Raw genomic sequence first — 72089 nt, 5'->3', positions numbered from 1 at the left:
ACAGTTAGGGAATCCCATTGCAGCAAAGCCATCCACTATGACCTGCACATTTCCCAGGGTCACTACCCTTGATATCAGCAGATCTTTGATTGCGTGGGCTACTTGCATCCCAGCAACCTCCACAGTAGATTTGCCCACTCCAAATTGATTCCTGACTGACTGGTAGCTGTCTGGCGTTGCAAGCTTCCACAGGGCTATTGTCACTCGCTTCTCAACTGTGAGGGCTGCTCTCATCTTGGTATTCTGGTGCCTCAGGGCAGGGGAAAGTAAGTCACAAAGTTCCATGAAAGTGCCCTTATACATGCAAAAGTTTCGCAGCCACTGGGAATCGTCCCAGACCTACAACACTATGCGGTCCCACCAGTCTGTGCTTGTTACCCAGGCCCAGAATCAGTGTTCCACCACATGAGCCTGTCCCATTAGCACCATGATGCCCACATTGCCAGGGCCCGTGCTTTGAGAGAAGTCTGTGTCCCTGTCCTCATCACTCTTGTCACCGTGCTGACGTCACCTTCTTGCCCAGTATCACTTTGCCAGGTTCTGGTGCTGCATATACTGCTGGATAATGCGTGTGGTGTTTAATGTGCTCCTAATTGCCAAAGTGATCTGAGCGGGCTCCTTGCTTGCCGTGGTATGGCGTCTGCACAGAAAAAAGCTGCGGAACGATTGTCTGCCGTTGCCCTGATGGAGGGAGGGGTGACTGACGACATGGCTTACAGGGAATTAAAATCAACAAAGGGAGTGGCTTTGCAAGAAACTAAATGGCCCCCTCAAGGATAGAACTCAAAACCTCAAGGACAGAATTCAAAACTGGGTTTAGCAGGCCGTTGATTTCACAGAGGGACGGAGGGAGGAGAAAATGAATGCAAAACAAATCTGGTCTATTTCTTGTTTTGAGCCACTTCATCTATCTTTATACATCTTTCTGGCAGCAGACTGTGCAGTACGACCGCTAGCCATCGTCATCTCCTGGGTGCTCAGCAGAAGACTGTGCAGTATGACTACTGGCCATCGTCTTCTGCTAGCTGCAGATTAAAAGACAGTGCTCTGCTCGTAGGACTCAATCGCCATGAGACGAAACAAGGGATATGACCTGGCTGAGTCACTCCCATGTTTGCCCAGGTGCCCGGTTAAAAGAGCACCCAGGACTACGTCGACGAAGGCTACCAGTCATACTGCACTGTCTGCTGCCAAAAGGCAATAAACTGCTACTGTATAGCAATGCAGTACCATGTCTGCCAGCACCCAGGAGACATACGGTGATGGTTAGCTGAGCGGGCTCCATGCTTGCCGTGGTATGGCATCTGCACAGGTAACTCAAGAAAAAAGGTGCAAAATGATTGTCTGCTCTTGCTTTCATGGAGGGAGGGAGGGAATGGGGGCCTGACGATATGTACCCAGAACCACCCGCGACAATGTTTTAGCCCCATCACGCACTGGGATTTCTACCCAGAATTCAAATGGTCAGCGGAGACTGCGGGAACTGTGGGATAGCCACCCACAGTGCAACGCTCCGGAAGTTGATGGTTGCCTCGGTACTGTGGACACACTCTGCTGACTACATGCACTTAGAGCGTTTGTGTGGGGACACACACAATCGACTGTATAAAAACGCTTTCTACAAAACCGACTTCTATAAATTCGACCTAATTTCATAGTGTAGACAAGAGAGTGATAAACTTTACATATTGGGGTCCCTGACCCTGGCAGCATGAACTGGACTTGAAACACATCTACTGCTTTGGGTCCTTATTTTCATATAGTCCTACTGTCAAACAGAAAATATTTAATCCTTGGAATTCAGTGCGTACAATTTTATTATTTTCTTTAAATCTTCCCCTTGTTTCAATTGCTGTTTATTAAATGTTCTTTTGACATAATATTTTCCTTTCTAAATGTGCCTGGGCTCATGAGGTGAACACAGTGGAGGCAAAACTGAATCTCTGACTAGAAACTATTTACGGACTGCAAGTAATGAAAAAGCAATGACAGATGAAATGGTGACTGTCTTTAGCATTTGGAATCCAGACTTCGTTGCACTTGTTGATCAACTCTGAAAAATGAAATATGAACTGTAACAGAATATCACTTTCAGTAAGTCTTCTATCATCACATAAGGGATTAGGACTGCTACATAATTCTGCTTCTTCTGTAAAAGGGGACACTGTGACATAAAGAGGGGCTGATTGTTCCATTAGTTCTTGATATCATTTTGTACTTATGACATCATCAGCTACGTGAATTGATATTTGCAGTCTGTAATCATCGGAAATGCTTTGGAACTGCTTACACAATTTGACATCTAGCCACCTTCCCATCTTCAGAATTTGTTGACTGCTGGACTACTGTACTCCTCCTCCCTCCCCCACCCCAAAAGAGTGGTCTTTTTATTCTTTGGAGATTTGAAACAGATATTGTCTTTCATGTGACTTAATTTGAATTTATTTTTGGAGTTTTCATATACTTTGGGGACTCAAAGGAGTTGCTGATAAATTAAGCAAATATGCAATAAATAGCTATCTACTGGATTTCAGTATGCATTAATTGTGACTGGACTCCAAGAGTGAGCTCTTATGAGGTGAACTTTCATTATAAGGTGCCATCTTGTACCAGTACCCTGATTATTTCTTCATAGAAATCTTAGTTCCTGGTGTGAAAGAGGACTACAGGCCTTGTAGCTTACCAGTATATCTATACTAACAAGCTACTAGTGGGTGCCAGATGATTTACTAGCAGCTATGTTGAGTGCCTGAAGCTATCATCTCCTGTGATGACCTATCTGCCCATCAGTTTGTTCAACACCATGGCATGCATCCGTGATCCACTTCATCCTGCTGTCAAAGGCTCTGGTTAATAGGTACCTTCATGTTTAGAGATTTCCAAGTCAGGTAGGTCCATTTCTAACAGATAAATTTCGTTTTAGAGAATTATCAGGTGAAGAAGGTAGTCCTATGGTGTCCTATAGTCCTATAGGGCTTGTCTATCTGGGCAAGTTATTCTGTAGTTTATGTTTGATGCGATAGAGAAGGAGAAGCCAGTGGAAAATTTCAAAGTGATGGGCTAGGAGAATGATCTTTGCAGCAGCATTCGGAATGGTTATGCATGGAGCAAGATTGCATTTGTTAATAGAGTGCCTTTTTCTGGTTTATCTTAAGTCACTTTGGAAGTGACTTAAAATAAACCAGAAAAAAGCAATCTTATTCTGGAATAAGAGTGTCCACATGGGGAGCTAGTGTGGAATAGCTATTGTAGAATAGTTATTTGGAATAGCTATGATAGTCAATTATGTACAAACCCTTATTCAGCAAAAAGCTCCAGCTGAGCTACATTTCCCACTTTCTTATTGCTCAACTGTTTTTTTAGGATATCACACTCAAAGAAGGGTGCTGTGTTGGTGCTTAATATAAAAATAAAATAACAATGTTAAAAAAGTGCAGAAAATAAACAAAGGAGCCTAATACCAAGGCTGTCTGTCCTTGAAGGAATGAAGGATTCAGCTGTGGAAACCAGAGAGCAGTACTTTCCTGTGTGGGGTGGGGACTGAAAACTATATTGTTGTAGAGAAATTTAGGAATAATCAGGCCATTTTCTCCCTTTTCCCCAGCTGTAAAGCTTGCCAGGCTGGGCATTTTCACTGGCTCCAGAGAACAATTTTATAGCAAGCAGTTTATTACAACACAAAAAGAAAAATGTGCTAATTCTGTACCCTTAGCTGCACAAATAAAGAAAACATGTCATTGATTAACTAATGTGATCCCCAAAGCCTGTTTCTTTTTAACAGACATGGTTTAATCTTTGAGCGGCAGATGCACAAATTGTCTTAAGGCTGAAACTACAAACAGTGTGATTTTGTGAGGAGAACTGTACAAGGAGGGAGACTATGGCAACAGTTGCAATTTGCTATTTCTCTCTCTCTCTCTCTCTCTCTCTCTTTTGCAGCACTGCACCAAATCTGGCCTGGTGCCTTGCCTTGAAAGACACTTCGTTTCGAGCGCCATCCCCTGAGAGTATGGTTCAGCATTTTCTTTGCTGCGGTGATCAATGTCTAGCAGTTCATGTGAAAATGGAGCTTCATTCCAGTTCTATTTCTAATCTTTCAAATGAGTAAATTAGTTATGAATTATTTATCTAGAACATTCAAGTGGGCACTAACAAAGGAAAATCAAATGTGCTTAGTACTGCCTTCCATGAAACTTTGGAGCTTTAGAAATTTATCCACCACGTCTCCAGTCATGGCTTCATTTTTTTCTGAAAACTTGACAAGTAGGATTCACCTCTGCAAGGTTCTGAGCACATCTTGTGATCTGCTTAGCATCATTGCCTCCCCTTTGATTCAGTGTTATGCAGAATTGGGTCCTTAGTAAGGGAACTAAAAGGTGATGATTTCTATTGTGCTCTGAACTGATGTGTTCAAACCACTGAGCAAAGCAAATATATTCATTAAATAAAGCTAAACCTCTCAGGCTCAAATATAATATGCTGAACAAGAACTGAGAGATTTTTTCTCTTTGCTTTATGGACCTGCAATATATCCCTGAACCAGAAAAGCACTTAAGCAGGTGAGTAACTTCAAGCACATGAACAGTCCTATTAGCTTAAAGTTAAACACATGCTTAAGTGCTTTGCTGTATTCAAGTCAGTGGGTTTCAGTATGATGAATCAGCTGAATTGGCTGACACACTCTGACCCAGTTATTTAATTCACCTTTTTCTCAGCAATACAAAATACCATGGATCACTGCCAATCTATTTTGACCACCTTCCAGATATTACAATATTAGACAACTCACTGCATGGTAATGTATGTTGGGAACTGATTTCCTGAAGCTAAAGTTCTCTTCTTTCGTTTGTGGACAAATGTCTTTCAATTGTTTTGAAAAGAAAACTGACTCCCACAAATAGCCCTGGCCTCCTATAAATCTCCTGGCTTGTGCCTATTGCAAAATTCTGACTTTTGTATTGTAATAAACTAGCTATATGTTCAACTTGAATTTTATATGTGTACAAACTACTTCTCTGAGATGGCATCAGAACCACTTAGCTGTATGCCTTAGGCCCTATGCTGCTGAAAGCTAGTGAAAGTTCTTCTTTAGCCCAAGAGGGAGAGGCCCTCTGCTTTTGAAGAAGAAAAATGTGGCTTTTATGCTATTTCTAGACCTCTGCTAGAGTAAAATATGGCCACTTGGGGAAGCAGAAGGCATATCATGACTGGGAAGGACTTCAGGAACCACACTGAGAGCAATAAGAATATTTTAGTGCACAGAGTTTTTGAAAGATGTTTTTTGCTTATTTTTAGAGCTGCATTTTGTGTCCCGAACAATATCATCAGATGTGACTTTCTGCTGGAAATGATTAATACATGTCAGCTCTCAATGTGAACTAACAACACCATTAACACTTATGGAGATATTGAAACAGCAGCAGGTATTTCTGAACATTCTTTTGAAATTTAAGTATGTATTTTCACTGGGGGCAGAGCTGCACGACTACCCAGCGCATCCACAGGTGGCAGATCGTGGTAAGCTGTTCAAACTGGGCTGCTTCTGATCCAGAACCAAAATGTTGCTGCCCCTAGTCGTTAATCATCAGTATGCTGATGATGCTGTAGTGTTTGCTTACTTGGAAACAGGTCTTCAGGAGATCATCGGTGTCTTTGCTGAAGCATACCAGAAAATGGGACTGACACTCAACATCCAGAAGACAGAGGTCCTCTTTCAGCAAGCTCCTGGGCACAACTCACAGCACCAGCCAAACAGATCCACAATCACCTCCTGGAGAATGTTGTGCATTTCCCATACCTTGGAAGCCACCTCTCAGATGCAGCTGACACTGATGAAGAAATCTAGTTCCGGCTCAAATGTGCTAGCCGAGCTTTTGGTTTTCTGAGAGAGAGGGTGTTTGAAGATTGCGACATCAGAATTAAACCCAAACTTATGGTTTACAAAGCTGTTGTGATCCCCACCCTATTGTATGGGGCTGAAACATGGACAACATATAGGAAGCATCTTAAGGCTCTGGAGAAATATCAATGCTGTATGCGTAAGATTCTTTGAATTAAATGGGTGGATAGATACACTAACATCAGCATCCTCTCGCTATATCATGAGCATCAAGGAATGATTATCTATCAACTTTGCTGGGCAGGTCATGTTGTTCGGATGCCTGATTCCAGACTGCCAAAACAATTTTTCTGTTCTCAAATCAGCCAAGGCAAACATGTTAGAGGAGGGCAGAAGAAACATTACAGAGACATCCTCAAGGCTAATATGAGGAAATGTAATATTGACATCAGCTGGTGGGAATCTGTAGCTCAGGATTGACAACACTGGAGGAATTGCTTGAGACAGGGAACTCAGCACTTTGAGAACCAGATGTGACTACATGTAATGGAGAAACAGGACCGACAGAAAGAGAGTGTCATGGCTCGAACCAACTTCCCAGGTTCACTCACCCTGCTCGGTAATACAAGTCTGCAATGTGGCAGAGTCTGTGGCTCTAGAATAGGCCTTATCAGCCATCAGCAGATCCAGAGATAACTTGGATTATGGACAAATGGACAATCCATGAAAAACAATCATCCTCGACTTTGAAGGATCGCTGATGATAATGTATTTTCAATATACATTTATTCTTATTTAACACATGATTGTTTACTGTTGAAGACAGTATAACTAATCACAGCAGTATTCCTCTAGGAGGCTTTTCCCACATGAGTAATAAATGGGAGATATGAGAGATTCTTGGCTACATGGTTTTGCATTTTTGATACCATGTTTTCTATTTGTCATTCATATACATAAATTCACAAATGAGCCACCAAATTTATACATATGTATTATGGATGGACCAATTCTAACAGTGGCCCTGGCAGCTTTAAATATTTACAGTTTAATATTATCCTGAGAGGGCTGGGGAAGTGGATTGTTTAATCAATCCTATACTTTGTTCCTATTGCCAAAGGCATAAGAGAATCATCATCAAATGGATTTCAAAAACTGTTCATATCAATGTTTTTATAATTATCTATTAACACTTGAATATGCAAAGATGGACTCAAAGGGCTGTACCCAAGAGGAAAATTAATTTTGAAAGAAATCATGACCCCAAGGTGTGCCTTAAGGAATTAGTTGTATGGGGTCAGAGCTAAGATTTTCCCAATTAAAAATAATCCTGTATAGTATCTGGATGGCTGCTAGGATCCATTGGAACCCAGAGTGACAGGCTAATTGAATTTCTCCATTGTCCTCCTATAGGTACAGCTTTCCCTTCCCAGGACAATCACAGACCGTTTAGATTGCTGGCATGCAGGATGTGCAGAGACTTTTGTGGATGGTGGTCAAGCAGTCAGTCACCGCAGAGGCCTTGTCTTTGCTCGGAAAAAAGGTGTGTTCTTAATTAGTTAGCTAACTTAAGGTAAAATCGTAGCAGTACCTAAGACAAGGCAGTTTGTAGATTTGTAGATTTCTCACAAGGTAGCTGGTTGAGTTATAGACTATTAACTTGACCTGCTAACTCATAAAAACTACAGCTGCCTTGTCTTCACTTGGATTTTACTATGAGTTAGCTAACTCAAGTGAAGAGCACACCTTTTCTCCCAGTGAAGACAGAGCCAGAGATTGTGTGTGTGTGCGCACGCACGCACATTTTTCTTGGTCAGCGGCCAGAGACGTGACTGGGAGCAGTGAGACAGCTGCATTTTAAAACTTTGTTTGCATAAGATGCAAAGGATTCCTGGCTATGGGAGCTTCAGAGGAAGAAATGGCAGTTTTGGAGTCATGAATGGGAAAAGGTAGGGAAGCCCTGCTCTAGTCTCATAGCATAGTCTCATAGTCTCAATCTACTATACTGTTCTGTCTTTGTTCTCTACACAACGTTAATAATATGAGGAAACCTAATGAACACAGTTGGGTTCCAAATAACTGTGTTTACTAACTATATATAAATATACAAGGCCTAGCAGGATTGTGGTGGCTTCTGCAACAGAACACAGGGAGGCCCACTAGATGCCTTCCAAACTATTTAAAGGGATTGTAATGGGGTGTGTACCCCATACTGGCATGAAAAAGGCTGACTAGAGCTAGAGAGCTCACTTAAAGTACCTGGACACTTTGGGTGGGTTGGCCAGCCCCATATGATGATGAATCCCAACTGAGGGAGGAGCTGGGGGTTACTATAAAGAGAGGAAGTTTTTAATAAAAAGGGAGCTGTGGAGCAAGAGACAGGAAGTCTGCAGTCACTCTCTGGGATCATCAATTCATAGACTCGAAAGCCTGAAGGGACCGAAGTGATCATATAGTCTCACCTCATGTAGAACATAGGTCATAGAACTTTCCCAAAATAATTCCTAGAGCAGATCTTTTAGAAAAACATCCTTAAATCTTGACTTAAAAATGGTCAGTGATGTAGAATCATATAGCCCTTGATAAATTGTTCCAATGATTAATTTCCCTCCCTTTCAAAAATTTATGCTTTATTTCCATTCTGAATTTGTCTTACTTCAGCTTCCCGCCATTGTATTGTGCTATACCTTTCTCTGCTAGATATAAGAGCCCATTATTAAATATTTGTTCCTGACATATATACTTGTAGATTTTAATCAAGTCACCCCTTAATCTTTTCTTTGTTAAGATAAATAGATTGAGGTCCTTGAGTCTATCACAATAAGTCATGTTTACTAATCCTTTAATAATTCTCATGGCTCTTCTCTGAACCCTCTCCAATTTATCAACATCCTTCTTGAATTGTGGGCATCAGAACTGGAAACTGTATTCCAGCAGTGGTTGCACCAGTGCCAAATACAAGGTAAAACAACCTCTCTACTCCTACTGAGGATTTCCCTCTTTATGCTTCTCCAGATCGCATTAACTCTTTTGGCCACTTTATTAGTCACATCAGTGACCTGACCACTTAATTATTTACCACGTCCCAATTTTTGTGTCATCTCCAAATTTTATCAATGATGATTTTATGTTTTCTTCTGAATCATTGATAAAAACTGTTAAGTAGTTTAGGACCAAGAACTGATCCCTGTAGAATCCCAATGGAAACATACCAGCTCAATGATCATTCACCATTTACAGTGTCATTTTGAGACCTATCTGTTAGCCAGTTTTTAATCCATTTATTGTGTGCCATGTTAATTATATATCATTCAAGTTTTTTAATCAAAATGTCACATGGTACCAAGTTAAACGCCTTATAGAAGCCCAAGTATGTTACATCAGCGCTATTTCCTTTATCAACCAAAGATATCATGTTTGTTTGCATAAATTAAATTACCATCCTTTAATTCTTTATTAATCGAGTCTCGTATCAGCCAGTCCATTATCCTGCCTAGGCTCAATGTCAGGCTGAAAGGCCTATAATTACCTGGGTTATTCCATCTACCCTTTTTTTAAAATGGCACAACAATCATTTTCTTACAGTCTTCGGGAACTTCTCCTGTGCTCCAAGACTTATTGAAAATAAATATTAATGGTCCAGCAAGCTCCTCAGCCAGGCCTTTTAAAACTCTTGGATGCAAGTTATTTGGACCTGGTGATTTAAAAATCACCTGGTGATCTAACTTTAGTAGGTTTTGTTTAATGTCCTCTGGAGACACTAGTGGAATAGAAAGAGTGATATCATCACCATATGAGGAGACTGTATCGTCTGTTTTTTCCGAAACACAGAACAGAAATATTTATTGAACACTTCTGCCTTTTCTGCATTATTATTGGTTATTTTATGGATCCATTTCCATCTAGTAATGGACCAATAACATTGTCAGGATTCTTTTTGTTCTTCATATATTTGAAAAACTCTTTCTTATTATCCTTAACTCTGGTGGCCATAGATTTCTTCTTGTGTTCCTTTGTTTCCCTTGTCAATTTTCTACAATTTCTAATTTATGATTTATATTAATTGCCATCGACTTCCCCATCTTCCATTTGTTGTATTTATTTATTTAATTTATTTATTATAGATACCTTCACTTCCCCTCCTATCCAGGTCATTTTTAAACCAGCACAGCCTTCTTCCTCAATTGTGTCTTTTTGGGCATCTAGTAAGGTGTTCTTGAAGGATTCCCCATTATCATTCACATTTTTCTAATTAAATGCTTCCTCTCAGCTGATTTGGCTCATAATTATTTTCAGCTTTGTGAAATTGGCCCTGTTAAAGCATCAAGTACATATAGTACTGGTCTGGACTTTATTTTGCTTGCATATTATAAATATGATCATTTACCTCATGATCATTGTACCTAAGTTACCATTAATTTTTAGTTCTGTGATCAGTTCTTCTTATCTGTTAGGATAAGACCTAATACAGATTTCCCCTTCATTGGTTGCAACACTTTTTGAGTTAGGAAATTGTCATTTTGTAATGTTAAGACATTCCAGAGAAGTTTCAGAACTGGCAGCATGAGACCTCCAGCATATGTCACTCAAATTGAAGTCTCCCAGGATCACACAGTTTTTTCCCCTACACATAGATAGATAAAAAGCTGGTCATCCTGTTCCCTAACGTGATTTGGTAGTCTGTAGCAGACACCAACTAATACCCCTCTTATGCTTTTGTTAGGACCTTGATCCATCAGTATTCAAGATCAGTTCCTTCTGAGTTATCAGTGACTCAGAAACAGATAATGCCAACATTATGTGAATCATCCCACAAGTTTTCAGTAATACTAACTAGATTGAATTTATGCTCTTAAATGAGCAATTCCAATTCCTCTTGTTTGTTACCCAGGCTCCTAGGATTGGTGTATAGGCAATTCAAGAATTTCTTCTCTTCATGTCCTTTAGTTCCTTGGTTAATTTTAATTAATCAGAGTGAAAAGAGCCCGAGGAGGGCGGAAGGCTTTTTAAGTTTATATTTACATGCTGGGACTGCTTCAGAGATTTCAGGGGAGAGCTCTGCAAATCTTAGTTCTGCACGAAAGATAAGCTTGGAGAATCCTAAGAAAGGCTGAGTAAGAAGAAGCCCAGGAAGCAGCAGCAAGGAGGTGGACTGACCACACCTTGACTGCTGGTTATAGGGCCTCTGGGGTGGTACCCAGAGTAGTAAGAGGGCCTGGGTCCCCCTACCAGTCACTGGGAAGGTGGCCTGAGTCTAGAGAGGGAAACAAGGATGACAGAGTGCCTTGAGAGAAGGGTGGGAGGACAACGGGGCCTGGAATTTGGGCTGAAGACCTTGTTATAAGGGCACTGGATTGTTCATTTGTGGGACTTAGATACCCTGAAAGGGGAGAGACTTTGACGTGACTTGGCTGCTGGGTCAAGCCACAAGAAGGGAGACCACTGCAGGGCCAGAGCAGCTGTTGGCAAGGAGGCAGGAGACAATGAATGAGCAGCTATGCCAAGCCCAGCCACAAGGGGCAAACCTGAGGTTAGCATACTCTTCTACAGGAATACTACCCGGTTCCTAGACCTATACATTACATGGACTTTTTCCATTAGTCCAAAAATTCAAGAAAATCTTGATTTGGTCAGAATTACAATGAGTTTTGTAATCCCATTCTTGTCCCTAATGAAGATTAATGTGAAATTTAATTCACATAATTAAATTGCCATTCTAATATGATTGGCAGGTCTAAATCTCTGCTCACAAGGTGCAGAATAGTACAGGCGTTAGATGTCAGGATTAAGGCTCCCTGGGAAATGTGCATAGAGATGCATGCAGTGATCTTATACGCAGATGAAAATCCATTGACATCAGTGGAGATTCTTAGATTTACATTTGTGTCACTGAGGGCTGAATTTGGCTCACAGTGCCTAATGAGTTAATACTACTTCTCTGAGTTTATTTCTCAAATAACATTTTTAAAAGAAAAAATCCTGAATGTAGTTTTACCACGAGAGAAATTCTTCCCTTCTGGGCCGTAGATGAATTGTGAGCTACTATATCCCTTTTTTGAAACATCCACGGGGAATGGAAAAACCACATGAGCCTTCTTGTGACAGTGAACAGAGACACATCTTGACAAGCGATGGACTACCTTTATTGTTCAAGTGATGTATGCTGGCAACTAGCATCATCTGCTCTTGAAGTAACGTGGCACTGAGTCACTTTACCTTGTGTGATCCTGTTGATGAGTCAATTTTGCTCCCTGAAGCCACGCTCCAGATGCTGTCTAGTTTTATCAGACTTATACATTCCAATTTATGTTTAGTCATTTGCATTCTGCTTGGTTCATGAAAGTGTACTTTTGGTGTATTTTGTCATCTTTACAGGCTACCAGTTATAGCCCCACAAAAGAGGTGGAAAGCATACCCATATCCTCCTCACATGAAGCGTCCCTAATTTAGAACCAAAACTAGCAATTCTTTAAAAATGCTAGCCCGTAAAGCAGATTAGTCCTGAGACGAGCTTTGATTCACACACTGGCTATTTACATAGGATTTTCTAGTGACAGGTGTGGCCAAACCTTTCTGACATGTAGAACCTAGAATAATAAAGAATGAGACTTCAAGTTGCAAGTAACTTTCAGGGCTGCTGCTTTCTCACCACCATAGCAAGCTGCCTTGGACTGTATGTGGGGGGAGGGGCAGATGTTGAGGGTGGGAGATTATTGTGTGTGTGTGTGTATGGTCACTAATGGTTATGTGGGGTAGAGGGAGAAATGTGCTTCACTTTTGTTTAGTTTTGTAATGATTCTAGATTGTATTTTTTAATTAAAATGGCAAGGTCACTTACAGCCCAGCAAAGACATTCTTTTATGTTGCTGCATTTATATCCAAAGAAATATACACAATTTTGGGGTGAAACACTCCATTATTACAGCACTCAGGCAAACTTCTTCCGTGCCTGTAACTCACAGCAACAACAGGAACAAATGGAAGCACATCATTTCATGCTGAGCTGCTAAACTTTGGCCTAGCTGCTGTGCACAGGTCATCGGAGCTGCATTTTGGCTAACGCTGTTACAAAAGTCTTAACAATCAACACAGCTAAAGTGTGAGTTGTTTTCATTTTCTTTGTGGGAATCATAAACAGGGTTGTTTACTGCAGAAACTTCCAATCAGTTATAGATATCTGCAAGTTCACTGAAGGTAATGGGACAACACGGGTGTCTGAGAACATAATGGGAGTATGCAGTGTTGTTGTAGCCGTGTCGGTCCCAGGATATGAGCAATATAAGGTAGGTGAAGTAATATCTTCTATTGGCGAGAGAGACAAGCTTTAGAGCTTACAGAGTTCTTCTATGTAAGCTTGAAAGCTTGTCTCTTTCACCAGCAGCAGCAGGTCCAATAAAAGATATTACCTCAATCCCCTTATTTCTCTAACATAATGGGAAGTCAGCTGAATTGCATAGATATAAATGAAAGCTTAATTTGGCCTTTAGAAACTCCAGGTTTAGAGGTCTTACAAAGAGTGCAGATGCAAGTGGTGTGTGATCAGCTGATGATGTGTGTGAATAAAGAACCTGGCTTGACTTTCAGAACCCAGGATGAGTTTGCAGGGCTCGCCCTAAGAAAAAAAATCTTTGTGTCAGTAAACTGAACTCATCTGGTATAGAAATAATTGAGCAATGTCAACAATGGAACTAAAAAGAAAAGGAGTACTAGTGGCACCTTAGAGACTAACCAATTTATTTGAGCATAAGCTTTCGTGAGCTACAGCATCCGATGAAGTGAGCTGTAGCTCACGAAAGCTTATGTTCAAATAAATTGGTTAGTCTCTAAGGTGCCACAAGTACCCCAACAAATTTATTTGAACATAAGCTTTCGTGAGCTACAGCTCACTTCATTGGATGCTGTAGCTCACGAAAGCTTATGCTCAAATAAATTGGTTAGTCTCTAAGGTGCCACTAGTACTCCTTTTCTTTTTGCGCATACAGACTAACATGGCTGCTACTCTGAAACAATAGAACTATATACTATATTCCCGACTCCAATTTTAGAGTAAAATTTTATTTGAAAGGTTTCAAATTTTATTCTGGATGATGTATATTTGAAAAGTTTTGGATGGTGAACACTGAGAATATACTTACTTTTTTTTTTTAAATAACCGGAGGGTGGAACCACTTCCAGACCTCTTGTCTAGAGCCTTCTAACTTCTCTCTTTATGGTATTTTGTTTGCTGAAACTTAATTTGATGATGAAAAGTTTATTGTAGCTGGATACTTTTGCAAAGCAATTTCAGACATTTTGACAGTCCCTTTCAGTCAATTACTTAATCACATGCATTTACTATTTTCAGCACTTTGGTCCTGATCTTGCTTCTTTTGAAGTCAATGGAATCACTAGGCCCCTCAAACAGTTTCCTTTGCTTTTGAGAGGGGCGTATCTGGACTATCTGAATATTACATTTTTGTTTAAAGTTGTGTGAGTTGCTTCTTTTCCTCTGTAAATTTCTACAAATCTCTTACTATCACAACATTTTAAAAGCACTTCTGGAGATAGAATCCCAAAATATATCATCCTAATGAATAATTCATTAGCTTAAGGTAGAGGCTGTGCAGGAGAAAGGAAAACTTAAAATGACTTTTCTTTAACAGGTTAAAGGAAGTTGTCAGGTTGTTTAGTCCTATAATATGGCCTACTTTGAATTGTTGTGATTCGCCATGGTATGTAGCCTGAGTTCAAAAATAAGGAAAATTTAAACAAAAGAACCCCCTAAACCAAACCAAATGAACCCTCTACAATGTGATGTTCTAGCTGAGATGCTAAAGTCAGGAAACTCAGTTACTGTTGCTATACCTACTCTAACTCTGTTTACTGGCACATAGTATTCTATATAGTATGTTAACCATAATGCCTATTTACTCAGACACCTACAACAACACACATGTACCCTACCCAATATAGCATTCTATTACTGGTGATTTTTTGTTTTAGCTTAGAATTTCTCTCTATTCTATTTTTCCAAACTATTTTTTTTCAGATTTAAACCTAGATAATTCCTTAGTGTCATCAACAGAGAAACATTATTGTAATAAGCTAGAGTTTCCTAGGTGTCTTATCAAGATTCAAAATTCACACTTACAAAGCAAAACACCTTTTATAAATGACAAAACAAGTTAGGGTAACATTTTCTCTGGATCAAAATTGTAGCAGCTAGGTGCATTTGACTTACAGCAATAATTTCCTTTTATTCCTGCACAACCAGTTGTAAAAACTGATAACCAGCTTTAAATTTGTCATCCTAAAGGATTAGCTTTAAAGCCTTATACAGAACTATAGAATAATTCTTTACACAGATATATAGAGATGCAGTGCATCTTTTTCTTTCCTGATTGGTGGATTCAGAGTTCTTGTAACAAGTGAAAGTGCAAGCGCCTGGGTGTTCAAATGTGAACTCCGTGAATGTATCTGTAAACCAACCTTACTTCTCACTCACCTTCAACACTTTGTAAATATATTTCAAAATTTAAGACAACATAAATCCTTTCAGGGTCCAGCATATATATAATTAAGATTTGAAGTATCTCTGAGACTAAATGGACAAGATCCAACACTTGTGTCCATCAGGAGCAGATTAGGGTCCCACTCCATCTGTTAAGTTGTTTGTGATCATTTGGAAAATAATCTCTTCCACATTAGCCTTATCCATTTCTAAATTGCCCTAGAATAGTTGCATCTACTGTAGCTGATCTCCAGTTGTAATAAGTGGTCTTGAACAGGAAGCACTGTCTCTCCACAATGGCTTATGTTTCCTGGAGCAGTATTAAACAATATTTTAAGCAGTGCCCTGACTTTAAAACTAATGAGTTACTGAGGCCAACATATGGAGATGTTAAATGATGTTAAAACCAATTTTACAAAGTGTTCAAGACTAGTGTGCTAAGGGCACAGGCCATATCTACATCTGGTGCAGGGAAAAACATGTTTCCCCTCTTCTGCTGACCTCTGAGAGGCAGCTACATGCTGCTCCAGCAAAGACTCCCTTTGCTCCAGCAAAGACACCCTTGCCAGGTGTCCTGCTGCTCCTTTCCCCTGGCATGCTGGGTTGTTTTTGTCCATCCTGGCAACATGGTCGGAGAGCATGTAACATAATCTGAAAAGGAAAAATATTTGGGATTGAATCCTTTTTTGTTTCTTTTTCTTGTATCAATAAAGCCTGAAAGGTATTTCTGTTTTTTTTTTCTTTTATAAATGTTTGGAAAAGGTGAAGACGGGTGTTCTCATGTTTTTACATTGGAAGTGCAGGTATTGTACACCTTAGAAGACTAGCTTGATCTACATTAAATTAGGAAGTCTTCACAATATTTCCCATCAGTTTAGACTAACAGCAGTATTAACACCACCAAATATTCAAAAATAATGGATCAGGCTCATACAATTTACAAGAGTCACTTATATAATTATGAGATTTAAAAAAATAATAAATGTTGTGTTCCTTTCATTTGACTGGTCTTGGAACCTTTAGGGTTTACATTTTCAAGCTTTTCTCCTCAACCATGAGGGTTAGAAACATTTTAGAAGCCTCACAATAAAATGAGGACTAGGGATGCCGTGAGACAGCAGTGCTGCGATAGAGGTGTTCAGCTGCTACCAGGCTGTAGACAATGTCTGAACATTAGAGTGCTTGAAACGCCACCCACCTCCAGGAGTTCTGTCTACACTAGAGTACCACCATTATTGCCACCAATGAAGCTAAATCAGGGATAGTAGTGGTGAGAGAATTTTAGCAATGAAAACCCAGTGTAGACACCAGTATTATGATCCAGATAGTCAAAAATCATGAGTCAGCTATTAAAAATAATAAGATAAAATAAATACATTGGGTTTCTTTTGATTTGCCTTCTGGTTTCTGACCCCTTAAACTGCACTTGGGTCAGATTTTCGAGCTCCAGTCTCGCCAACCAGAAGGTCTAGAAAGTTATGTTTGTTTTTAAATGAAAGTTGAGGTGCTCAGGTTAGCACGTGTAGGCTAGAGCTGTGGTTTTAAAGACAAAAACAACTGTCAGGAACAGAAGGGAATTGGTTTTATTCAGACTGTTGGAAAATGTTTTTTTAGATTCACAGCCTTGGAACACGGGCAAAAAGGTCAGGTTGGTTAACACCTCCTCTCCCAGCTCCCTCATTTCCTTTTTGCCATCACAATAAATGGACACCCAATACAAAGCCATCTTCTAAACCAGAAAAATGATCGCCCCGCCCCCACACCAGTGGGAGACTACAAGTCCCAGCATGCAATGCTCCGCCAGCGTCTCACAATGCAACTTCTATACCGCAGCATGCAATGCGCCTCATGTTCTAGAAAAACTACACGCCCCAGCGTGCTTTGTTATAGATCACTTCGCGCGCTTCGGCGCATTGCATGCAGGGATTCGTAGTCTTCCAAGCCTACGCTTCTTCCCTCCGCCTCTTCCCCTCTGTAACCGCTGCCTCAACGTCCCGCGCACGCTCTGCGCCACGTACGCTGTGACATCGCCCGAACAACAGCGCGAGCCTGCCGGAGCCAATCAGCGGCTACAAAATCGCGTCGCTCGGGCGGCTCGCGAGAGCCTACTTGAACTTTGACCTCGCCCCAAGCGCGAGCTGTGGCCGTCTCGGGTTCTGTTCCTTTCCCCTCCTCCCGCCTGAGCGAGGCCGCTCCCTTCCCCCCCCGTGTCACCAAGTGGCGATGAGCCTGCCCCCCCGGCGGCGGCCTCACTGATCCCCCTCCCTTCTCGCTCCGCGCCGCCCCCGGGGACACAGCCGCCGCACCCAGCCAGCGCCGTCCCCCGCAGCGGGCGAGGTGGAGCCGGCGAGGCCCAGAAGACGCCCCCCACCGGGACCATCAACATGGCGAGCGCCTCTTACCACATCTCCAACCTGCTGGAGAAAATGACATCCAGCGACAAAGACTTCAGGTGAGCGCCGGGCCCGTCCCCTCCTTGCTCCCCGCCCGCCCGCCCGGAGCTCCCCGCGCAGGCCCCTTCTCTCGCCCCTGTCTGCTGAGCCCGCTCTCCGCCTGCGACCCGCGAGGCTGCTGCTGTTGTTGCCCCTCCTCGTGTCTCAACCCGGGCCTGGCTGTTGTGCCCCCGCGGCAGGAGGCCGATGACTCCGGGGCCTGTGGCTCGTGGCAGAGGCCCGGCTGTCAGGGCCGCGGCGGGGGCTGGCCAGGAGGGATGTGCGGAAGGAGTGCGCCATTCCCCCGCTCCCCTGTCTGGAAGCATTGTAGGGGGCGGTGAGCCGGGGTCTGGGCTCAGGGAGAAATCCCAGCCTCCCCGCCCCCCAGGATTGCCCCGAGTTTTCTGGCGCCCAGTGAAAGTTTAGTCTCAGTTGCTTGGCTTCTTCTCGGTGTCTGTGAAGTGGGGAGACGAGAGCTGAGTGCGCCGCGCTCAGAAGTCCTGCTGGGGTTGGGACCTGGGGAGCCACAAAGGGCTGACCTCAGTAGTTGGTGACCTGCCTGTGATTTCAGTCCATTAGGTCCATCGGGAGGCTGTCCCACGAGGGTAGGGTTGAAGTGGATAGAAAAGCGTTGGTGCCTACTAGCCTTGTTGCACCTGTTCGGTGGGCAGAGGGTTCCTTGCTCCAAGGCCGACCACGAAAGTCCATGCTTAAAGTTTTTGTAAAGGAAGCCTAATTGAAGATTATAGCTGATGGAGGAGAAAGTGACTTACAGTTTAGGATTTGTCACAACAGAACTAGAATTGTGCAGGTGCACTCAAATAATAGCTGTTTGCTAGTAATCATAGTTGTACATCACTATAGATTAAAGAAGTGGTGCATATAAACTTTGAATATTTGACAGTGAAATTACGATTTTCAGTACGACATAAAGACATAAAATATTTGATTTGTTTCATTATAAATATATTGTAGAAAACAAAGTTGAGGTTTTGTCTCCATGCATTAATTTTTTTAAAATAAACATTTCTTTAACCAGCAGTGGAAGACTAAATGTGTCAACTACTGAATACATCAGGTTAAAAATCATTAAAAAAATTTGGGCATAAGCTTTCATGGGTAAAAAACCCACTTCAGACATCTGAAGAAGTCGGCTTTTTACCCATGAAAGCTTTTGCCCAAATAAATCTGTTAGTCTTTAAGGTGCCACCTCCTGATAATTAAAAAAATTATTCCTTTGCTTGTATTAAATAGCTTAGAAAATCAAAGTTAAATCTAATTTACATCTTGTGTATATGGTACATTTGCATTTAACTCAACATGGACAATAGATTAATCACTTATTTTTGTTAATAGGAATTTTCTGGTAAATCTGATTCCTGGTTCTCATGGATTACCACAGTGCTACATTGTTTAGCTTGCAATCTCTGAGAGAGAATACATACATCCAAATAAAACTATTTCAAAGATCATTTAATTAAATTATTTCAAAGATCTTTGTATAATAAAGATGGTAGGTGAGCTCTGGTTTTCAATTTACAGTATATAGAAAACTTTGTGCACTCGATAAAGCAGTCATAGCATTTAGAGACAAGCTTTATTAGATTTAACTATTGATACTTAGTGTTCAGATTCTTCAAGTGAGTCTTTTGCCTGATTAGATAACTGGCCTAGAATGTTATTTTAAAAATAAAGCTATAGCTCTACAAATCAAAGGAGTGATGCTATGTTTAATATTTTTTCCTTTCTAAATGATTTAGAAGACTAATATTGTAACAGTACAATCTAACATGGAAAATGGTGTTTCAAATGTTTTCTGTTAAATCTTGTTTCTTCATGTTAAGAACTGTTTAAGTTAGAGCTTTTCCAAATTAATTCTTTTCATGCGATTAAATGTTTTATATTTTGCATTGGTGAGGAGAGTGGGTAGCTTCTAACGATATAGCTTACCACTATACTTACTGATTTTGATGGGTTTAAAGTTTTCACAAAAAAATGGCCTGTGTGAAAACTGACATACAGTATTAGCCTAGAAAGTGCATTTTTCCAGCCAAATGTGTTTAAAGTTTCTTTGACAGTTTGAGTACAAACAGTAGAAGTATATTTGTTCTAAGTGTTTTTACATTTTATTCATTTGTCTATATTGAAAAATAATTTTGGACTGTTTAGCATGTTTGAATTCCCAAACCATAAAAGATATGGTTAACAATTCAGGTTTGCGAATTGACTTAAGTACTAACAATTTTTCTTAATTCAGTTTTATGTATTGTGAATCCAGTAAAATATTCGGAATATGTATTTGCATATTGAATGGAATCGTACATTAAGAATCTGCTTTTTAAGTCCCCCAGTGCTGTAGATTTTTTTAGTAATGCTTAAACCATACCTTAAAGAGGGATGGTGGAGATGCACACTTTCTATTACCAAGGAAGGACAGAATTAACCACATTAAATTGATTTACTTGTTACATTAGTAGTATTTTGTAGCCATTTGCTTTAACTGTCCAATCAAGATTTTGTCCTAAACTTTACATATTTTGATACTAGAGAGACAAGGTGGTTGAGGTAATATCTCTTTTTGGACCACTTTCTGTTGGTGAGAGAGACAAACTTTCAAGCTTACACAGAGCTCTTCTTCAGCTCCTTTTTGATACTGTCATTTGTCATGTTTTGATCTCAAAATGCTCTTTTTAGAATTTGGAGCTCCTGGATGCAGCCCATGCTGTAGCAGGCAGATTCTGTTCCCCAGGAAGTGTGGGATGACAGCTATGGTGAAGGTGATCTTTTTTGCAGTTGGGAGTCAAGGCTGCTGTTGCACTGCTGAAGTGCAAGATGAGTTGGGCATTGGGAAGCTGCTGGGGACAGGTGCTGAGGGAGTCTATAGAACCTGGAGCTGAAATAAATGGGAACTGCTAATAAGAAAAGCGAACCCAAATAGGTGTTAAGAGGGCTTAGGGGAAAGATGTAGAAAGGGCATGAGAACTTGTGTACAGTTCACTTGACTGTCTTAAGCCTGGTCTATGCTGGAAAATTAGATTGAGTGATTTAGCTAGGTTAAAAGAAAAGGAGTACTTGTGGCACCTTAGAGACTAACCAATTTATTTCAGCATAAGCTTTTGTGAGCTACATCCGATGAAGTGAGCTGTAGCTCACAAAAGCTTATGCTCAGATAAATTGGTTAGTCTCTAAGGTGCCACAAGTACTCCTTTTCTTTTTGTGAATACAGACCAACATGGCTGCTACTCTGAAACACAGCTAGGTTAGTTCTCTGAAAAATCTTGTGTCTGGAGTGGCACAATTAGACTGACCTAACCTTTGGTTGAGATGCAGCTGAGTCAACAGAAGAATGACCTAGCTGCTGTCTTTCAGAGAGTTGGATTAACTACATGGATGGAAAAATCCCGCCTGTTGATTTAGGAAGCATCTACCCTGTGGTATTACAGTGCCATAACTGCATAGACATACCCCTGGTCAGCATGTCCCTACTTTTCCATTTCCTTCACTAAGTTCCAGCCTTGGCCTTCTTCATGTTAAAGTTGGTTCCCAACAGGTCTTTCCCTGATTCTGCAGGATCCCAGTGACATATTCAGCAACTTGCCACATGCAGCTTGAAGAAACTCAAGGATACTTTCTAAAATAAAGACTTGTAGCTACACTTCTGTTGGTTTTATGTTTATAAAAGTTTGCTTTTACAAAATCTGTTTGCAGCAAATGAAAGTATTGTTTTAAACTTTGATACATTTCTGTCTTCACGCTTCCTGTGAATTCCATTTTGGATAGTTATTCAGACCTTTACTTTAACATAGTGTAAACAGTGGAAGTAAATTAAGTTTGTGATTGCTTTTGTTCTTGAGGAGAAATTACAAGATAAATGAAAGATTATTGCTGTTAGAAATGTTGTAAGAATCTTTTCTTGTATCAATTTGTTATATTCTAAAACTATAATTAGTTAAAACTGGTGCTTTTTACCCCAGAATAGTGGTAACATTAAATGTTAATACTAAATTTGATCACTTTTCAGAGTAGCAGCCGTGTTAGTCTGTATTCGCAAAAAGAAAAGGAGTACTTGTGGCACCTTAGAGACTAACAAATTTATTTGAGCATAAGCTTTCGTGAGCTACAGCTCACTTCATCGGATGCATACAGTGACAACTGCACAAATTTGATCATGCGTGACTGAAACTGATGAGCTTGGGTTGTAGCACATTGTGAATAGTCCATATCTGTTTAGCTATAATGGTTTGGATATTCTTTTGGATAGGTTTATGGCTACAAATGACTTGATGACTGAGCTACAGAAGGATTCCATCAAGTTGGATGATGACAGTGAAAGGAAAGTAGTGAAGATGATTCTGAAGTTACTGGAAGATAAGAATGGTGAGGTGCAAAACTTGGCTGTCAAATGGTATGTGTTCTTTTTGCAGTATAAACAATTGTCTAATCTTTGAACAATATAACTGACTTCTAATTTCATTGTTCAAATTAAGTTGCATAGCAATATTCTTCTTAAATTTAACATCTCTTCAAGAGACCCTTATAAGTGATGTGCCTTAATCCTAGTCTTACACAGCTTTTTGGTTTATGTCAGTGATCCAAATTACAATCCAGAGATCACAAATAGTTTCCATAGCACTTGCTGGTGGTCTGTGGAGAGCTAGCTGGTTCAATGGTGATGGCTCTCCTAATTTTCAGTTGCTAAATATCATTAAAAGAAGCTTAGACCTCCTATTACCTTTCCATGTTAAAAAATGCAGCATTTGCCACAGGGATGTTGTTTGATCTGTGGGAAGGTTCAAATTGCAGTTGGGATTTGGGGAGGTGAAGTATGGTATTGTGAAAAGTTCAGAATAGAAACCTGAATGCTAACAAATGACTAGGTTTGGGTATCAAAAAACACAGTTAATAGATTCAAAACTTAAAATATTTCAGGCTTAGGCTTGGATAAATGCATGGAAGAGTAGGGGAGTAGTAGCAGGAGCTCAACTGGTCTGGTTTTAGGTACCTCCATTGCCTCAGTCTCCCTTTTTTCCCCAATTAAGGAGTCTTCACATTGTGGGTGTTTTCTCATTAATTCTCCCTCCCCCTTTTGGAGTCTGGTTTATTAACATAGATTTCAAAACAACTTACATTTTTCTACCCAGCTCTTTTTAGTTGGCTCCTGTTTCCTTCAGGCTTATACTTCCTAGGCCTTCTAAGGAGTTAGTCTGTGGAGTAACTCACACAATCTTCCTGCTCCTTTAAGTCTTTTCTCTGACTGAGCCCAGGTTGTCTTTATACCTTCCAACTGGCTTGGTTCCTAGTCACATGCTTGTATCATGTGACTCCTTTACTGAGAGGTAAACTTATTACAGGTGAGGCTGAACCCAGGACTCCCTTAAACAGCCAGTTCGCCCTGTGACCTGGGTGTTTGTCTAGTTTGTTTGAGCTTGATCCTCTTTAGGCTTTGTCAGCCTTAGTTTGAACAAGGTATAAAATTTAATGCATACATTTACTTTCTCTTAAATATTCTAGCAGTGATGGAATTTTCTTCAGTTGTGATATTTAAAATTAGGCTGGCCAAAACAGTGGAAAATGAACTGTAGGCAACAGAGGAGGGAACATGAACTTTGTCTCAGACATATGATTTTATTATAGTAATACAATTATCAATATTCTTTTCACTGTAGCCGACAGAAGCGGCAATGCTAGGTTAGCATGTTATATAGTATTACTGCTTTCTTCAGGGGAACGAAGAGAGTGCCATTTTTTTGGCTGAATTTTAAACTTTTGAAATATTAATTTACCTGTGGTAACTGAAGCTGTACCCCCTTCCAATAGAGTCTGCACATTGTATTTATGACCAGATTTGACAATAGCACAAAGAAAATAGCTTCAGAATTTGAAACACAAATAGTTTGTTTATGGGAGTTCAGTTGAGGCCTGGAAATGTGCTATTGTGGAAACAAAAATGAAAAAACAGCTGCATATTGTGTACATTTCAACACTTTGGTTGTAATTTTCAAACCTGGGGTCTGGAATTAGGAATTTGACTTTAGTCTCACACATTTGAAAATTGCAGCTTTAATTTGTGTTAATGAGCATTGTTGGTGCAATAGAAGGCAACCTTTTAGGAAAGGTGAAGGATGTGAAGCTATAATGGGTTAAATTGTGTATGGCATGATGGAAGTAGCTTTTTCCAGGCATCTTCTTACATTTTCCATTAACTCTGGTACACCAGCACTGGTAGCAACCATGTAAAACTGATCTTGATCCCATTTTTCTAGCCAATTATTTGTTGTTTGTTTTGTTAGAAAAGGGAAGAAAAGTGCTTAGACACAATGGTGTTGAAAAATTAATGTTCATGGCAAAAGTGTCTATTTCTAAACTGCTTTGGGAATGGGTGAATGTGTACTTAAATGCTTAAAAACAAGTGGTGATGGTTAAATAGAAGGATGCAAGCATAAACCTTGCGCAGGGAAAGACCCGAGCATAAATTGAAAGGGAACAACAGAGATGCAAGTACATGTAAACCAAAGGTGACACACTGTAACTAAAAGGCTCAAATGAAATCTCCACTTTTTCTACTCTTTCAAATCCTGGACATATTAAACACAAGGATTCTGGAGGAACCTGCTTCCATAACCTGCAAATCTAATGTTTAGCAGGCTGACCTTTTACATTCTCATTCTCATTCTTAAGGAAGTAAACAGAACAATGAAATATAAAGTCATTAAGATACTGCTTGTTTCTTGCATTTTTACTGTAGCAACACTTGCAGACAGTGAATGGAAGAAAATTTCTGCTCGTGTCTTACCTTATAGTCATTGTTTCACATATGCAAATAACATTGTAATATTATGGTAACTGGTTTATGTTAGAAGGTCTTATTGAATTTACTCTTCAGACATCTTCAGAGGTGAAATGGAAACAAGAATGATGTAGCCAACTTAGTCTCTAAGGTGCCACAAGTACTCCTTTTCTTTTTGTGAATACAGACTAACACTGCTTCTACTTCTGAAAAGTAGCCAACTTTGACTTCCACAGGATCAAGCAGAGTGTTAGCAGCAGTTTGTGTTTCAGATAAAGCAATTTTACAAATGTCTTTGGAGCTCAGTGTTAATACAAATGATTTTGCAGGTTAGGGAATTTAACTAAATCATTGCACTGACCAAATATTCCACATTATTGCTGGTGTAAGTGAGACACTACCTGCATAATATCTCTTGGAATATTGGCAGTCGTTCACAGTTTGGGCATAGTCACCAACCTACCCTTTTTAAGAGCTTCAGCCTGTTCAATTGGCATAATGCTTGTACCTGTATTTTACTTTATTTAATTAACTCTGTGAAATGGATTGTAACCTTTTGTAGAACAATCAGTCTTACAGAACAATATTGAATTTATCATAAAGGGGAAGAGAAACATTAAAGAAAAGGTTATCAAGCAATTGCAGAACATTATATTAATTCTGCTTAATTAACATTATATTAATTCCTGCATGAGGCAGGAAAGAAGTTATAAACTCCTATGATATCACTTTCCTTTAAAGGGGGCTCTCTGACATGTCCTGCTCAGTGGTTTTTTGTCTCTCAGCAGATTGAGGCCCTCTTCCTTTGGAGGGTAGGCTCAACTTAACTTTTTTAACTTTTTGTGTTGGTTACTTGTCTGCTCAGTCCTTTCCTTTCTTCCTAGGTTAGATAGTTTTATGTACGTCATAGTGAAGTTTCTTCTTTTATTCTTCTTCTGCCCCCAGAGCTCTAAAAACGTGCAGCACTACAGTGGTATCTTGTTTGCTGGAATCTCCCCACCAAAATTGGTCCTTCGGGTTATGGTTTCTCACTGTTGGGGTAAATAGGCTCCTGGATTTCATTGCTGTACCTTATGGAAGAGTAATCCATTGGCTAACAGCCAAAGGACATTTTATGCTAAGCAGTCACTGTTGGCTCTGTAATAGGTGCAGTGGTTCTAGGAGGGAGTGGCATGCTTTTCTGAAAGGACCTCTTTCAGATGTGATTGTTGCCATTTTTCCAAAGCTGCTTGGTGCAAGAGCAGATTAGGGTTTTGTGGGGCCCCTGGGCCAGAGCAAGTGGGGCCTCTCCCTACCCCTTGCTCCTGCAGTCATCCCCCTGCCCCCAGTGCTCCTGTCAGGGCATGGGGACTCATCCTCTGTGCCCGGCCCAGGCAAGCCCCCGTGCCCCAACCCTACTCCCTGACCACAGTGCTGGCCAGAACAGGGCAAGCCCCTGACCCCACTCCCCGGCTGGAGCACTGTGTGGGTGGAGTGGGTTGGGGTGTAGGGGGTGCCCATTTTTCCAGGGCCCCCCGATTGGCTAATCTGCCACTGGCTTGTTGTACTGCTCGTGGAAGGATAGGGTAACCAGATGTCCTGATTTTATAGGGACAGTCCCAATTTTTGGGTCTTTTTCTTATATAGGCTCCTATTACCCCCCACCGTCTGTCCTGATTTTTCACACTTGCTGTCTGGTCACCATATGGAAGGATGTGTGACCATATTGTCTGTCGTCATTATTTGCATTACAGTAGTGCCTAAAGGAGCTTTCCTTTCCAGATAGACCAATATCCTTATGTGGACACAATAGATATAAATGATGATGTCACTGATAACCCTGAAGAGGGGAGAATCTCTTGAGACTTCTGAAGTTAGTATCTCTTCTATTACACATAGAATCTAAAACATACCTCTGGAGCTTAAAGAGGAGGACTATTTCTGGTTAAACGTAAAAGTGACTCATATGTGCAGGGTTCCAAGTTTTCCCCCTGTTGACCATTCTATTCAGAACATTTTGAATAGGAAATGAATTCTTTTGATTAAGAAACAAAACTCCTTTAAATATTTCAAGGAGCTTTTTTTCCACCTCAAAGTATACGTTATTAAGGTTCTTATACTGCTCAGGTGGATGCTAATATTCTGTGGCTGGTTGAATAAATGTCAAACTCTAAAGAGAGTTTACAAGTGTTCTGGGGGCTCCTTCCAAGATAGTTGTCTGTACAACCCAATTCTGGGTAAAATGTGGTTACAAAAACTGGCTTTTGGGGAACATTCCTTCTTTCAGGTTGCCTCATTTCTGCATTTACCTGTGTTTTCTGTATCATCTGTGGTGTAATTCAAATTCCTTTCTGCTGCCTCTCTTTTACTTATAGCCCCACAGGCCCTACGGTTGTTTGAGTGACCTTTCATCTGCACCTGTTTTAATAGTGCTCCCCTACAAGGGAAAAATGTCGTCTTGGGGTATGTCTACACTATAGTTTAAACCTGAGGCTGGCCCAAGCCAGCTGACTCGGGCTTGCGGTGCTTGGGCTAAGAAGCTGTTTAACTGTGGTGTTGACAGTTCGGCTCAGGCTGGAGCTCAGACTCTATGACCCTGTGAGGTGGGAGGATCACAGAGCTCCGGCTGCTGCCCAAGCCCAAACATCTACTGCAATTAAACAGCCCCTGAGCCTGAGACCTGCAAACCCAAGTCAGCTGGCACAGGCCAGCCATGGGTGTTTAATTGCAGAGTAGACATAAACTTGGGCATCCCTAAGGGTATCTTATGAAATGTTTTTAAGAATAACTTGATGGTCACCTCCCAAAGGTTAAGTCCTTTAATATGGTAACTCTTTGGACAAAGTGTTGATGGATGATCTGTTTTTCAGGTTTGAACCCTACAGGCCAGGGCGAAAAGAACCCTTTGTCTCTCCTCCACCCAAACCCAGTTATTTTCAGAATGAGGCTGTTCTGGCTCCTCTAGAAAAGGGACAAGAATGGCAGCAAGACTCTGATATGTAGTCACATGTAAGACTGATATTTAGGGCCCTGCGCAGATACAAATTTATATCTGCAGATGCTGATATAAATCGGTATATGCGGAACTGCACGGTTGTCCCAGGAACTGCAGTGGCAAAAGGAGTAGAACGTGGGGCCGCCTCCCTCAGGAGCCAGCACCCTATGCCAATAGCTCCTCCTATGCGGCTGTACTGCACCCAGCCTCAACCTTGTCCCTTCCATGCAGCTTTCTTCATGACTGCATCTCCTGTCTGGGATCTGTACAGCCACACTGGAGGACAGGGCTGGGGGAGGTATAGCTGTGCTGGAGGAGCTGCTGGCGCGGGGTGCTGGCTCCTGGGAGCGGCAGCCCCATGTTATACTCCTTTCGCCCCTGCGGTTCCCAGGAGAGCCCTGCGGTTCCACAGATACCAATTTATATCTGCACAGGGCTGTACTGATATTGTCTCAGTTTTGCTGGGTTTTTTTCATAATACCCCCAGCAAGGCTAGTACTCCTCTCCCTCCCTATCCCCAAGGATCTGCTCAGAGGAAGACCATTAAGGAAATACAGGAGCATCCTTTAAAGCTCAGAATAGTGTCTGATGTCTTCCCTCACAAAGCAGGCTCCAAGTGCATGTTTTCTGTGCTTTGTAATCCCCATTATTTCTGTTGTTTTTCATGTTTGTTTCTAAATTACTTTTGTATGAGATGCGCTCAGTTGGCAGGAAAATGCCAGCACTGCAGATTCAGCCTGGGATCTGAATGTCAGCCTGGGATCTTTACTTGTTGCACACAACAGTACCAGTTAAAAGGTTCTGCAGGGCACTTTGTGCCTTCCTTTATACCTGTGCAACCCTATTATGTTAAGTTGTACAGGTTTAATTGATAGAACATTAATTAACAATTCTGTTGATACAGTGTTGGAATAAAATACAGCCTACCTGAGTTGTATTGGCTCTGCGGAGCGGACGTGAGTGTAAATTCAGTAAATGAAATTTCAGTTAATGAAATCAACAGGTAGAACTTTGACAATGCACCCCTAAAAAAATCTGATTATGGATGCACAGTCGCTTTTTGGAGCACAGCAGCACTTGGAACATCTTTGGTGTCTTTTTGTATGGCGATCCTTCATTTACAACATTCATGTTGTCAACCAAGAAGTGTTTTATGTGCTGCTGACTTGCAAAATGTTATGATAAATTCTTGTTTGTTATTTTGTTGGCACTGTAGCTTAGGCCTCTTCTTTTCAGTCTGCCTAGGCATTCTGTACTTCTCATAAAGGTGGTGGCGAGTCTGGCTATGGCTCTGTCCGTCAGTGCCTTAACAATTGGTTGGCGTAGATGAGAGGATACCTGACAGTGAGAAGGGTGCTGTCATCTTGGAATCCCACAGCTGAGTGATAAATTGAGCCAAGAGCTCTTTTCCCATCTCTGCAATTAATCCACATTGTGGGTAAGCTCATTAAGTTGACAAAGTGTTCCTTTCAGATCCTCAGTGAAATAAGTAATTACCTTGAGCCTGCCAATTTTGTTGCAATTAGATATCTTTGCATTCTAAGCCCCATGATATTGAGTCTGGGTCTAATGTATTGGCATGTTTTCATCACCAGCATGTCCAGCTTTGTATACGTAAAGCTTGGATTGTGTTGACCAGTAACTATCTACTGGCCTGGCTCTTTGTCCAGCATCCTCCTTCAGACTTTAAATTCCTTGAAGTGATGGTGGCAGGCCTAAACTATCCAGTAAGGTTGATCTGAAATTTTTCATGATTAAATGACAATTATGATGGGCTCTTAACTTGTTGGGGAGCCCAGTGTATCCACAAAACAGCACTGAACTGTCTGTGCATGACAAAGAGGAATCTTCAGAAAGATCAGTTTAGGTTCCATTCAGTCTCCATTTGCTGGGACTGAGACCACTATAACAAATCAAATTTCACATATCTTGTGTGGTCTCAGATTCCAAATGTTTTGGACAAGACAGGTTGAAACGGAAACTTTCATATTAATAAAAATGTCAATTTTTTAATCTTAAGTGTCATCTAAATATAATTGAATGTCATATTGTCAGAGCAGCAAAAAACACCCACTTTTGCTTATGATTAAGGGTACAATTTTGTCATGGATATTTTTAGTAAAAGTCGTGGACGGGTCACGGGCAAGGACCAAAAGTTCACAAAAGCCTTGACTTGTCCCTGACTTTTACAAAAAAATATCCCTGACAAAATGGAGAGGGAAGAGGATCTATCACCCTGCCCCACTGCATGCAGCAGCAGGGAGCTGTGGACCCTCCCGCCCCTGCTTAATGTGCTGGGAGGGATCCCTGACCCTGGGGCAAGGAGTTTTTGGGGGGATTCCCTGCTGCCCTGCAGGGCTAGGAGCAGGGGTCTGTCCCCCTCCATCTGCATGACTGGAAACAGAAAGTCTCCCACTGCTTGTGGCAGCCGGGGAGGTGTGGGGGGGCCCCCCGGCAGAGGCTGGGGAGGTGCGGGGCCCCAGTGTCATAAAGGTCATGGAACTCACGGAATCCGTGACTTCTGAGACCTCTGACGTACTCGCAACCTTACCTATGATTGGCTCATCTTCCCTTCTATTGGTCACAGATCTGGCTATGATGATTCATGCTTTTGTAAATTCTAGGCTTGATTATTTATAATTAAATGCTTGTCTACATGAGGATGTTATATTGGATTAGTTTGTTTGCTCTAAGTGCAGCAAAGTAACTATATTGATTTGAAGTGCATCCACACTGCTTTGTTTTACTGGCTTAAGGTACTTTCCTTGTTAATCGTTGTGTCCACAAACCTCTGCGTTTGTTCTGATTATCTGCTTAGAATGCTGCACCGTTATGGTTCAGTATTCTGCTGATTGGTCTGTGCACTGGGATTTTTCTTGCAGTACATGGTGAAATGCCCACCAGAACCTGCAGGAAATATGGGGCATGGGGTCAAACTAACACGTATTATTCCTCTCCTGGCATGCCATCATCTAACTATTTTGCCAGTGCCATTTTTGAACTGTTATCAGGCAGCATGGAAGATGCAATGCTGATCACTGTGATCATGAGTCATTAATACAAACAGGATGATGATGCACCAGTATTGGCAGTCATGCAGGTGGATATATTTGGCTTGGCAGCTTTGAAGGTCTTTGAATTATGTGATATGGCTACAGGTTGAGGAGAAGCAGGAAGATGAAATTGAGCAGGGCATTTATTTGGATCAGCTTTACACAGTGGAACACCACTTCTAAGGTTGGCCAACTAACACTGACTGGTCAGACAGGCTAGTGATGAAGAACTGGGACATCCACTAGTTGCTGCAGAACTTCAGGATGTGGAAGACTGCTTTTGTAGGGATCTGTGTGGAACTCACTCTGGAGCTGCAGCAGCAGAAAATCAACATAAGAGTTTCCCTCAACATCTGGAAGCTCACCACCCTCAATTGCTACTCATCAGTAGCTAACCAGTTTGGACTTGGTAGATCAGCTGCTATGGGTGTGATCAGGATGGTTTCCAGGGCTATTAAGAGCATTGCCAAATCATAAAGCTTGGCAATACACAGGTGATTGATGGTTTTTCACAGAAAGAGTTCCTGAACTCTGTAGTGGTTATTGATGGGCCCCAGATACACACTTCCCTCTCCCCAGCATCAAGCTGAACACCTTAAGGAGGGCTATTTCTCCAGGGTGCTGCCAGGCCCGGTTGCTCACTGTGAAGGTTCCCCAGTATTAATGTGCATGATCTGGAAAGATCCACAATGACAGGATCTTTAGAAACTCAGGACTGTTTGCTGGAAATAATCAAGGGAATTTTTGCTTCCCAGACAACTTTGGACATTAAAAGAGTTATTCCTCCTTTGATTCTGGGAGACCCAGCTTATGAAACCTTTCCCTGGACACTTGACCAAAGGAAAGGAGTGGATTAACTAGAGTAACTTCTCACTTAGTCATCCCGGTTAACGTTGTTTCGTTGTTACGTTGCTGATCAATTAGAGAACATACTCATTTAAAGTTGCGCAATGCTCCCTTATAATGTTGTTTGGCAGCCACCTGCTTTGTCCACTGCTTGCAGAAAGAGCAGCCTGTTGAAGCTAGCTGGTGGGGGCTTGGAATCAAGGTGGACCAGCAGCCTCTTGTCAGCTCCCCGCTCCCCTAAGTTCCTTGTGCGGCAGCTGCCCAACAGGCTATCAGTTGCCGGCAGTTCAGCTGTCCCTTCCCCCCCTGCCATGTGCTGCCCCTGCCCTCTGCCTTGGAGCTGCTCCTGGGAGCCTCCTGCTTGTTGTGCGGGGCGGGGTGGGAGGAGCGGGAGAAGGGTGCTAATGTCAGGGTATCCCCCTGCTCCTGCCCCCCGCTCACCCCATCTCCATGGTGGGGAGACGACAGGGCTCAGGACGGAGGGAGCTTGCTGGCAGCAGCTGCTGTCTCAACTTGCTGATTTACTTAAAAAGGCAATGTACTTAGAGTAGGGTAAACAACTTAAAGGGGCAATGTACAACACACACACACACACAGTGTGTCTCTGTCTGCCATACTGTCTCCTCTCCCTCCGTTTGTGCTGCCCTGTAGAGTGTGAGGCTACATTAACAACAATGTGTTAACTCTTCAGGGCTTAGCCGAGTGCTAGTTCATCATTTAGCAGTAAGGCGTTCCCTGGGAAATATCCCACCCTCTGACTTCACCACCTCAACCGATTGCTGTGCACAGTATTAAATTGTTTAAAACTTACACTGTGTGTGTGTGTGTGTGTGTGTGTATAAAATATAGTCTTTTGTCTGGTGAAAAAAATTTCCCTGGAACCTAACCTCCCCCCCATTTACATTAATTCTTATGGGGAAATTGGATTCGCTTAACATCGTTTTGTTTAAAGTCACATTTTTCAGGAACATAACTACAATGTTAAGCGAGGAATTACTGTGTATCCTGAGTAGCTGCAGAATGACAGTGGAGGGTGTGTTTGGAAGACTGAAGGAAAGGTGATGGTGCCTCGTGACAAGTTTGGAGGTTTATCATCATTACGTGACTCGTGATAAGTGCTTGCTGTATTTTTCACATCTGTGAGAGGAAGCAAGAGAGCCTGAACAGTGGTGGGTGGAAGCAGGAGGTGGACAGACTTCTTGTACCTTATGGGAAGCTGGAGAGTGTGTCTTAGAAAAATGTTCCAAGCAGCCAGGAATCCATTGTGTTCTTATTTGGACCAGGGGTTAGCTGCGGGTAATTAATGTACTACAACCAAGGAAATGACCGTAATGTTTGTGTGTTGGTTTTATAAGGAATTGGTTCTATTGGGGGATGGGAAGTGGAATGTTCCTCCATGAAATTTTTCATTTGAGTTGTATAAAAAAAAAAGTTAACAAATGCCATAGGTAACAAATTATAGGAATGTCATGTAAACTTAAGATCTGTGGAATGGTGTGCAGTTAGGTTGATTAAAATGGATGTCCCAATATGGTATAATCACCAGGCTTACCAATACAGTACAGTGAAAAGTTGGGGTGCAGTGCTTGACCTTTGTAGCTCATTACAGCTCTTCACCTCTGCATTGTCTGGATCATGTCCCTTTCCAGGGCAATGAGGTTCCTTTCAAGTCTATGTGGTTGCTCCAGGAAACCATTTCTCCACCCTTCTGTCTTCATGGCTCTCTGTCAGGATGCAGTCAGTAGTTCCTTGAACATTTCCTCTTGTCAGCTCCCTCCTCCCCCCCCCCCCAGCAAACAAACAAACAAACAAAAACATTTGTCAGCCTCATCCAGGCAGGTAGAGAGATGCTTCTGTCTCCACTCAGCATGGTGGCAGACAGGTACTACGTGGGGAAAAAATAGTTTAAATCCTCCTATACCATTGTATTGTAATACAGCATGTAATACTGGTAGAATTCCACTCTGCATTATCATCAGGCTGTTTGCTCGTAGAGCCCTCCTCCACAGCAGTTTCAATCTGGCTGTCTACATGGGGTTCTTGTGTAATCTCTGAATCTGCTGTCATAATTTTTCTGGGCAGCCAAGAACCCTTTCTGGTTGGGCTCAATGGTACATGTGAGGTCAAGGGAACTTTCTGTGATGTCTTGGTTGTATTCTGTATTGTCTAGAGTGCTTTGTGGAGAACTGTCCACCATATCAGTTTGGGATGCAACCACTATCCAGTCGGAAGCAGAGCTCTTTCCGTCAGCTCAAAGCTGAAGTTCAAAGGAGGATCCGATAAATTAAAAACAATAATGGGAGGACAAAGCAAAAGAAATCTAAATGTTCACTGACAGCAGAGGTGAAAGTAAGCTGGTACGCCCTAGTACGGCGTACCAGTAAGAGCTGGTGCGCCGTACCAGGTCCGGCTTTCCGAGAGGGCAATTTAAAGCCCTGGGGTAGCTGCGGTGGGGATTTAAAGGGTCCTGGAGCTCCAGTCGCCGCTCTCCCCCCCCTCAGGGCCCTTTAAATCCCCGCCAGAGCCTGCTGCCGAAGCCCTGGGATAGCGGCGGCAGGGCTCTGGAGGAGATTTAAAGGGCCGGGGCAGTAGCAGCAGCTGGAGCCCCAAGCCTTTTAAATTCCCGCCTGAGCCCTGCTGCTCGAGCCCCAGGGTAGGGGTGGGGGGGCTCTGGCGGGGATTTAAAGAGCCCCGGCACTCCAGCCACCACTACTGCCCCGGCCCTTTAAATTCCCGCCGGAGCCCTGCTGCCAAAGCCCTGGGGTAGCGGCGGTGGGGCTCCGGCGGGCATTTAAAGGGCCGGGGCGGTAACGGCAGCTAGAGCCCCGGGGCCCTGTAAATACCCGATGGCACTCGACCACCACTACCCCAGGGTTTGGGCAGCAGGGCTCAGGCGGGGATTTAAAGGGCTCAGGGCTCCAGCAGCTGCTACCACAGCGGAGCCCCAGGCCCTTTAAAGCTCTGCCAGAGTCCCGGAGTAGTGGTGGCAGCCAGGAGCCCCCAGGGCTCCTCAGTGATTTAAAGGGCTCCACTGCGGTAGCGGCAGCTGGAGCCCTGGGGCTCCCAGCCGCCTTTGCAGCTGGTAGCTCGGGGGTGACTTAAAGGCCCCGGGCTCCCAGCCGCCACTACCGCAGCTGGAGCTCTGGCCATTTAAATCAAGATTTAAAGGGCCCGGGGATTTAAGGCCCTGCCTCTTCTGGTTGAGGCCACATCCCCTGCTCAGGACTCCAGCATACCGGTAAGTCCTCTAACTTATTTTCACCCCTGGCTGACAGATATGATATGGGGAGCTTTTTTTGTGAGACAAAGACCCCGTATGGACCAAGCTCATGTGGCCTCACATCTCTGATATCTGAAGATGGTAGTACCCTTCTTAAAGATAACAAATCAATCAAAGAGCGCTGGAAGGAACACTACCAAAAGTTTCTAAATTGAGAATTCACTGTGACTGACAACACCATCGACTCCATCCTTCAGCACCCAATCTGGGAAACTCTTGCCAACCCACCAACACCTGAGGAGGTCTGCAAAGCAATTAAACAAATGAAGAACAATAAAGCACCAGGTCCTGATGGCATACCAGCTGAAGTATTGAAAGTGGGGGAGAAACACTAACAAGCTTCACTTGTTGCTTCTCAAAATCTGGCGCACCAAAGAAATCTCTGCTGACTTACATAATGCTAACATCATTACCATTTTCAAAAAGGGAGACAGGGCCGACTTTGGCAACTATGGAGGCATTGTCCTCCTCTCCATCGCTGGGAAGATTCTTGCTAGAATCTTACTGAATCGCCTGCTCCCTCTTGCAGAGGTAGTACTTCCAGAGTCCCAGTGTGGCTTCAGAACATCACAAGACACCACCAACATGACATTTTTCCTGGATCTGCCTGACTGCGCAAATCAAGAACAACACCAAGAACTGTATATGGCCTTTATTTATCTGACCAAAGCCTTCGACTCTGTTAACTGCTAGGCTCTGTGGAAAATCATGTCAAAGTTTGGCTGCCCAAGCAAATTTATCACCATTGTAAGACTCCTCCGGGCCAGATGACTGCCTCCATCCTGTGCAGTGGCTCTACCTCTGTGCACTTTGTCATTCGAACTGGCGTAAAACAAGGTTTTGTACTGGCACCCACCTTTTTCTCCATTTTCTTAGCAGCTATGAAAACATTAACCCCAGACCGTCTACCACAGGGCATTGGCATCCAATATCGGATTGACGGCAACGTCTTCAACCTTTCTCAATTCCGTGCCAGAACTAAAGTAATATCGGCAACAATAGCCGAACTCCGTTAAGCAGATGATTGTGCTGTAGTTGCACCCTCAAAGGAGGATCTACAAACAGCCCTTAATTGCTTCTCTGAAGCTTACAAAAGCCTAGGGCTAACTCTGAACACTGGCAAAACAAAAGTTCTCTACAAGTCAGTGCCCAGTCAATCATCAGGCCCAGCAAGGAAGATCTACATTGACAAAGAAGAACTGGAAAATGTAGAAAACTTTGCGATCTTGGCAGCCCTCTTTCACAGAGGACAGACATAAACATCGAGATTCAGCACAGAATGTGCTGTGCCAGCTTTGCCTTTGGCAGACTGTCTCACTGGGTGTTCAACAATCACAACATAAGAACACATACTAGACTTTTAGTTTCGAAAGTGGTGGTAATCCCAACTCTCCTCTATGGGTGTGAGACTTGGGTGACCTATAGAAAACACCTGAAAAACTTGAAATGCCAGCACCAGCACTTTCTTCGGAAGATCTTCAACATAAAGTGGGAGCATCGTTGCACTGATGTCGGTGTCCTCACAGAGGCCAACATCTTCAGTGCTGAGGCCCTGATTATCCAGCACCAGCTGAGGTGGAGTGGGCACTGTGTGCGCATGCCTGATAGACCCTTATCAGAATAACTGCTGTATACCCAACTCACCAAGGGAGAAAGGAAATGGGGAGGCCAAAAGAAACGCTTTAAAGACATCCTCAAGATACACATCAAGAGATGTGGCATCAGCAGCACACACTAGGAGACAGCTGCCCAGGATATAGTTAACTAGCCAAAACTTACCAGAGAGGGAACGTCCACTCTTGAGGAAGATCACCTTGCCCTGGTCGCAGAAAAACACCAGAAAAGAAAGGAAAGAAAAGACAACTGTCATGCAGCAATCACGGCCCAACTGGCCCAACACCACATGCAATGTCTGTCAACGAGCCTGTGGCTCAAGGATCGGACTCCTCAGTGACCAAAGGACCCATGAAAAATAAAACCTGTGAAAGATCATCCTCGACCTCAAGGGATCTCAGACAACAGTGGCATCTCTTGGAAAAAAATATGGTACAGTTCCTCATAGTACAGGCAGATAGTGGGAGTTTTGTCAGAGGTTCTTTCCTTCTAGTATTTCTGCTGGAGCCTTTTGCTTTCACTTGGCACTGGCACTGGGACTGGGTATGGGAGTGCCATCTTCTTCATTTGCTCTGACAGTGTGTTGTAGATGTCTGCCTTTCAGTGACTCTTCTCCAGGTGGGACTACAGTTCTCCAAAGAAGACATTCAAGTTCAGGAGCTTTGCGGGGGTCTACATGGAAGCAGGGTGTCAATCTCTCATAGGTGGCTAGATCAATGTCTGAAAGGAATTGGACTCTGCCCATCCAAATAGTATATCTTTCTAGTAATCTCAAAGAGTTACAGCTCAAGTATAGAAGTGTTTTGTTTGTTCACTAGATCTTACTGGAATTGTGTCGCAACATTCAGCAAATCAGATTAAATTCTGTATAATGATCTTGTAATTTCAGTATTATTTGTTAACTAAAATGTATGAGGTTGACATTTTCTACACCTACGCAACTTGTGGTATTAAAGTTTTTTTTTATTTTATCTTGATTTTTCTAGGGCTCCCATTGTCAAATGCTGTGATATGTAAATGAAGCAAGTATCACACTTTAAATCAGATAAAACTAATTTGTGTCTGAACTTACTTTCCAAAAGTGTGATAGTTTAATCACTGTTGTTGTCCTTTTAGATTTGTCATTTGCATGATGTTTATTGCTGTTTTACAGTAGACCTCAGAAAGTTGGTAGGAGCTTTTCAAGCATAGAAGAGGAAATAGTCACTGCCTTGACTATGCTTGGAGCCCTGCAAATCTGTGGATATACACTATATATGCAGATATCTGTGGACCATGTTTGCGGATCGGATGCGGATACAAATTTTGTTTCTGCACAGGGCTCTATACACTATAATCTCTATTTTATTTTTCCATAGATATCAGCTTGTTAAACTTCTGAGTGCCACACGTATTTTAATAAGCTTTTGACTCATGGTGTGGGGATCAGACTTCTTTGCAGTATCAGGAGTGTGAAATGCTTTAAGAAAGAGCCGGTCAAGGTTTGAAAACTTAAGCTTTGTCTTTGTGTTTTCCTTATTCTTAATCTTAATTGCTTTGATCACTGTGTAGTTCACTCAAGCTTCATGGTGGTTTTCAGTTCGACTGTTACTGAAATAAAATAAAGCTACTCAAAATTAATGTTCAGTGCCCCTACACAACTCAGAAAATATTAGTTTTCTGAATACCTCAACTAAAACAAATGTGTGTGAGAAGCAGGTATATAGAGCTGCTATTCTGAGTTCAGTGTGAAAAAGAAATCTTGCTTCCATCCCAACATTTGTAACGTGGTCTCAGATAGTGTCTTTGGATTGAATTGCTTTGTTATCGTGTTCTTCTCTTACAGTGGTTATATGTATTTTGATATCAGCAAGTTACAGTTCTTTGTAGTTGTGATCTTCCCAAGGAGCAACGATGGCAACAAAGTGGTGGAAATCTTTGAGAAATACTTGGGTAAAAATCGTGACCTGGCAAATATGTCAGACACTGTTCTTCTCCCCTCCTGAATAGTCACCCAAAGCCTTAACCAAACCTGTTGAGCAGTTGTAAGCTCTCTGACTTGACTTTACTGTCCTTAAAGATAGCATTGTGTACGACCTCTTGATTGTCTTTTGCCTCCTCTAGTTTTGGCTTTAGTTGCTCTGGTGTAGATACATATTAACTGGGAGTGCAACTCGCTATTGTTGCCAGTCCTGGGTGAGTCACACCCATATGCTCTTGAACTAACCCATAGCATTTTTGCAGAAGTGGCAGCTGCAAAGCACAACTACTAGGGAAGCTCTCTATATATGGGCAGCCAAAACAGACACAATCATCCACTCATTTGGAGGGAGAAAAACAAATACTAGCTTGAGGAGAGCAGCATTGGCGTGAAATAAGTTTTGAGTCAAGTGTATACTATGTGTCTGCAGGCGTGGCTGACAAAGGACTCTGTTCAGAGCAGCATTGTAGGCTTGATCTTAAGGAGAAAATTGAAAATTGGCAGTGATAAGAGGTGTACCAAAAACAACGAGGGGGCAGGAAGCTGACAAAATGAGGGGGGAGCTCTGTTACTTACAGCCTGGTTATTGTGTATGGTAATTGGGGACCAAACTCTCTCTTGCTGTCGGGACCAATTTGGGTTTGGAACATTCTGGGGAATGACACTTGTTCCCTGGAGTGAGGTAGGTTGATTGTTATGCGGTATGTTTGACAGTAGTATGGGAGGTTAAAGAGTTGGTAATAGGGATCTGGAAAGTTTTCCTGCTTCAAAGAATGGGGGTCCTTTATCCACAAGGTAGGTTAACTACTTGGGAGAGACATTATGCATTGATGGGGGGCACTAGCAGAAATAAGAAGGCGAAGAAAATAAATGCACAAATCCAAAACAGGAAGGGGGAGACAGAAAGGGGTGACTTGACAAATCTTATGGGGGAGGAAGTTTTGTCATTTGCTAATGCATTGTTGCTGCAGATGAGTAGAATTTTTCAAGGAGTCTTTTAATAGGTGGTACATTACTTTAGTAATACATTACTAAATACTAATACTAGTAATACATTACTGCCCCCCTCCCCCTTTATTTCAAGACTAAGGGTATGTCTACATTGCGCCATTGTTGACAAAACTTTTGTCTTTCACTGGTACTTAAAAAAGCCCCCTGCAAAAGACAAAAGTTTTGCTGATGCAAGTGGCAGTGCGAATGCGGCTTTGTCGGCTGGAAGTATTTTGTCGGCAAAAGTGCTGACAAAATACCGACAGAGTGTTCACACACGCTGACTTTTAGCAACAAGGCTGTGTCGACACAGCCTTGTCGCTAAAAGCTGCATAGTGTAGACAAGCTAGATTTGCTTTGTATGATTCTAGTGTAAAAAGTGACTATGTAAAAACAGCATTGTGTTCCCATTGTGTTCCATGATTGTGTCAGTGATTTACCTAATCAATTTTTCTCTATATTGAAGTATAGGGTTTTTTCCTAACTATCAATACTTATAATTTGCATTGCCATAGTGCCCAGGAGCCCTAGTCGTATACCCAAGACCTCACTGTGGTGGGCACTGTACAAACAAAACAAAAAGTGGTATCTGCTCCAAAGAGTTTACAATATAATTATAAAATGAGAGGCAACAGATTGCTACAATCAGAGGACTAGAGATCTCCTCACTTAACGTTGTAGTTATGTTCCTGAAAAATGCAACTTTAAGCAAAACGATGTTAAGCGAATCCAATTTCCCCATAATGTAAATGAGGGGGTTGGGTTCCAGGTACATTTTTTTCACCATTTTTTTCATTTTTAATACAGCTACACAGTGGTGATGATTGTGAAGCTTGATTGAGGTGGAGGAGTTAGAGGGTGAGATATTTCCCAGGGAATGCCTTACTGCTAAATGATGAACTAGCAATTGGCTGAGCCCTCAGGGGTTAACTCTCACACACTACAAGGCAGCAGGAAAGGAGGGAGGGCAGACAGAGACACACACCCTGTGTGTGTTTGAGAGAGAGATGCACATTTCCCCTTTAAGTATGAAGAGTGGGGTCAGAAGTACACTGCCTTGTGAATTAAATCAGCAAGCTGAAACCGGACTGCAGCTGCAGTTGCTGCGTAAGGCAGCAGCTCCCTATCTCGGTGTGTCCCCCCTGCTCTATGGAAGATGGGGTAAGCGGGGGGAGGGGGACACCCTGACATTAGCCTCCCTCTTCTTCCCCTCCCCCCCCACAGCAAACAGGAGTTTCGGGGAGCAGCTCCAAGGCAGAGGGCAGGAGCAGCACATGGCAGTGGGGGGAGGGACAGCTGAACTGCCGGCAATTGATAGCCTGCTGAGCAGCTGCTGCACAGGGAACTTAGGGGAGCGGGGAGCTGATGGGGGGCTGCTGGTCCACCCTGCTTCCAACCACCCACCAGCTAGCTGCAAGGGGCTGCTCTTCCTGCAAGCAGTGGACAAAGCAGGTGGCTTCCAAAGGACATTAGAAGGGAGCATTGCACAACTTTAAATGAGCATGTTCCCAAATTGATCAGCAACATAACAACAAAACAACTTTAATGAGGACGACTTTAAGTGAGGAGTTTCTGTACAAGCAACAGTGAGACCTAATTGATCAGCTTAAGTAGGTAGTGGTCTCAGCACACCAGTGGTGTAGTCAGCCATGCAAGCTAAATCTGAAAGTCAAGCTGGGATTTCTGGCTTGGGTTATCACTAGTAATAATGATTGCAGCCAAATTCTAAAAGTTCTGTGTAACTTGAACAGAACTTGGCCATATAGTTGGAATGTGCTGAAGCCTTTTGATAGGCAAGTAAAAAAAAATCCAGTTAATTCTTCAGCTGTCTTTTTTACTTTGGAATGCTAAGTAAAAAGTAGAAAATTAATATTTCACTGATAAACTGATGCATTTTAATGCATGAGGGAAATAGAGCTGTTAAAAACAGCAGCACCTTCTTACTTTACATTGTAGCCTTTTGGAGAACCACCACATCAATTATGGAAAATACATTAGAAGAGGTAATAGTGTGGGGAAGGCTGGGAAAATGTTTAAGGAAGGCATGCTTTACTTTTTACCACTATAATAGGTTTTCCAGTAGTAATGCTAATTGGCCCATTAATATAGAAACTCATGATCACAACCATTCTGTGCAAATAGATGTTGCTGATTAAAGAATATGGGATTGCATCACCACCCAAATGGGTAAAGCACTGAGTAAAAGAACCATCACAGATTCAATAAAACAAAGAAGGCATGTAACCAGACAACCACTCCACCAGTTACTGGGCTTTCTTTGGAGTCAACAGAACTTGGATGCAAAGTTTCATTGCCTTTGTTCTTCCATCTGTTTTATGTTGACACACATTAAGGCACTGGAAGGAGTCTTTGTGTGGTTATACCTTGCTCGGAGCATGTCTAGAGTAATGACACAATCAAATAATTCACTGTTACCCTGCTATGTCTGTATATACTTGATTTTGTGACTCTTTCGGGGGGTCATGGTGGATAATTAGCTGAACATGAGTTCTCAGTGTGATGCTGTAGTTAAAAGGGCTAATGTTATCCTTGGATGCATAATCAGGGGAATCTTGAGTAGGAATAGTTCGGTTATTTTACCTCTGTCTTTGGGATTGGTGCAACCGCTGCTGAAGTAATGTGTCTAGTTTTGATGCCCACAGTTCAAGAAGGATGTTAATAAATTGGAAAGGGTTCACTATGAGGAGCATTTGAAAACATGCCTTAGGGTGATAAACCCCCCAAGGAGCTCAATTTATTTAGCATAATAAAGAGAAGGTTAACGGATGACTTCATTACAGTCTATAAGTACTAGGCATGTAAATATAATTTTAAAAGTTAACTGTTTAAACAATTAAAATTATATCTTTTAATCCGTTAACTGATTAAAGGGAGAGGGGCTGGGGCTGCTCTGGCCAGTCTGGGGCTGGGGCTGCTCCAGCCGGTGTGGCCCGGGACTGGGGGTTAACAGGGTGGGTGAACCAGTAAGACTAATGCTTACCGTTTAACCATTTAATATTTTACATCCCTAATAAGTACCTGCATGGGGCAAATATTTGATAGTGGTCTCTTCAGTCTAGCAGAGAAAGGTATAAGATGATCCAATGTTATGGAAGCTCGACAAATTCAAAATGGAATTAAGATGTACATTTTTGACAGTGAGGGTAATTAACCATTGTAACAATTTACCAAGGTTCACTAAATCAAGGTTGGATGATTTTTTAAAAGATGTGCTGTAGGAATTATTTTGGAGAAGTCTTGTGGCCTATTTTATACAGGAGTTTCATACTAGATGATCACAATGGTTCCTTGTAGTATAGGAATCTGTCTGTGAGTCTATGAATATGTTATGTACTGATGGTGAAGCATACAAACTAATGTCAGTGGATATGGTAATTTTTTTACAAGTTGTGGCATTAGCTGACAACTCTATTTTTTACTCCAGGGTTTGAGAGTATGAAGAAGTAACAACACTGATACAACGTCTGTTGGATCTGGAGGGTTTAAAATTCCTGATACAAAGCAAATGTGTCTAAAACAGTGATTCATTGTGTCAGAAGATGTACAGCGGGTGGGTGGGGAAGGATTGTACCCTAAGTAACTGAAACTTGGTTTTCACATCAAGAATACTACTAAATAGAAATAATGCAGAAATAATAGCAACACTATCTCAACCCTGCAAACATCAGTATTAACAATGGCTCTGTGAATACATTTTTGAATATGTTTTGAAGGATTCTTAATATAAAAGTGGTATATGTAGCTGGATATCACTTCTGTTTAAACCTGCAGATTTATTTGCATCATTTTTTTGTTTTATTTCAGTCTTGGTCCTTTGGTGAGTAAAGTGAAGGAATATCAAGTGGAGACCATTGTGGATACCCTCTGTACCAATATGCTTTCAGATAAAGAGCAGCTACGTGATATTTCAAGCATTGGCCTTAAAACAGTCATTGGAGAACTTCCTCCAGCTTCCAGTGGTAAGAAATGACATTCTTCTCCCCTTCTCTGTTTTTAAAACATGAGGTCTGACTTTATTTCTCTATATCCAATTATTTCATTGTAAGCTAGTGTCCTTCAGTGAACAAGATTCAGTTGTCCTTCAGTGACTGTTGACTTGAAATTCACTTTTGTTGGAGACAATCATTTGTGTGGTGCTTCTGTTATACATACTGTTACCTATTTATGATATGTAAAGAGATGGGGTAAACTTGAAGTCAAGTCACTGTAAAAACAGCTGGAAGTAATTTCAGATTACATCTGCTATAGATATCTACCTTAAATATTTTCAGGCACAATATTCCTAGGCTTTTTAACAATAGTAGTTAAATCTCATTTGGGTAAATTTTTAAAAAATTGACAATACACTTTTAAATTGAGATGACTTTTCTTTAATGGGATTGTGATCATTTCTTTTCCCAGTATGTGTTTTGAGATGTACCTAGTGTTTCTAATTATAGAATTACAGAACTTCAAACAGCCTGACTTCCACTATAAAATTAACAAGGCAATCTCGAGGAATGCCACTTGCCAAATGTTCGTCACTTTGTTCTTTTAAATCTAGAAGGTGCTCAAATACCACAGTGAGTGCAGTATGTTAATTTGACTCGGCTAGAAGGGAATGATAACTCAAAATGGATTTGGGGACTGGAGTTCTTGTGTTAGGTTGATTACAAAGGGCAACCTGCAGAAAAACTAAACAGTCTAACACAGTTATAAGACTGGATAAGTAGAATTGGTTAAAAAAAAAAAAAGTGCTGAAATTTTGACTATGCTATAAACTGGAAGAAAATGTGCAAAAAATTGCTTGTTTTGAAATTTTTCAAATAGCACTGATGGAGAATTTCTATTTACTTTCTTTTTAACCATGGTTTGCAGGCCAAAAATGAATACTCTATGTTATGTTTGATCCACAGCACAGTTTCTCAACTGTAGTAGCATAAACAGTGATGGTAGAATATGGCCACAATGTAGTGTCTAACATTTTAATTTTATTCAGCATAACTCACTTATGCAGATGATGTAGGGGTTCTTTAGGACTACTTCCATTTCTGTTTTTTTCTTGGCTTCTTTATTCCCTGGTATACAATTTCTTTTGTCTCCTTTTTAGTCTCTTTTGTCTTTCCTCCACCTGTTCTTTACAGGGGAGAAGCTGACTCAAATCTTCACAAAGATTTGAACTTACTTCCAATTTCTCTGTTTTCCCAGGCCTTCGTTCCTACTCTCCTGAAATCTGTAATACGGTAGTCTCTAAAGCGTTTGGGTATCATATGGAGCAAATCTTTTCCCCAACTTTCTCCCCAGTCCTAGCTCAGAAAGAAATTATGGCATCGTATTTTCTTGTCAGTCCCTAGTTATTGGATTAGAACTGGTTTTGTGCCTCTTTCCAGGCCATGCTATGTGTCCTCTCCCACTTACCTACAGCCACTGGATGTATGCTAGGTGTTCTGACACGTGTTTAATTAGACATTAGGAAGCAGTCTCCCTAAATGTTACCTATTTTGCATTATGTATTGAAAAATCCTCTCAAATGTCCTATTAAATATTTTAAAATTTAAAGATGTTTTATGCTAAATTACAAGACTCACCATTAAAGCATATGTTAACTTAAAAAATCCTTCCCAGGGATGTGCCTACATCCCTTTACAGTCCTCAAATAAAACAAAAAACAGTCATGCTTGTTTAACCTTTAGCAGAAATAAGCATATACAATAATTTATAAGAAGAAAGTTATAGTAAGTGATTTCCAGTTAGGCTTTTATGCTGGTTAATGAATCTTCTGGCAAAAACACCTAAACAAAGAGCTAATAATCATGAAATGAGGGAGAAAATAGATATTTCATAGATAATAGATTTGGACTGTTTTTTAAAAAAAGATAAGTCAGTTTTGTTGCTCTCTATAATCTAGAGGCAAAGGAAAAAATGAATACTCATTAAACTAAAGGTTCTATTGCAAAGAGTCAAATACAGCCTTATGATTTATAGCTCTTTTAATACAATGCATTTGGACTGCTTGCTTCCTTCCTTTTCCCCAGCCTGCATGGTGATGCAAATATATCACCCAATAGGTGGCTCATCTTACGAGGTGAATTTTTTAGTTTATGTAGTGTTGTTAGGGATCTGTTAAATTAATAAAGAAATGGATTGGCTTTTAAGGTCAAAACAGTAAAATTGTTATTTCTGCCTGATATAATTTTCCAAATTGTGTCTAAAACCTAAGTTTTAAAATTGTTTCGTTTGTAGCTCATAATGTTCCATGTTTACTGAAGATATTGCACACATGGCCAATCAGGTAGCATTGAAAGTTTCAGCCATTAGGTGGCTGTCAATACTCTTACAAATACAAAGCCTCCACCAGGCAATTGAGTACCATCACCACAAAGGATACTTGAGTTCATGCAACTGTACGTACAAATTTAGAGCAGTCCATGCTGGGGGAAGAGCCACAGTGAAGATACAGTGGACACAGTTCAACTTATTCTCATTGTTTAAAAAGGAATTGTTAGCATTTTGCATAAACTAACCACTCAAAACACTCTCTGAGTAATTTCAATTTTACGGATACAATATTTTAAACACCTTTTCCGCTATAAAATGCCCCAGGTAATTGCTATAGGATTATTTCAACTAACTTTTAGAAAACTGAATTAACAGAAGAATAAAACCTGAAAATCAGGGTAGATTTGATTTAAATCACTAGTCAGGAAGACTCGATTTAATCATGGTTTCCTACATAAAAGTGCATTCTTGTTGGTTGTTATAACCTTAATACATATTCTTCACAACTCAGAGATTGATGTAGGTTTCATTTTTAGAAGGTACACACTATACATTTTTAAAGTGATCTGTAAAGTTTTCAGTTTAGTTTTACAGCTATATCAGAAAATGAATGATTGTTTGGTTATTTCATTTACCAAAGGTAATTGAAGCAGATATTTATGAAGTCATTGGGAGGTGAACTATCTCCAATTCAACAGGTTAATCATTAATATTTGGAGGATTTTCTTGCCATGCTGTATTAGGAGGAAAACATCACCAGAAAGACATTTACATTGTTTTATTTAACTAAAACAACACTGTTATGTGTTCTGGATTTTTCTCTTCAACAGCAAACATATAATATTTTAACAAAACAAGCATATGAATTTTTGAATTCAGTTAAACATTCAGGTTTTTTAAAATCAGGTTTGTTTTTGTTAAAATTGTTTTTAACTCAAATAGTTTAAAAAAAAATTAAAAAAACCCAACAACAATTATTATTAAATCGACTATGTCAGCCAGGTCATCATGAGAAACTTAAAATATTGGCTTCTGCAGCTAACTCAGTTGTCTTCAGCTTCATTTTCCCGTTTGTTCATAATCTGGAAAAGAAAAACAAGCTTTCCTGCTTTTTCGGGTCCCAAACGATTTCTCAATTTGGAATGAATTAGTTCAAAGGAAGAGAATATTCTTTCTACACCGGCAGAAGAAGCTACTGCTGTTAAAAGTGAGATTATCACTTCAACAGTCTCTGAATCCAAGTGCTTAAGTGACTTCCACCAGTCCACTGGTGTGACTTTCTTTAAAAACATCATCAGCAAACATATATTTCTTGAATGGTTCACCCTTAGCTCTGAAGTTTATTATAGTTGGCATTATGGAGGGATGATTGCTGGATGTCCATATCATAGCCAACTTCTCTTCTACAGCAGTTAAGGTTTACCCTGGTACTGAGTATTGAGAATATTTACAAGAAAATGAGATGGAGATAGTGCTTGTCCCATTCATTTTTTTTAATGCTTGTAATTTAACTCTGTCATTGCATATTTCTCTTTTTAAGATCTCATTCAGTTCCTTCCAGATTTCAACAGCGTCAACAATAAAACAGCTATTTCCCTGCATTTTGTTCAAGGCTACAGAAATAGGCTTCAGGGCACTCAGCATGTGTTCAACATTTCTCTTCAGCCCAGTGTTGAGAACTTTGACTGTGACAGTGCCATCTGTTTTTTCACGATTTTGTTCACAAACTGTCATCAGATTAGGTCAGTCTTGATATACACCTCTACCCTGATATAATGCTACCTGATATAACACGCATTCGGATATAACGCGGTAAAGCAGCGCCCTGGGGATGGGGCTGCACGCTCTGGTGGATCAAAGCAAGTTCAATATAACAGTGTTTCACCTATAACATGGTAAGATTTTTTGGCTCCCGAGGACAGCGTTATATCGGGTTAGAGGTGTAGTCCTCAAAATAGTCCACTACTGAGTTCCATCGCACGTCTTGTGGGAGAGTTAGCTTGGTTCCTCCCACCTTTTGCAGAGCAGCTGCTGCAAAGTGGGTTGTTATGGAAGTATTTTGTAATTTCAACAACATTAGACTTTATTTCTGGGACACTGAAGTCTTTGGTTAGGATGTGCATCAAATGAGCACTGCAACTGTACGTTATTAGCTTGGGACTCTCTCTTCACTCTCTTCTAAATTTCTTCTCATCCTGGATACATTTGCAGTATTGTCTGTGACCAAGCTGCGTACTAGACATCTGAATTTTTTTTCACCGTTTGTTGTAGTTTTTACTGCTACTTCTTGTAAGTCTTCTGCTGTATGTACGTTTCCTGTTGTATCAATTGTTTCTATAAGGAAGACATTCCATTCTTCTGTTGTCACACAAGCACATACAACAGGATCATTGTGGACATTGCTCCACCCATCAAGACTCAGGTTAACAATTTTACCCGCTAGACCTTTTGCACAGTGCTTAATTTCTCTTTCATACACTTTATCCAGCAATTTGCCTGCGACATCTGCTCTATTGAGTGGACTGTATCCTGATCTTAATGAATGTACCATGTTAATGAAGTGTGGGTTTTCAATCATACAGAAAGGAGAGTTTGTTGCATAAACAAACTGGGCAATTTTTTCACCAATTACCTCTTTTTGTAATCTGCTTGTTCTTATCACAAATTTATCTATGGTGGTTTTTGGATGATGGAGTTTTTTTTTCTTTTTGCTACAGGTGATATACTGTGGCTATGTGACATACATGATGTGACTGAAACACTGTCATTGGCAGATAACTCTGAAACTATAGAAAATGATGGTGATCTTGAAGGTAGATACAGTAACTCCTCACTTAACGTTGTAGTTATGTTCCTGAAAAATGCGACTTTAAGTGAAACAATGTTAAACGAATCCAATTTCTCCATAAGAATTAATTATAAATACGGGGGATTAGGTTCCAGGGAAATTTTTTTGCCAGACAAAAGGCATTATATACATTTTAAACAAGAAATTTAATACAGGTATAAGTTTTAAACAGAGGAGGTGCCCCTGCCTTACCCTACACAGGCATAGCCCACTGGCACTGGAGATGAGGCAGGCAAGGAGGCTGAAGGTGTTGTAGGCTAGGAGAAGCATGTTGCGCAGCAGCGGCAGCTTCCCCTACTCTGCAAGCACCCGGGGGGTTCAACCCTCAGCCCGCCCACTCCCCCCCTTCCCCCAAGTCCCCATCCTTGACCTGCGTCTTCTCCCCCACACCGCCTCTCCCTTTACCTTGCATGCTGTGTCCTTGCTCCTCCCTCCCCTCCCTTCTAAACGCCGCAAGCCAGCTGATTGCCGCGGGCAGGAGGCAGGGGAGGGAGGGGAGAGTCCTCGCTCCTCCCTCCTGCCTGGGGCAATCAGCTGGCTTGCTGTGTTGGGGAGGGAGGGGGAGCCTGTGCGCCAAGTCCTCTCCCCCACCTCCAAAACGCCGCAAGCCAGCTAATTGCCGCAGACAGGAGATAGGGGAAGGAGGGGGGAGGCGCGCTGAGGCGCTCCTCCTGCCCGGGGCAATCAGCTGTCTTGCAGCGTTTAGGAGGCGGGGTGGGGAGAGGAGCGAGAACTTGGCGTGCGGTCTCCTCTTTCCTCCCCCCCACCTCCTGCCTGGGGCAATCAGCTGGCTTGCGGTGTTCCAGAGGGAGGGGAGCCTGCATGCCAAGTCCTCGCTCCAGCCTTCAAAACGTAGCAAGCCAGCTGATTGTTGTGGGCGGGGGGAAGAGGGGGAAGGCGCTGATCCGCGGGGTCTGCCGGTGGACGGGAGGTGCTGTGGGGAGGAGGAGAGGGCGGGGGCGTAGGGAGGCTGCCAACTGTGGAGAAAGCAGGCAGCCAAATAACGTAAGAGTGGAGCATTGCACAACTTTAAACGAGCATGTTCCCTAATTGATCAGCAACGTAACAATGTTAACCGGTATGACTTTTTAAGTGAGGAGTTACTGTAGTCTTCAGAATCCTGTATGTTGAGGATGGAGTCTTCGAAACAAAATAAGTCAGTGCAGTTATTTAATTATTATTACCATACTTCTCATTTAGTATTACTGATTGCATTCACTGACAGTATTACTTTAAAGATGAAATTGTAAACGGAAGATCTGCCTATTTCAGCTATTTATTTTTTTATGACAGCTGCATGTAAAATGATAGTACCATAGAGTAACAACTACAGAATTCAAAAGAATAGTCCAGAAAGAAGACACGCAGTCCTTAAAAAGAAGTATGAAATAAAAAAGTTTACCAACCTGAAGATCCTGCATGTTCAGACATGTTCCTTTCATCATCTTCAACACAGCTTCCTCCTGAGAAGTAACACTTCTTATGATGTTTCATTCGGGCAATCAGGCCTTGCATTTCTTTGTTGCACTGTTGGCATTTTGCATTCATGCCTGTCTTATCCACAGGTAGAGGAACTTCATTAAAATATTAACAAACTGGATCTCTTTTACAGCCTGCTGCCATTTATAGGTTTTCCCTTCTAGTGAGAGAATGGTATGGTAGATCTCAAGTCAATGAAGGCTACACTCAGAAAGCCTCAAGACTTCTGGAATATGCTGCTCAAACAGTTTCAGTTTCGTTTCTACGGCCTGTCTCTCCCTTCTCACATTTATCTCCAGACTTCTCCTTGTCCATATCTATTCCGCCCCCAACAATTTCATTGAACTTTTTGAAACTTTGCACTTTTAGAGAGAGGTAAGGGATTGACTCTGTGTACACAAACTTGCAGAGGGACAATAGGGTTGAGGTTTGTTATTTCTCACCTCTATATATTTTTATTTATTTATTTAAAAACATTTTGCTGTTAACAAACATGTTCTCTCTGGAGACACAAATCCACAGTATGAGAACTGCAAAAAAAACGAAGCATCTCTGGTGGTATCTTCTAGACTGAGCACTGAGTCCCATTGGGTAGATAGAAAGATTAACCTAAATAATCTATACAGAAGCCCTTGAAACCCCATAAGATTGGGTCCCCAATCCATGAACTATTGGAACTCATTTACAAAACTTTTCTTAAACGTTACATGAATATATTGTCTCATACTATATAGAATTAGAATTTATAATCCCTATTCCATGATGAGATATCTTTAAGCTCTAGTGTATCTTAATTAAAACTATCTTTAGATAGGTTTTTCCTCAAAAAGCATTTTTTATCAAACATAGATTTAAATAAAAACCAATTTTTTAAAAATAAAATTCATTGATTTTATCTGCCCTGCTGAAAATTAATGATGACCTACTTAAACTCCTTGACACTTCACTATACCAGCTGTTCTTCACAGCCAGGTCAAGTTACCTCCCTACTTCTCCCAGTAAACTTTCTTGCTGTTGTTTCTCTTTATTCCCACCTATAATCTACTTCTGGCTCCACACACTTTCAGTCAACAAATACCCCTGTTGCAGGCTTTCAATGGCCTCTACTTTCTGCTGCTTCCATGCCAGCAGCTTTCTGTTCCTTTGAGTTGGATGCAGATTTCTTAATGAAAGAACACCTTGCTCAGTAACTTTTTCTAGGTAGAGCAACCTTTCAGTTTTAGTGTAAAGCAGTCAATTTAGGCTTATGTTGGACAATTAAATAGTCTTCATTGGGAGGAATTTTTGCTAAGTAATTTCCAACTGTTGCAAATATGACATTTGGTATATGACATTTGGTATTAGATTTACACATTTTTACTGTCAAAATGCTAAGGTTTCGTTGTACTTTTCAGGATCTGCGTTAGCGGCTAATGTTTGTAAAAAGATCACAGGGCGTCTTACAAGCGCTATAGCCAAGCAGGAAGATGTGTCTGTCCAATTAGAGGCCTTGGATATCATGGCTGATATGCTGAGCAGGTAAGCATCCTTGTTACAAAATGGTGATAGAATGTAATTGTTAATGCTATGTTTTAACTGATTAAATCACTGTGAACTTGATTTTTCTAGTAATTAAATTTTAGGTGACTATAATTTAGGCTTTGTAAATGTGAAACAGTTGAGTAACTTGTTTCACAAGTTAAAATTGAACACAAATGAAACTTTGTACCAGAATACAAATGTTACATTTAAAATATATTTAATTTAAACGTAGCTGATTAATCAGATAACTCATTATTTATCTTTTGAAGCTGTTGAGAACTTCTTTAGTTACCAGTTTCAGTTGTCAGTATACTTTAAAGGTATATCTGAAAGCAGTTAATTAGTTTCTTAGTTTTTCCAAATAATTCTACTTGCACTTGATATATTTTCTATGGCATTTTGGGAATACTTGGAATAAGAATGATACAATAGAAGAAAGAAATCAGTTCTAGATTCAGTTGGTTTGAGTTTGTGTTTTGTCTGTTTTAAGGCAAGGAGGACTGCTTGTTAACTTCCACCCTTCAATTCTGACCTGTCTGCTCCCCCAGCTGACTAGTCCCAGGCTTGCTGTGAGGAAAAGAACCATCATTGCTCTTGGTCACCTGGTTATGAGTTGTGGCAATATAGTTTTTGTTGACCTCATTGAACATCTGTTGACAGAGCTGTCTAAAAATGATTCCATGTCAACAACTAGGACGTATATACAGTGTATTGCTGCTATCAGTAGGCAAGCAGGTCATAGAATAGGTAAGAGAATTTATATATTTTTCTCTCATTCTGCATGTTTTTAGATGTGAATGATCATTTTTAATTTTCCTTTTTCAGGTGAATATCTGGAGAAAATAATCCCTTTAGTGGTAAAATTTTGTAATGTAGATGATGATGAACTAAGAGAATATTGCATTCAAGCTTTTGAATCTTTTGTTAGGAGGTAAGCTACTTTTAAGGTATGGTTTGTTTTTTTTTCCTTCTTACAAGTTGACTGGTTGTCATTTGACTGACTGTATAAGAAGTCATTGCTAGTCCTTGAGCAATTGAAAAGAGTTGAGGTAAGCCACAAGAAATGTGTTCCTTTCCTGATGGAAGTGATGGTCTTTGTGGTGCAAAATACCTTTGCTGATTTTGAATCAGAGATCATACCTGAATTGCTAAAGCAGATTTTTCTATCACTATCTTGTAATTTAACTGATAATCAGTGTAATATGTAAACAGACTGGCACAATAGGCCATGATTTGCTATTCGTATATAGTGACAGATAAGAAAATTGTTTTTATAAATATAATGCTTATGGAAAGTGCTAGATTCCCATTAGTGGAGACAGAACGTTCTTATTTCCAAAGGTACATCATAAGATTCGATAGCAGTCAGATTAGAAGATCATAATGGTCCCTTCTTGCCGTAAAATCTATGAATATAAATCATAGGCAGCAGCAGAGCATACTTCCCTGTCCCTCTACTTTTGCATTCCCTGAAGAGGTGAGAGGATCTTCTTGTTTCCTTGACCTCTGCTTTGACAGATTGCAACAGCAATAATTGTCACAGTACCTTTTGGGAGCTGAATTATGAGAACTGAACTACAGGACCACAAAGTGGCTAGTGTACTACATTTATATTTTGTTTGATTCTATCTATGGAGGTGAAACTCTGTATTTTTTCCAATCTTCTAACTTACCCTGTGTCAGTTTGGCCTGAGTTCTTGTATAGCAAGTTTCAGATTGTACTGAATGTTTGTAACTGAGTTGAATTCTGAGAAAAACTATGATATGTAATGGGAATTCTGATAGTATTAGATTTGCTAGTGGAATCAGTACTAAAGCATATAGATAAACATTTCTTCTGTTAAAGAAGAATTGTTAATTAATTGTTCAATATTAATATTGTACATTAAACTTAATTTGTTAAATTTATTATGCAGATGTCCTAAGGAAGTTTATCCTCATGTGTCTACCATTATAAACATTTGTCTTAAATACCTTACCTATGATCCTAATTACAATTATGATGATGAAGATGAAGATGAAAATGCGATGGATGCTGATGGTGGTGATGATGATGATCAAGGTATATTTTCTCTTGGTATTGGGGAGAAGAGCTAGTGAGCCTAAATTGAGAGGAAATGGAAATGATCAATTCTATAAGTCTTAATGCAGGTCTTTCCAAAACTTAAATGATTGTATGGCATTTTCATGTTTTGCTCTTTTATTTTTGCAGGCATGGCCATTTACTACACTCAATAAGGTGAACAGGATGACATTTTATATAGGTATTTAGTGCATCCATTGGCCTGTATTGTGAGTTTAGAGGGATTATAGTAAAGAATCTCATAACTGTCTAAAAGTACTTGAATGGTGTAAACATGAGGAAGGCATAGGAATTCTTTAGTGTGACATGACTAGAAGTTGAAATAAATTTAGAGAATGAATTTAAGATGTATATCAGGGAAAGTGCTGCTTCTTTGCATGAGATGAGTATTCTTTTTATTTGTATTACCATAGCATTTAGAGTCTTAGTCAGAGATGAGGATCTCATGTTAGCTGCTGTACAAACACAGAACAAAAAGAATGTCCAGTTAGACTGGATAAAGCACCACAAAATATTGCGTAAAACAATGCTGCAGTTGTAGAGGTGTGGAGCAGAAGACACAGAAGGTCTTAATACCACTTTGCTGTTTGACAAAGCTGTGAGCAGCAGCAGAGAGATGGAGAAGTCTGCAAGAGATAACGCCATCAGTTTACATTTGCAAAAAGAAAAGGAGTACTTGTGGCACCTTAGAGACTAACCAATTTATTTGAGCATGAGCTTTCGTGAGCTACAGCTCACTTCATCGGACGCCTACCGTGGAAACTGCAGCAGACATTATATACACACAGAGATCATGAAACAATACCTCCTCCCACCCCACTGTCCTGCTGGTAATAGCTTATCTAAAGTGATCATCAAGTTGGGCCATTTCCAGCACAAATCCAGGTTTTCTCACCCTCCACCCCCCCACACACAAACTCACTCTCTTGCTGGTGATAGCCCATCCAAAGTGACAACTCTCTTCACAATGTGTATGATAATCAAGTTGGGCCATTTCCTGCACAAATCCAGGTTCTCTCACCCCCCTCCAAAAACCACACACACAAACTCACTCTCCTGCTGGTAATAGCTCATCCAAAGTGACCACTCTCCCTACAATGTGCATGATAATCAAGGTGGGCCATGTCCAGCACTAATCCAGGCTCTCTCACCCCCCCCCCCTTTTTCCCGGGGACACAGACACACACACAAACTCACTCTCCTGCTGGGGGTGAGAAAACCTGATTTTGTGATGGAAATGACCCACCTTGATTACCATGCACATTGTAGGGAGAGTGGTCACTTTGGATAAGCTATTACCAGCAGGAGAGTCAGTTTGTGTGTGTGGTTTTTGGAGGGGGGTGAGGGGGTGAGAGAACCTGGATTTGTGCAGGAAATGGCCCACCTTGATTTTCATACACATTGTGAAGAGAGTTGTCACTTTGGATGAGCTATTACCAGCAGGAGAGTGAGCTTGTGTGTGGGGGGGTGGAGGGTGAGAAAACCTGGATTTGTGCTGGAAATGGCCCAACTTGATGATCACTTTAGATAAGCTATTACCAGCAGGACAGTGGGGTGGGAGGAGGTATTGTTTCATGATCTCTGTGTGTATATAATGTCTGCTGCAGTTTCCACGGTAGGCGTCCGATGAAGTGAGCTGTAGCTCACGAAAGTTCATGCTCAAATAAATTGGTTAGTCTCTAAGGTGCCACAAGTACTCCTTTTCTTTTTGCGAATACAGACTAACACGGCTGTTACTCTGAAACCAAGTTTACATTTGGTTATCTTATCAGCTATAGGGCTAGAAACTTGATTTTTGTTAAAAATCAGATGTTAAATTCTTCTGAAACAGAGACTAGGCCACCACTTTTGCCAGGGAAAGTTTCCAAGTTGCCATCAGTGGGTTCATTTCTCAGTTCCTCTTTTGGTTGGGTATAAAAAGTATAAAATGATTATATTGCTGCTGGGTAGCTTGCCATACTTACTGAAACTTTGGCCCATCACTTAATCTGGATTTCAGAGCATAAGAACAGTGAACTCACATGCTTGTGACTCAGGTAGATTTGAACCTAAGCTGTCTCAGGTGGAAAGGTAGAGCGTTCTCCTACAGGGCCATCTAGCTCTGCTTTAAATTAATTTTTAAATATTAATGTAATAATCTACTTTACTTCTTGAATGCTCTGCTTCTGTTCTGTTTTCTTTGTGAAAAATAGTGTGGTTGAGTTTGTTGATAAACAAGTGTCTTGCTCTCTTAAGCTGCTAAATAGTTTTACAAGGAGCCTCTTCAGTCCTATAGAAGTTGCTTCAGAGGGCTTTGTTCTCCAGTAAAAGAGAGTTAAATGGAATATTCTGATCAGGTCTATAATATAAATGTCTGACTTAGGGGAACTAAATGTTTAGGCTGTAAGAGTATATATTCTAAGAGTTACAAAATCTTATGTACTATTAAACATAATTTAGTTCTTTCTAAATTGGTCAATTTAACTCAAATTACTGCAGTAGAAATTGACTGTAATACGTAATCCAGAGTGGTACAACAAAGAATGTAGAGATATAAGGAGAGATTTAACAAAACTGTGGAGTATTTAGGACTTTCGCAAAGCAATGTAGATTTTGTAAAATTATTAAAATCTGTACAGTTTCTTACCCCAGAAAGAACCCGAGACTTGTAAGTTTTGGCTTGTAGAAGTCACTGCTGCAGATTGACATGACTCCTTTTTTATGGAATGGGTTACACACATAATTGTAGTGTAAAAAGAAAAGGAGTACTTGTGGCACCTTAGAGACTAACCAATTTATTTGAGCATAAGCTTTCGTGAGCTACATCCGATGAAGTGAGCTGTAGCTCACGAAAGCTTATGCTCAAATAATTTGGTTAGTCTCTAAGGTGCCACAAGTACTCCTTTTCTTTTTGCGAATACAGACTAACACGGCTGTTACTCTGAAACCTGTCATAATTGTAGTGCGTGTACAAGTGATCGGACCAACCACACATGTTGAACCCGTGCACAATTTTTGCTGGTGTAATAATGCCCCCAACGGGAGTAAAATGTGAAGAGGCTAGTTTTCAGAATTTTGATGTGCTCTTGATTATTGCCTTATTGTCTCATGTGATGAATATATATGAAAACATTCAAAATAAAAAATTTAGTAAGGCCACAAGTGTGGTGGGAATGACTTTGTCCAATTAGCAACTGAAGTTGAGGAGGGGATGTATGAGAGGGGCTGGTGTGAGGAAGCTGGCAGAGTAGATAATTAGTTTTAGGACTCAGGCAGTTTTGAACGACCTTTTGTATACTTCTGCTTTATCTTGATTATAGACTGCTTCTTAAATTTCTTAAGCTACTATATTATCTGTGTCTGGTAAGTTTTACACATTTAACAATCTGTTGCATCAAATAAATTTGGGTTCTTTACAACAAAACTTTCTGTACAAATCTGCTAGCATGGAATGTCTATTTGTGAATTTGTGTATAATAGAAGTTCATTTTATTTTGTAAAGGGAGCGATGATGAATATAGTGATGATGACGATATGAGCTGGAAAGTGAGACGTGCAGCAGCTAAATGTTTAGATGCTGTGGTTAGCACACGACATGAAATGCTTCCAGAATTCTACAAGACCGTGTCTCCTGCTTTAATAGCCAGATTCAAAGAGCGTGAGGAGAACGTAAAAGCAGATGTTTTCCATGCATATCTTTCTCTTTTAAAACAAACTCGACCTGTGCAGAGTTGGCTGTGTGATCCTGATGCAATGGAACAAGGAGAGACACCTTTGACAATGCTTCAGAGTCAGGTTAGCTGTCAGGATTTTTTTTAGTTCTTTGACTTTGAGAGAAGACGATGCTTGATTATTCATTGTGCTCTGGGTTCATGTGGAAAGTGGTGAAATCACTTTGTCACAAGCTTCTTATAGTTGTACACAGATTATGGGTTCTGACTCTGCTAACTCATATGAGAGGGAGTGTATGGTAAATTGGCTCAGATACCTGCAGCTGCTCTGGAAACTGGAATTACCTGTTGGACTCATAGAGTGCTTATTTTATTTTAATTATTGGTTGCTCATCTCTAAAAATGCTGTGGAGTCTATGAACCTAGTTATTATTTGCCCCATTTTTATAAAACAAAACATTCATAGTCTGCGACCTATTATAGCTGTTTAGCTAAATTCAGAATAGGAGAAAAATTAAATTCTCACAATAAAAAAAGGAGACACTTGATCAGTAGAACACATTTTACCTGCAGAATAGAGAGAAGTGGTGGTACTATCAGAATCATTTTCCAAATTGATTTAATAGGGTAAGTATGTAATTAATATATCTGATTCTAGAAATTTGAGAGAAAAGCTACATGGAAAACATGTTTTGCTAAATCTGACCTTAATTTTTCAAGTTAAAATTTCCTGGAATAGTAATTGATTTGAAGATCTGAAACTTAAAGCTGTCAATGTAGCTAGAAATAAAGCTCTTCTGAAGAATCAAAGCCCAGAGAGACATTTTAGGCTTGAATAGAGACCGGGAGTGGATGGATCATTACACAAAGTAAAACTATTTCCCCATGTTTATTTCCCCCCCACTACCCCTCACTGTTCCTCAGACTTTCTTGTCAACTGCTGGAAATCGCCCACCTTGATTATCACTACAAAAGGTGTGTGTCCCCCCGCCCCTGCTGGGAATAGCTCACCTTAAGTGATCACTCTGGTTACAGTGTGTATGATAACACCCATTGTTTCATGTTCTCTATGTATATAAATCTCCCCATTATATTTTCCACTGAATGCATCCGATGAAGTGAGCTGTAGCTCACGAAAGCTTATGCTCAAATAAATTGGTTAGTCTCTAAGGTGCCACAAGTACTCCTTTTCTTTTTGCGAATACAGACTAACACGGCTGCTACTCTGAAACCTGTCATTTTATTTTCTGTAATTTAGGATAACTGTAAAGGAAATGCTAACTGCCCAACTAGTTAACAGGTGTGTAATTGCTACAGGTTCCTAACATAGTTAAAGCCTTGCACAAACAGATGAAGGAGAAGAGTGTGAAGACTCGTCAGTGTTGTTTTAACATGCTAACTGAGCTGGTAAATGTTTTACCTGGAGCCCTAACACAACACATTCCTGTACTTGTGCCAGGTATGAAAAATGTATTAGTAAATCTGTTATAGGTTAACTGTGACTTCGACTTCAAAAGTTTTTAAACCTTAAATCCTGATATTTAAGAAAAAGCTTTTGAAGTGTAGTTCTAAATTAAGACAATACTACTCCGCTGTAATTGGCAGCTTAGCTTCTTTGTGAATCCACATGCATAGTTTAGTGGCATTTTTACTTTGGTTAGCTCTGGAGAACCAAAGTAAAAAGTCCTGGGCTTGTAAGCTAGATTCATTTTGTCTAGTCTATAATCAGAATTGTTAACTTGTGTCTAATTAGAAGGCCAAATTCTGCCCACATTTTCACTTGTGCAGGGCTAAATACTGCCCTTATTTTTCACCTTTACCACCCATGCAGAATCTTTACCACTGGTTGTGGTGGATGAGCCAAAAAAAAGCTTTACTTTCAGATTTGTTGTAGAATTTACAGGGCTGGTAGCTAGAAAGCTCTTATTGGTAAACTAGACGAATTTTGATAGACGCTACTGAGAAGCTACAAATATGTAATCTTCTATATCACTTATATAATCACTTTTCAGAGAATAATGACACTTTTCATATAAAACGATTAAGTATGTGTCAGTCTTTAGAAGCAGCTAAAACTTCTAACTTGTTTCAGTCTCATGAAATAGCTAGGGATGTGTGTGTACACATAGACGTTTTAAGTATGGTCATTTTGAGCAGTTGTGTTCAGAATTTCCTCTAGTAGTTAAAAGAAAAAGAGAGCACAAGCCATCGAACGGCCTATGTGTGCTGCCTGAGTGGAAGAAGTTTGGAAAGTGTATTACTTTAAATCAAAGGTGGGAAAGGCTTTCTGGAAGGAAATGTTTAAGAGCAGAAAATGTTAGCATGATTTGGCTGCATTTTTTAGGACTTTTTGTTATTTCTGATGTTAAAAATAAATACATAAATAACACAACCTCTTTTCTTTTACAGGGATAATTTTTTCACTGAATGACAAATCAAGTTCCTCTAATTTGAAGATTGATGCTTTGTCTTGTCTGTACGTGATCCTGTGTAACCATTCTCCCCAAGTCTTCCATCCTCATGTTCAAGCACTGGTGCCTCCAGTTGTAGCTTGTGTTGGAGACCCTTTTTACAAGATAACATCAGAGGCACTTCTGGTTACACAGCAGCTTGTGAAGGTCATTCGTCCTTTAGACCAGCCTTCTTCCTTTGATGCCACACCTTACATCAAAGATTTGTTTACTTGCACCATCAAGAGACTGAAGGCTGCTGACATTGATCAGGAAGTAAAAGAGAGGGCAATCTCCTGCATGGGCCAGATCATCTGCAGCCTTGGTGATAATCTGGGCACTGACTTGCCTACTACTCTTCAGATCTTCCTAGAGAGACTAAAGAATGAGATTACTCGGTTAACTACAGTGAAGGCTTTGACGCTGATTGCTGGCTCTCCTTTGAAGATAGATCTGAGGCCAATCCTTGGGGAAGGAGTTCCTATACTTGCCTCTTTCCTCAGAAAGAACCAGCGAGCTTTGAAACTAGGCACGCTTTCTGCTCTAGATATCTTAATTAAAAATTACAGTGACAGCTTGACAGCTGCCATGATTGATGCTGTCCTGGATGAGCTTCCACCTCTTATCAGTGAAAGTGATATGCACGTTTCCCAGATGGCCATCAGTTTTCTGACTACACTGGCTAAAGTGTATCCTTCCTCCCTCTCAAAGATCAGTGGGTCCATTCTTAATGAACTTATTGGACTTGTGAGATCACCATTATTGCAAGGTGGAGCACTTAGTGCCATGCTAGAATTTTTCCAAGCTCTGGTTGTGACTGGAACAAATAATTTAGGATATATGGATTTATTACGCATGTTAACAGGTCCAGTGTACTCACAGAGCACTGCACTTACTCACAAGCAGTCTTATTATTCCATTGCCAAATGTGTAGCTGCCCTTACACGCGCTTGCCCTAAAGAGGGACCAGCTGTAGTAGGTCAGTTCATTCAAGATGTCAAGAATTCAAGGTCCACAGATTCCATTCGTCTTTTAGCTTTGCTGTCTCTTGGGGAAGTTGGGCATCACATTGACCTAAGTGGACAAATTGAGCTCAAGTCTGTAATACTAGAAGCATTCTCCTCTCCTAGTGAAGAAGTCAAGTCTGCAGCATCTTATGCTCTAGGCAGTATTAGTGTCGGCAATCTTCCTGAATATCTACCATTTGTCTTACAAGAAATAACCAGTCAGCCTAAGAGGCAATACCTACTTCTCCATTCCTTGAAAGAAATAATTAGCTCTGCGTCGGTGGTAGGCCTCAAACCATATGTTGAGAACATCTGGGCCTTACTGCTGAAACACTGTGAGTGTGCAGAAGAGGGTACCAGGAATGTTGTTGCTGAATGCTTGGGCAAACTTACTTTAATAGACCCAGAAACTCTGCTACCACGGCTCAAGGGATATTTGGCATCAGGTAGGCTGTCATTCAAAATAAATATATATATTTAGGCTCTGTGTTAAGAGAAGGGAAGAACTTTTGTACTTCTGACAAAGAGTTTAAGTTATACTCAATAGCTTGCCCTTGAGTTTTATTGTATGAAAAATCTCTTCTTGAATTGTGGACTGCTTCCAGAGAATTTCAGAAAATGAGATCATGCTACCTCTTGACACCTGATTTTACATATTATGCATGAAGGCGTAAGAAATAAGACATTTAAATTTCATGATACATTACGAAGCAGTGATCTGAAATTTTTGTTAATTATCCAGTTGAACATTGTATAGATTTTATTAGATTTGTACTTTACAAATAAGTATTTGAATGGCTGTTGTTTTTAAAATAACATTTTCCTTACACTGGAGGCAGTAGATAGTGTGTAATGTGAATTGCTTCTACACTTTGATAATGAGAATCTGGCTTTCAAAATAATGTAATGGTGGTTTTATTCGTGAAGAGTTGTAAACTAAATCATGTAAATAGTTTTAAAGACCATGGAGACAGCAATGTTTTTTTTCAAAAGCAGCATATAGTTTTGGGACATAATCAAAAGACTTCTGAAATATAAGGATGATAAGGGTTGAGGGATATATATGGTCATTGTACATAGTTCAACATAGTAATTCTACCTCTAAGGTTGTATTGAAATAAACAGATATTTGCATTTGTTTTGAACTAAGAATTTCTTTAATTAAGGCATTCATTATGTAATGACTTTGGTATAGAAGACAAGTTTATTTAATGTATTCCTAATTAACATTTAACATTAATCCCTGTTTACAATGTAATAATGGAAAATTATGAAAAAAACTTAACACCTTGCCAGCCAATCAGTAACGTTTAATTTTAGTATTTTGAAAGAAGACCTGTTGTGAAGAGAGAAGATGACTTATAATATTTAAATATATTTAATTAAATTATTTAGCCATTTCAGTATATTTTTTTTAACTAAAATAACATGTTTGGTATTAGGGTCATCATATGCTCGAAGTTCAGTTGTTACTGCGGTGAAGTTCACTATTTCTGATCATCCACAACCCATAGATCCACTATTAAAGAACTGCATAGGTAAGTTTCTTATGTTCTTTAAAATTTAAAACCAAGTTTCTTTTTAAGCAGTTAATATTCAGACTTTTATATCAGGTGTGCAGTGTAAAAAATCCATTTAAAACAATGCTTTGCAAGTATCTGAATTAAGCAATCACCAATGACAACTATTAGTGAGAGCTGTTATTAAAGACTGCAGACTGAAGCTTACTGGATGCCATTAAGGAAATGGTAATTCTTCAGTATAGACCACTGAGGTCCCAAACTAGATAGCAGTAGCTGCAAGATTGCTAACCATTGACTTTTTTAATTGTTAAATTTCTTTTCAAGTGATTAATCTTACATTAAAATGTATATACAGTCATGTACTGCATTAGAAACTGAGAGATTTCTATTACATATAATTTTCATACATTATTTGAAGAAACCAGTCAGCTGTCAAAATGTGTTATTGATCCATAAATAGCCAAGATACTTGGAGAATCCAGTAAATCTTTAGGGGGAAAAACAAGCTTTGCATTGTCACATGACTTTCTGATCCTCTAGATCCACTCTTGTTCACGACCCTCTAGCATTGTGTAGTATGGTCAAACCCACTAGAGAGAACATTTATAGAATCTATTAAGTAAATCATTTCTACACGTGTGTTTAGTACTCTATTTTAGATCTCAAGCTTTTCAGTCTTTATAAAATCATGTATTTTTAAAGCAAATACAAACCTTGGTATGATTTTCATATTTCCAAATGCGTTATTTTCTTATGATACGACTGGGCTTTATTTTAGACTGTATCTGGAATAGGTATTACAGTGTATCTGTATTACACTTATGCTTTATTACTACACTTCCTCAAGTTTTAGGAAAGCCTTTCATAAATTGGTTGGGTAGCCAAAAGAAACTATCGCCATGAATGATATGATAGTCCAAAAGCCTTTGTTAGTCTCCTTCTCTGAAATTAAATAATTCACTACCTTCCTTCTTTGAGTCCATTTTTCCTACAGCTTTACTTGTATTTTGTTCTCCCTTCCATTACTGTTTGTTTTTCTCAAGTTCTCTTTGAGAACTGCATTCTTTGAGGCAAGCGGTTTCATTTAGTCACTTTTTTACTATTTGTTGTCTAAACTCCTTGCTGCATGGCGTCAAGGCCTCTGGCCTAGAAGTTTTTGAAGGGCCTTCTTTCAGAATCAGCCAGTGTCCTCCTTTCATAGGGCCAGAAGAAATTCGTAGATTCCAAGGCCAGAAGGAACCATTGTACTCATCTAGTCTGATCTCCTGTACAACACAGGCCATAGAACTTCCCCAAAATAATTCCTAGAGCAGATCTTTTAGAAATAAATCCAGTCTTGATTTAAAAATTGTCAGTGATGGAGAATCCACCATGACCTTTGGTTAAATTTGTTGCAATATTTAATTACTCTGACCGTTGTCTTATTTCCAGTCTGAATTTGTCTAGAGCTGGGGTGGGCAAACTACGGCCTGCGGCTGGATCTGGCCCCTCAGGGCTTTGGATCCGGCCCGCGGGATTGCCACCCCTGTGGGCTCCACGCCGCTCTGGGAAGTGGCCACACCATGTCCCTGCAGCTCGTGGGGGTGGGGTGGCAGAGAGCTCTGCACACTGCTCTTGCCTGTGGGTACCTCCCCCTAAGCTCCCATTGGCCAGGAATGGGTTACCACAGCCAATGGGAGCTTTCGGGGAGGTATCCACAGGCGAGGGAAACACGCGTAGCCCTCTGCGGCCCTCCCACGCCCCAGGGACTGCGCAGGGACGTGGTGCCGGCCGCTTCCCGGAGTGACACGGCGCGGGTAAGTGGCACCAGGCTGGAGTCTGAACCCCTCCTGCACCCCGCACCCCAACTCACTGCCTTGAGCCTCCTGCCACATCCCACACCCCTCCTGCACCCCAACCCCCTGCCTAAACCCCCTCCTGCATTCCATATCCCTCCTGCACCTCAACCCCCTGACCTGAACCCCCTCATACGCCCTGCACCACTCCTCTGCCCCAACCCTTGCCCTGAACTCTTCCTGCACACCGCACCTCTTCCCATACCCGTACCTCAACCCCCAGCCCCAGCCCTTCAAGCAATTTCCCCACCCAGATGTGGTCCTTGGGCCAAAAATTTGCCCACCCCTAGTCTAGAGTAACTCAAAATTATCTTGCTGGGCCAGAGAGCTAGGAACCCAGTTTTTGTTGTGTTCCTGGACATCCAGCAGTGTTCCTCTCCCTTAGTCAGCCTTGCTTCCTCTTTATTTTTTGTTACACAAAAAGAAAGATGGTATCTAGAATTTTTGTTTTGCTTTTCATCCATCCTGTTTTTCCCCCTTTTTACTTTGTTCCTTTATAGCAGTGTCCCATAATATTTAGTAAGCAGTACTGATGCGATCCTTAGTGTATTTATTCTGTCTAGGAAGTACTGTGTTACTGATCTCCACAGGATCTGGACAGCGGATCGTCCGTAGAGGTGTTTTTATCTTAATATATGTTGAATTATCCTTCTTTTCATGATAATTTTAAGAGGATTCCGTGGATGATTCTGCTAGGGTATTTTAAAATATACATTGGAAGGTACTTCCAGGAATTTATATTAGAGAATTCATCTTTAACTCCAGAGTTTACAATGGCTGTCTCATATGTATGTTTGAAGAAAATTGGAACAAAGAAATAAGGAGAGAGATGGCAGTCTTCATGATTGTTTAATACAATTTTCCGTAATTATACAGGGCTTACCTTTCAACAATAAAAATTTACCAATTTAAAAATGAGTATAAATGCTGGTAAAACTCACGAAACTTACTTTTGCATAACAGAACACTTCTGTTTCAACTTCATTACACTAATACCAGTATATTATATATAAGATATAGTTTCAGTTTTACGTCATAGAATTATATCCAGTTCTCACAATCTTGTGCAGCATTACAGGCATATGCTTCACTATTCCATGTGGAAGTTTGCCATATTTCTTCTCCCATGCCACTCCCCAAAGAAAATAAAAACCCTATAACTAATATTTCTTTCTTCTGTAAAAGTAATGTGATTTTATGGCCTTGTAGCTGTTTTGAGTGCATATTGTCTGCTCAGTTTAAATATCTAAGGTATAAAACCTTATTTGGTTGGTTGTGTGTCTCAAATTGTGAGACACACCATAGATTACATGTACATGTGTTTTTCATATTGATTCTTATAATTTCTTCTCTTTTCATATTCAAATATGAATATTACTCGGGATTTCCCCAGCCACCTTAGTGTGCTGTACATGCTTTTTGCAGTCATGCCTTGCATCACACATTGTTCTAGGCAGTTATGCAGCTGTGTAAACTGAAACTTATTAAAATCTTTAAGCTGATTTTAGTTAGTTTATAGTTTAAAGTGTTGCTGCTAAATGTAGCAATGTCAGTTCAATCAAAAACAGTTTGCACAGTAAAAAGCTCTCTGTTAACAGGTAAAAATAAATCCCATGTGGAGAAATATTTCCAGGTTTCTGAGAGTAGCAAATAGAAACATGTCGTGGTAATTAATTTCTTGGCATATTTACAGGTGATTTTCTAAAAACATTGGAAGACCCAGATCTCAATGTAAGGAGAGTGGCCCTAGTGACGTTTAATTCAGCGGCACACAATAAACCATCGTTAATAAGAGACCTTTTAGATACTGTGCTTCCTCATCTTTACAATGAAACAAAAGTCAGAAAGGAACTAATAAGAGAGGTAGGTGAACTTGGTGAGACTGCAAAATATTTGTATAAGCTGATTTTAAATTTTAGTAAATATATTCTTGTCTAATGTTTCTTGTGTACAGGTGGAAATGGGACCATTCAAGCATACGGTTGATGATGGGCTGGACATTAGAAAGGCAGCTTTTGAGTGCATGTACACTCTTTTAGATAGCTGTCTGGATAGGCTAGACATATTTGAATTCCTAAACCATGTTGAAGATGGTTTGAAGGATCATTATGACATTAAGGTAAATGATCATCTTGTACATTTACACTTAAACTTGAGCGTTCTGACCCAATTAATATGAAATATTGGCTAAACAGTGACTTCTTTTAAATATTTTGCAATGTTTTTGCTGTACAAATATTGTTCAGATGACTAGAAAGCTGATATAAATACTACCTGAAAACTGTTTTTAAATCTACAGTGGGATGTATAGTGAATCATACTTGTACTAGGATGGTGCTGTTTTAAAACTCCTTTTGTAGTGAACTAAAAAAAAGACCTTAATTGTGCAAAACTTAATTATCTCTGAATTGATCTTCCCCAACTAGATGCTAACGTTTTTAATGTTGGTGAGACTGTCTACTCTTTGTCCAAGTGCAGTACTGCAGAGGTTGGATAGGCTTGTCGAACCCTTACGTGCCACATGTACAACAAAGGTACTGTCTTAAACTGATGCTTATGTTCTTGAATAATACTTTGAACTTTTTGGTTCTATAGAAATGTTGAGAACCTGAGACTTGAATATTAAGTATATTAGTGTCTGAGAAGCTGTCCATATGAATTTAGTATTACCTGTAGTTCTGGACTACTGATCCACAATAGATTTATATCCATAGACTTTGTGCATGACTCCACTGCATTTTAAGGCAAGATGCCCAAAATAGTAGCTTCACTCATGTAAAGTGCACCTGTAGTCTGTTTATGCATACCCTGACATGGTTGAGTTAGAGCATGGCAGGGCAAACTAGGGCCTGCAGGCTGAATCTGCTCTGTCAGGGCTTTCAGTCCAGCCCGCGGGATTGCCAGCCCCGTGGCGTAGCAGGGCTAAAGCAGGCTGCCTGTCTGCCCTGGCCCCACGTCTTTCCTGGAAGCGGCCAGCACCATGTCCCTGTGACCCCTGGGGGAGGGGGATGCAGAAGGCTCCGTGCGCTGCCCTCATCTTCAGGCGCTACTTCCGCAGCTCCCATTGGCCGGGAATGAGGAACCGCAGCCAATGGGAGCTTCGGGGGTGGTACCTGCAGGCAAGGGCTGCGCGCAGTAGAGCCGCCTGCCCCGCCCCGCCCCGCCCCACCCCACCCCACTCCACCCCCAGGAGCCACTGCCGGACATGCTGGCCACTTCTGGGAATGGCGTGGGGCCAGGGCAGGCAGGGAGCCTGCCTTAGCCCTGCTGCATGCCGCTGTCAACCCAGAGCCGCTTGAGATAAGCAGCGCTGGGCTGGAACCCGAACCCCTCCTGCACCCCACATCCCAAGCCCCTGCCCTGAGCCTCCTAACCCTCTGCCTTGAGCCCCCTCCTGCACCCCAGTCCCCTGCTCTGAACCCCGAACCCCCTTCATTGAGCCCCCTGCCATACCCGTCTTGCACTCCAACCCCTTGCCCTGAGCCCCTTCCTGCACACTGCACCCCAACTCCCTGCCCCAGCCCTACATTCGTTGCCCTGCATACAATTTTCCCACTCAGATGTGGCCCTCGGGCCAAAAAGTTTGCCCACCCCTGAGTTAGAGTATGGCTCTTTAATTTAAAATGTTGTTGATCAAAAATAATTTGGGAGGCTCATGTAATACATCATATGAAAAATAGTTCCTAGTAAAATTATAAGAGAAGATAGGGAGGGAAAGAGTATAAATCCCTTTTCTAATCTGAATATACTTGTTCACTTTTTCTAATTTTTTTTAAATTCTTTGGATTATTTGGTCTACTCTCTGTCCCTCAGAAGCCAGGCTGCCCATTTAAGCAATGTAAAAACTGAGATTTCATTGAAGAAACTGAATGTGGAATTTTAAATAGTTTTTAATTTTTAACTATAGAGGTTTAAAAGTTACTAGAAACTTACAACTTGCTTCTAGAAGGTGAAATAAGCAGTTTGAAGGGAGAAGAGCAGTGTAAAATGGTGCTTTCACCCCGTCTTTTGAAAACTTCCTTATTTAAAAATTTAAGATTGTTCAGGCAAAGACCATCTTTTGGTTCTGTGCTTATACGGTGCCTAGCACAATGGGTTCCTGGTCTGTGACTAGGGCTCCTAAGATACAGTAATAATTAACTTCCACCTTCATATCACCTACACAGTTTCTTGTTACCCATCTTCCACCAATAATCTGCTCCTTATTTCACTTGATTGATTTAGAGAGTATTACTTTCAATGATGAAGTCCTGTCTGTGTACCATTAAAAGTTCTTGCTTAGGAATGATATCAAAAATTTCTAACTGATCAAGAATATGCTTTGGTCAGTATGTCCATTGCTGTATTATAATTTGTGCTTCAGCAACTCGTGGTCATTTTTATAATGTTACTGACCTTACTAAATTGAACCAGTTTGGCTGCTATTTGCTTTGAATCTGTGTAATGATTTGCTAAGTCAAATTTATTTATTTTTTTGTAAGGAATGTTTTTGCTTAATCTGCGATTTTCAAGCTCTAACCTATTTGTAAGGTTTTTTTAATTAAGACTGCTAAGCATCAGATGCACTACAGCTGTCCAGTCTCCTGTGGTTATCTTTATATTCTCTTCATCCTAAAAAAAGTATCTTGTGCAGTATAAACTATTTCAAGTGCTTGTCAAATTAAAGTGGTAATATGGAAGGAAAGATACCTTACATCGACTGGTTTAAGAAGAGCTCAGTTTTAAATGTAAACTTCCTACATACACTACTTTTTCTACAGGTAAAGGCAAACTCAGTGAAACAGGAGTTTGAAAAACAAGATGAACTGAAGCGGTCTGCCATGAGGGCAGTAGCAGCCCTTCTAACCATTCCAGAAGCAGAGAAGAGTCCGTTAATGAGTGAATTTCAATCACAGATAAGCTCTAACCCTGAGCTGGCAGCCATCTTTGAAAGTATCCAGAAAGATTCATCATCCACTAACTTAGAATCAATGGACACTAGTTAGATGTTTGTTCAAAATGGGGACCATTACGTTGAACCATATGATGCACTGAATTGACAGGTTAAGAGTAAGAAACAGAAAAATATCTAATCTTCACATTGTTCCACTTTATTTACCTTTATGGAGACAGTTGGCTTTTTCCCATTGTTGCTTTTCTAGCATTTATTCCAGAAATACGTATTTCCATGATCCAGAAGTTGTAAACCACTCATGTTTTAGTGGATTTGGCCACATTTGAAATGAAAATAAAAGATTAAAACATATGGTGTATGGAAATAGGTTCCAACATCCATTTGCCCTGTAATGTTTAGGATTAAAATGTTAAAATTTTGTGACCATGTTTTTTTCTTTTTTTTTAATTTTTCTTCTTTCTGTAAAAACAAAACCACCATGTTTTTGTATAACTTTTATTCTTTTGTGTTTCAGCTACATAAATTGATTTGGCTGGCCGATAAGAAATTGTTCTGTGTAAGATTTATTATATTGCAGAGGGTTTGGGCACAGTTTAAAAAGTGCAGACATAAGTAAATGTCATTTTTAAAGGTGTGGGGATTAGAAAATTAATATCCCTGTTGTGCACACTAACTTTGCATGAGCAAGTTTACAAATATATATTGTCTGTAAAACAGCATGTGCAGTTTATTCATAATACATGTTAAAATAAGTAATACTGTACCAGTGCAATTTTCAGGTATTTATTTTTACATAGAAAATGCATTCATAGAGGAAGGGGAGAGGGTTAAATTTTAATCTGGTTTTCTAGGTGCAGGTGTAGTGAATTTTTACAGGTATTTTTACAGTGAAAGTAATCTTGTCTGCTAAACCAGTGTTTCCCAACAAGGAGGATGGATTCCCTGGGAGGTGTGGGGGTAGATAAGCAAGGAGGTTGGGATGGTTGGGCAGAGAATAGTAGGTGGGAGGAAACTGCATAACCGTGGGCCTAGCTCTCCCTCTGTTATAAATACGTGTCAGAGGTGGCTTCTTGAAAGGCGTCTGCTTTCCATCCCTTAGCTCTTAATAGTGCAAGTAATGTGCAGAGGAAACTCTTCTCTTCTCTTTAGTAGTGGTCAGAAGGTATAGCACATGTGTTCTGGCCACCTTGAACCATCAATGGACTCCCATACCTCAAGCATCTGGTGAGTGGGAAACAGAGGATCAGTCATGAAATAAGACCAAACTGGAAAACTAGACAGCAAAAAGATACGCAAGAAAATAAGTAGTAATAAATGGACAAAGATTGCAGCAACTGTGCCAGGGCCTAGTGAAAGGGGACACTGAAGTGGTGGGTGCTTGTCCCTCAATTCGTTGGAAGTGGCTTCATCAGAAAAAGATTGGAAACCCACTGCCTTAAACTGATTAATGTAAAATTCCAATCTCTGTTTCAGGTTTTTCTCTAGTTTCGTTTGGCTTGATAACTTTTCGCCATTTAGAAATTCTTGAAGCCCAATATTACCACCTTTTTGGCACACATTAATTCTTACAGGACTACCTGTATCATGCTCTGTCAAAGAATTCTGTGGAGCTTAGTAGGTTGTCAGGATTTGTTAGCTAACAGAGGTGAATTGTTTAATTTTACTTACCAGATTATACCTTGGTGGAGTTTTGATGCCTTTTACTTTAAAGGGACCTGAACTGAGAGGAGAAGTTTACATGAACTCATACAGTAGTTACAATTTCAAATAATGGTGCAGAAGCATCATTTGATATTGTAGCTTCTGATCTAGCCTCAAAATCTTCAGGCTTATGTAACTGGAAGTTGACTGGAAATGGAGTTTATCAGTTTATCTCCTTGAGCTACCAATATATTTAAATGTAGTGGAAGGGGACTAATCAAGGGTGAAAAGTAGTGATGGCTGATTTTAGTGAGAAATTACATATTTGGAAAATGCACCTTTTTATTATTGGAACCATGAATTGAGTATTTTGTCTGCTGTGTACCTTATCTGTTTTAACAACTGTATTAAGAATGTATTGTGGTTATTAGTTAACAGCAAAATACTAGGATCTTATGTTGTCTAACGTGCACTCACAATAAGTGAGAAGGGTTTATAGACTTAGACATAGGAAAGGAATCCAATCTGAAAATTAATTCAAATTTAAACTTAGTAAGGGATGCTGAAATAGTAAATTTAGATATAAATGTAATAAGACTTCTCCTTGGAGAAACTGGTATGCTACGTATTAGTCAGTATTACAAGGTATCTGATGTTGTGGATACTCAAACTTACTTGGTTTTCTTGTTCCACAGTAAATTGCAATACAGCAAGCTCCAGGACTAAGCAGGAGCTTGAGATTCTATTTGGTTGACATTTCTCTGTAAAGTGCAGAGTTTCAAGGCCAAACATTGAAAGATGTGAAAGAAAGCGTAGCCTATTAAGCGGAACAAACAGTATATAAGCTATTCTTTTTCCACTTTGACCCTTGAAGTTGCAGGTAGGGGAGGAAGAGAGAACTAAATTTTCTTATGCAGCAAAAAACTTTCATAAGACAAAACTACAGAAGTTAAACTTCAGTAAGATTTCTGATCAGTAATTACAACGAAACTCAAGGTCTTACATCAAAGCAGGAAGTCACTAGATCTGATTTATACATGTATTTAGGTGCGTAATGATGCAAACAGTCACCTAGTGGGGCGTACAAAAGTGCTTGTCTGCTCCTTCAGCACCTCGATACTTTTTGTAAATCTGCCCCCCATCATTCTTTCCTAGCATAGTTTGTGATGGAGACAGTGCTATTTATCATATGAAAGGATGATGTAGGAGTTTTTCAAACTTTAAGGTAAGTATTTGACAATATGTATATTAAACCACTGTTAAAAAAATTAAATAACGTACAACTCTGAAAGCTTATGCTTGTTTTCTATTCTGATTGACATTTTCTCCCTCAAATTTGTCAGACTTGTTTTCTGCTAGGAAGTATCAGTAAAATGGCAACTGTCGCTGAAGCGACATTCAGTTTGAATGAATTGAAACAGTGGTGAGCGTTTGTAAAATCTTTTGAAAAAATCTCCATACGTAGGCTTTGTCTACACTGGCACATTCATCGCTAAAACTTTTGTTGCCCAAGGATGTGAAAAAATGCCTCCTGAATTACAAAAGTTTTAACGATGAAAAGTACTGGTGTGAACCTACTGCCTCTCATTGGAGGTGGTTTTATTTGGTAGCCGG

The 72089-nt window shown here is 40.6% G+C and overlaps 1 protein-coding gene across 1 annotated transcript; it reads left to right on the top strand.

The window, feature by feature from the left end:
• Positions 1 to 17372: 17372 nt before the first annotated feature.
• CAND1 (cullin associated and neddylation dissociated 1) lies at positions 17373 to 69550 on the top strand. Its single transcript, XM_077833298.1, has 15 exons — positions 17373 to 17781; positions 22023 to 22166; positions 43091 to 43245; positions 51266 to 51389; positions 51883 to 52139; positions 52218 to 52323; positions 53309 to 53454; positions 56957 to 57249; positions 58443 to 58584; positions 59535 to 61028; positions 62025 to 62120; positions 65634 to 65803; positions 65895 to 66059; positions 66367 to 66474; positions 68701 to 69550. The coding sequence occupies exons 1-15, from the start codon at positions 17714 to 17716 to the stop codon at positions 68923 to 68925; spliced, it is 3693 nt and encodes a 1230-aa protein (XP_077689424.1). The 5' UTR covers positions 17373 to 17713; the 3' UTR covers positions 68926 to 69550.
• Positions 69551 to 72089: the final 2539 nt, after the last annotated feature.

The sequence above is a fragment of the Eretmochelys imbricata genome, chromosome 1 (genome assembly GCF_965152235.1).
Source record: "Eretmochelys imbricata isolate rEreImb1 chromosome 1, rEreImb1.hap1, whole genome shotgun sequence".
Lineage (NCBI taxonomy): Eukaryota > Metazoa > Chordata > Testudines > Cheloniidae > Eretmochelys > Eretmochelys imbricata.
This window is presented reverse-complemented; position numbering and strand designations above follow the sequence as displayed.

What these genes read in the sequence shown, in the direction of transcription:
- CAND1 (XM_077833298.1), top strand. Translation starts at nt 17,714, where the DNA reads ATGGCGAGCGCCTCTTACCACATCTCCAACCTGCTGGAGAAAATGACA. An exon ending in TCCAGCGACAAAGACTTCAG is followed by an intron (nt 17,782 to 22,022) that starts GTGAGCGCCGGG and finishes TCTTTTGGATAG; the next exon opens with GTTTATGGCTACAAATGACT. An exon ending in CAAAACTTGGCTGTCAAATG is followed by an intron (nt 22,167 to 43,090) that starts GTATGTGTTCTT and finishes GTTTTATTTCAG; the next exon opens with TCTTGGTCCTTTGGTGAGTA.